At 44.5% G+C, this 72,089-nt stretch overlaps 1 protein-coding gene, 2 non-coding genes and 1 pseudogene across 3 annotated transcripts; 1 reads left to right on the forward strand and 3 right to left on the reverse strand.

The window, feature by feature from the left end:
* Positions 1–4,225: 4,225 nt before the first annotated feature.
* Positions 4,226–24,984, reverse strand: Hspa9 (heat shock protein family A (Hsp70) member 9). The gene is made up of 17 exons (XM_036204994.1): positions 24,765–24,984; positions 23,269–23,327; positions 22,772–22,859; positions 21,702–21,883; positions 20,077–20,201; positions 19,179–19,252; positions 18,982–19,088; positions 17,497–17,659; positions 16,774–16,866; positions 10,970–11,179; positions 9,614–9,841; positions 8,666–8,770; positions 7,678–7,795; positions 6,768–6,862; positions 6,275–6,367; positions 5,901–6,041; positions 4,226–5,730 (listed from the first exon to the last, which is right to left on the reverse strand). The coding sequence occupies exons 1-17, from the start codon at positions 24,843–24,845 to the stop codon at positions 5,653–5,655; spliced, it is 2,040 nt and encodes a 679-aa protein (XP_036060887.1). The 5' UTR covers positions 24,846–24,984; the 3' UTR covers positions 4,226–5,652.
* LOC118595083 lies at positions 9,064–9,136 on the reverse strand. Its single transcript, XR_004946458.1, has one exon. It is a non-coding gene; the product is annotated as a small nucleolar RNA SNORD63 (small nucleolar RNA).
* LOC118595084 lies at positions 10,313–10,375 on the reverse strand. The gene has a single exon (XR_004946459.1). It is a non-coding gene; the product is annotated as a small nucleolar RNA SNORD63 (small nucleolar RNA).
* Positions 24,985–27,889: 2,905 nt separating the features above from the next.
* On the forward strand, positions 27,890–28,273 carry LOC118595021 (annotated as a pseudogene).
* Positions 28,274–72,089: the final 43,816 nt, after the last annotated feature.

The following is a 72,089-nucleotide window of genomic DNA, read 5'->3' on the forward strand; positions in this document are numbered from 1 at the left end:
GAGACGAGATTTTAGTGTTGGCCTCAAAATCCGGGTAATACTCCTGCCTCAGCCTTCCGAATGGATGGGGTTACAGGTGTTAGCCACCAAAACCAGCTGGCTTTTATATTTGTATGTTAAAGTAACTGCACGAATATTATGAGAATTTATGACACGGAGTTTAATTCTAAAATGAGGTATGGAGGATGAGTAAATTTTATCTGTGGAGGCCTAATATATTTGAAGAGCTGCAAAAAGGGCAGTGTGCTGCAGCAGCAAGGGAAGAGGTAATTGAAAGCCAAGCGAAGCATTTGAAAAATGGTAGGTCTTTCATATGTAATAGCAAGAACAAGAAGAGACACAAGTCCAGGGCTCAGGACCCTCCTACACTTTATTCCGGGTATCCCTCATCAGGATGTTATTCTGTATCTTTTGTAACATCCTCTGGAGTGGATAAAGTGTTTCCTTGAGTTCTGAGTCATCTATCAAGTTATCAAACCCAGCAAGAAGGATTCCCAGTTTGTCAGATGCACAGGTTTCAACCTGGAACTCTTCTTACTACATATCCAAAGTGGGGGTAGGCCTAGAGACTGCTCTTGTGGGATCTAGTGCTAACTCTGGGTAGTGTCTGAATTGAACACGCAGCTGGTGCCTCGTATGGAAAAAAAAAAAAAAAAAACAGGCATATGGCCAGGGGTTGAATGTAAACAATTCATCATTAAGTATGTTAATAAAACGAACGCCTGTTACCTTGGCCTTGAGGATGCTAGGGAACACTCTACTACCTGCTATATGTGCTGTATCTGCAACCCTTGGTGGGGGTGGGTTACATGTTTGTTTGCTTTTCCGCCCCAACTAGAGTCCTGTAATAGGGATATACCTCAGTTGTAGAACACTTGTCTTGCATGAGCAAAACTCTGGATCTGAACTGTATTACTGGGGGTGGGAAAACAAACAAACAAAAAAAACCCAACTGGCTTGGTGGTGCATACCTGTAGTTTAGCTAGTCTATAGCCAGTCGCAGCTGCACTGGTACTGTATTTTAATCCTATCTCAAACAAGGAAACCAAAAATTGTGCTTGGGTGGCAAGGGAAGGGTAGGATCATACATGGCCTAAATTTTCTATTCTTCAAAGAATGAGGCAGGAGGATCTTGAGTTCAAGGGCTGCCCAAGCTTCAGAGTAGGTTTAAGGCAGCCTGGGTTGAGACCCTGTCTATAATGAATAATTTAAAAAGCCCAGTGGGAGCAGGGCAGTTGGTGATGCACACCTTTGATCCCAGCACTCAGGAGTTGGAGGCAGGTGGATCTCTAAGTTTGAGGCCAGCCTGGTCTAGAGTTAGTTCCAGGACAGCTAGGGCTATGCAGAGAAACTGTCTCCAAAAAGAAAACAAAACGTCTCCAAAAATGTTCAGTGCCCAGAGACTGGCTGAAGTCCCCTTTGCAAGGAGTTTTTCACGTTACAGACCACTACTGTTGTTTCTAATCTCCACCTCTGAGACAAAAACTTAAAGAACTTTAGATTGAGTTTGCTTTGGGATTGATGTGGTCCTATGCTCTATTGAAGGGATTGCTTTTATTGTTTCAGGACAGGTTCTGTGGTCAATGCTGGCTCCAAACTTGGTGAATCCCCCAGCCTCTTAGATGCTGGGATTTCAGGTGTGAGCCACCACATGCTTGATGGGAGTTTTAATATAAAGTGTTGTATCAATGGTAATTTTCCTGAGCTTGGTAATTGTGGAGATCATGTAAAATGCATGCCGAAATACTTAGGGTTAACCATCAGGTGTGGGATGTGCAAGGCAACAAAATCCTAATGAAATCTGTATGACAAGTGTTCTACTATACTATTGTGTTTTGTTATATTACAGCTTCTCTAAGAGATTTGAAGATTTTAAAGTTAATCCATTCATGTAAATAGCATAATGAGAAACTTACAAAGATTCCTTATTTGCCTAGGAAGTTTGAGTGCTATGGCTTGAATAGATCTCCCATCTGTTAAGTGGTAGGACCTAAAGGGGGATATGGGTTATAGCCTCCTGAATGGATCAAAGCTAATATTAAAGGGCTGGAGGCCACAAGCTCAATTCCTTGCCTTCTCTGCTGACTTATTTGGATGATGCAGCAAGAAGAAATTTGATAGCTGTCAGTCTTGGGCCTTTCCAGCCTCCAGGCAGATCATCATGCCAGTACTAAACAGACCAACAGGATTGCTACTTCTACTGGCCATTCAAATTGTGTTGCCCAGGAAATATCACCCATGCTTTGGTTTTAATTTCTCTTTATTATTCCTTTCCTAGTTAAGAACTTTTTCCTAAACCAGGCTCATGCCTTTAATACCAGGGTTCTTTGGCAGAGGTAGGTGGGCCTCTGAACTTGAGGCCAGCCTAGTCTACAGTGTGAGTTCCAGGACAGCCAGAGCTAGAGAAAACCGTTATAGGAGTTACAAAACAGCAGCAACCAAACAACAACACAAAACCCTTTGATCTTTCTGAGCATGGTGTTGTGTGCACTTGAGATGTATTTGGGGTGCTGAAGCAGGAAGACCACTAAACCCTTGAGTTCAGGGGTAGCCGGAAACTTTAATAATGGCCCTCTTACCTGTCTTCAAGAAACACAAAGGCTAAGGATGTAGCTCTGTTGGTAAATTGCATGTTTTTAAGTGTACATGAGGCTGGGCTCAATCTCTAGCACCCCATAAACTAGGTGGTGAATGAACACTTGGGAGGCTAAGGCTGGGAGATCAGAAATTCAAGGCCATCCTTCACTTGCAGTCCCTCAAACAAAACACATACCAACAAAAAACTGTTGTCTTAGTTGGGCTGTCAATAAATCGTGCCCAAGGCAAAGTCGAGTTTGATCCCCAGCAACACACAAAATACCTTTTATGTGCTGGGAGATTTACTTCTAGTGGTTTGAAGCCCTAGGTTCACTCTCTAAAGACAACAAAATAAATTCAGGCAGGTGTGATGATACATGCTTATGACCTTAGCACTCAGGAGGCTAAGCAAGACTGTCAAAAACCTAGTTTCTGGGTTTGATAAAGTTGCACCCACTACTACAGATGGGTTAATCTCTACAATGTATGCATGTGTTTTTGCCTGTACTAAAGTGTCTCATGCATTCCTGGTGTCTGAGGTAGCCAGAGGGTGCCTGATCTCCTGGAATTGTGGTTGTGTCAGTGTGGGCAATCAAAACCAAGGTCCTCTGGAAAAGTAACCACTGGACAAAATGGAATTTTTTTTTTTTTTTTTTTTTAAAAGACAACCACCAAGACAAAGGTCACAGTTTAAGACAAAGTGAAATCTTGGGGCTGGTCAAGAGCACTTGTTCTTGCCAAAGGACCTAGATTCTGTTCCCAGCATCCACATGGTGGCTCATAACCTTCACAACTCCAGTTCCAGGCAATCTGATGACTCCTGACCTGAGCACTAGAGCCACTTACCTGTTGCAAACATTTGGGCAGAAGATAAACCTAAAACAAATTCAAATTTTTTTTAAAAAAGGTAGCCAGATTATGTAAAGCCTATAGACATTTCTAACAGCTTTGACCAGGACGTTCATGTAACATCTGACTGCCGTGGAAAAAGGCAATCTAAAAGATTAAAACTGGACTAATCCAACAAGACGATGGTTCAGCAGGTAAAAGTTTTTGCTGCAAACACCAATGATCTGAGTTCCATCCCTGGAAATCCACAGGGTTGAGAGAATCAACTCCCATAAGGTGTGCTATGGCATGTATGTACACACCACAGACACAACTGTAACATTTTTTTTTTTAATTTAAGACTTAGGACAATTCAAGTGGTAGCTTAGAAAGTACATGAATCTGTATGTACTTTGCTAACATTTTTTATTAAAAAAGTTTGAGATGAACAACCTGAAGTTTTAGCATTACCTTGCTATAAAACCAAGCCTAGAAAGATTAGAGGAAGAGGGTCTAATCAATCACTTTAAAAGGGAAAACTTACAATAAAATAGTTTGCTTTCCAACATGGGTATGAATCATTCAACAACCTAAGGGGCTCCATCAGAACATAGAAATTGGAATTGCTTGCTTCAGCTGAGGCATTTACCTTTCAATCTTGGACTGAAACACCACTGGTTGTTTTGTCTACATCTTTTGTTTTTATCAAGACAGGGTTTTACTGTGTAGTTTTGGTGCCTGTCCTGGATCTCACTCTGTAGACCAGGCTGGCTTCTAACTCAAGAGATCCTGGCTCTGCCTCATGAGTGATGAGATTAAAGATGTGCACCACCATCACCTGGCCCGGCCCTATCTTTTTCTTTTTTTTTGTCCACATATTAATGAGTTGTGGATTTCTGTTCTGTCTCCAAATATTTTTGAAAGCAGATGGGTTTGGTGGTACAGGCCTTTAATCCCAGGACACTACATAGATCCTGCCTCAAAAAATTAAGGGGTTTGTGTAGAAAAAGATCAACAGCACATACAGCTTTTTACAGCACAACTGTTAGGGTTCGGCTGCCTACAGCTCCATGGGTCAGCGCTTGTGTACATAACTGCAGACAGACAGACAGACAGACAGACACACACACACACACACACACACACACGTATTCAAAGTGATCTTTCTCAGGACAGAGCTGTGAAAACACATCAAGGATGGAAAAGTAGAACAGAAGAACTTTGGGCACCTGTTCCAAGTCTCAGAAATCAGACATTAGGACTTCATACCAATGACACTGTTTGCCTTAAACCAACTAAAGCTGCAAACAGCACTTGCTTAGTATTTTTCCTAGATAGATGACTACAACTAGATTTGTTTGTACCAGTCCTTAGAGACAGGGTTTCACTTTGTAGCCCTGGGTGTCCTTCTGCATCAGCATGCATGCCAATATATTGTATTAGACCTCCACATCGTCAGTGTGTTCACACTTTTAGCTGGTGTTAGGAAGTCATTTTCATTTCTCCCTGCATGCAAACTGATAGTGTAGTCAAGGTCCTGAAACTACTGACATTTAAAGGAAATCAAGATGATGTTGGAATTTTATTTAAAAAAAAAAAAAAAAATCCAGAATGGATGAAAAGAACAATCATCAAGGATATAGGTGCCAGACATAGGTCAGCCAAGAGGATATATCTAGAAACGTAGGACCACGAGAGACTTCACAGTTATGAAGTTATGGCTAACACAGCTGTTATCCATTGACCTAGCTTCTGCACCTACAGACCATGGCACAGGTAGCTTAGTCTTGCAAGGCCTCAGTTGAAGGACCACCCACATACACAGAGGCCATTCTTTATAGCGGTACTCTTGGCCAACAAGGATCTATATATAGTCTCAATTCAAGGTCCATGACAGATTCCCTCCACTGGATATGAAATGGGTTTTATACCTTGAAAACATGGCCACTTCAGCACAAGCCAGATCTACCTTAATGATGATTGGTACACAGCCCCATCCCACCCCTTTTACATGCGGCTGAAAATAACAGGCTAGTGACAGAACAGTATGAACCTGCTATTGCTGAATTCATCACCCATTAAATGAGTTAGCTAATTGCCACTAAACTTATATATTAAGGAAATTATATATAGAATACTGCAAAAACACAGTAAAAGACTGAAGTTGCCCCTTTGTGCTCAGGAAGTCCCTTTACTCCCAAGCTTCATGGCATGTTGTACTTCCGGCTCCACAATGCACTGCCACTATTACTGTTTCTCCTCCTTCTGATCTTCCTTCTGCTCCCCGGTACCCGAACTTCCAGAACCTTCCCGCTCAGATGCCATCTGTTGAGAAAGTGTTTGAGAATCACTAAGATTTCACATTAGGCCTAATGGTTTGCTCTGTTCAACACACCTCATCTTGTATTGACCATTCTCTCCTCTGCCTTGCACACTATGGGATTCCTCTGCCTTTCCCTGTAACATGGACCAAAATAGCCCTGCAGCCCTTGTACCTTTTTATATGCCATCTCAAAGAGTTTCAATGATGCCTGCTGAAGTGAAGAGGCCGCCTGTCGAATGTTTTCTCCTGTTTCACTGTCCTTTCGAGCAAGGAGTTCTCTCATTTTGGAAATCTCTTCCTTTAGCTTGTTGCACTGGAAAAGGCAAAACAAAATACAATAAAATAAAAATCCTTTTTCTAGCTGTCTCATTACATGTAGTTTACTAGTCAAACTTTTAACTTTTGCCCTCCCACCTCTACCCTTTATTCATATTTTTTTAAAAAACCGAATCACTATCAAACCCAACTAAATCACTATCAAACCCAAAGGAAAACCAGCTTCAATGAATTGGTGAACATTCTCTTCAATTATTTCAAATAACTTACCTCATCAGCAGGTAACTGGTCCTTGAATTCTTCCATCTTGGTTTCTGTGTCATGAATAATTCCTTCAGCCATATTAACTGCTTCAACACGTTCCTTTGAAAAATCGTGAGTTTAATGTAACTGACTTTCCAATCACCAAGTTTCCTTAACTTCTATAGCAAGCGAGACAGTAAGTTACTTGCCACATAGATTAACAGTAAAACAACAACAACTGTACTCAGAAGCACCCGAGAAAGTTGACTTGGCCTTTCTGACATGGGAATTTTGACAGTGGAAGATGTAAGAGAACAATCTAAAAACCCAGTATATGCCCTTAATCCCAGGTACTGGGGAGGCTGAGAAAGGGTAAGGTTGTGGAACCATCCCGACTACATGGTGTATCTCATATTAATCAAATTACAAATTAAAGTAAGAATAGGAGATGAGAAACTCAAGATCAGCGACCTGCCCGTGGTCTATTGTCAGCTTTAACAAGTTCAGCAGAAATAATCACCTTCTTTCTCCGGTCTTCCTCAGCATATTTCTCTGCGTTTTTAACCATATTTTCAATATCATCTTTGCTTAGTCCACCGGAAGACTGGATCACAACTGGAGTCAATGAAAGAAACCCTCTTTAGTTCCCTCCTTTACTGCACTGAGAAGTAACATTACAGTAGACATGGTGCATACCTTCAATCCCAACACTCAGGAAGCCGGCATCTGAAGTCGTTCCCCCGCCCCTCAAACACCCCACCATTGAAGTAAATAATCTGAATGACTTAAATTATGAATGTTAATCTTCATTGTCTTGTAAGTAAATACTATAAAAAGATCAAAGTCAGGCTTGCCTGTTTGCCCCCTCCTAATGATAACTTATAAAAATATAATTCGGAGATCTCAGCATTGGAAGAAAGAGGCATTCAGATCTTTCATTGTTTGAGGCCAGCCTGGTCTATGCAGCCAAGTTCTAGGCCAACCAGGGATACAAAGTGAGACCCTGTCTCAAAAACAAAAAAAACCCCAAAACCCAGAAATTTATTTCTGCAATTATAAGCTTTAAAAGTGGCAGCTATCCTTACCCCCCCCCCAAAAAAAAGATAAGGAGGGGTTGCAGGGGGATGTTCAGTGCTTAAAAGCACTTGTCCTTGCAGAAGGCCCGGGTTCAAGATTCCTAGCATCCACATGACAGATCATAACTGTCCATAATTCCAGCCCCAGTGCATCAGACATGCACAAGGTACCAGAAATACATGCAAGCAAGCATCCATACACGTATACAAAGGCAGCTAGCTCTGACACCTGGAAATAGTGCAGCCACCTTAGTTTTCCTTGATGGTAACTAAACCCAGGGCATCACATATACTGGAAGGGACTCCTAGACTAAGTCCCTAGCCTCATACCTCATTCAGCCTGTGAATACTCACTCTGTTGCTCACGTCCTGTTCCTTTATCTTTAGCAGAAACATGTACGATCCCATTGGCATCAATGTCAAATGTGACTTCAATTTGAGGGACTCCACGAGGGGCTGGAGGAATTCCAATCTAAAATAAATATCCAGAGTGAGCTTCTTTCAGAGGCTCGTGTGTTCCCATTTCCAAACAGGATAACCAACCACTTGCTTCCTAAAACAAGTGCTATCTTCACTTAATGTACAAACAACTTGAGATTTTAGGTGATGTAGTAGTTTTAAAGATTTATTTATTTATTTATTATGTATACATTATTCTGTCTGCATGTATCCCTGCCAACCAGAAGAGGGGCACCAGATCCCATGTGGTTGCTGGGAATTGAACTCAGGACCTTTGGAAGAGCAGATGGTGCTCTTAAGCACTGAGCCATCTCTCCAGCCTGATGTAGTAATTTTAGCACTTTCTGAAATCAACTGGGCTTCAAGTAGTAAATGACTAATAGCTGTATGTGCCTAGAGTTCACAGTGAATGAAGAAACTTGAAAACTGTTTTTTGAAAATAACAGTATGGGCTGGGGAGATGGCTCGGTGATTAAGAGCACTGGCTGCTGTTCCAGAGGACCCAAGCTGAATTCCCAGCATCCACATGGCAGCCAACTGTCTCTAATTCCAATTCCAGGGGATGTGACAACCTCTTCTAGCCTTAGAAGGTACTGTCTGTATTTGGTGCACAGACATACAAGCAAACAAACAAACAAACAAAAATCCATATGGTAAAATAAAACCTTAGTAGATAAATAGTTAAAAAACAAAAACTGGATCAGGGATTTAGCTCAGTGGTAGAGCGCTTGCTAAGGTCCTGGGTTCGGTCCTCAGCTCTGGCAAACAAACAAACAAAAACAGTATTCCTGTATGTCAGCAGTATGGAGAAGTTAGAATACTATCTGTCAACTTTGCAAGCTACAGGACCAAACAGCATGGTATTCAGATTCAAAATACCTACCAAAGTAAACTGTCCTAGAAGTTTGTTGTCTCCAGCCATCTCTCGCTCTCCCTGACAGACTTTAATTTCTACTTGAGTTTGTCCATCAGCAGCGGTAGAAAATACCTAGGGAGGAAGAAAACCTCCTTAGTTGGTAATCTAATGTAATTATACAGACATGGGTAACCAGAGAAATTCACATTCTAATACTGGATGATTCCTAATGTATATTACTCTCAGAACAAAGCCGTATACCTCTACAAAGGTAGGGATACGATTAGTATAAAAGGGCACACAATGGCCATTGTTTCAGCTAAACAAGTTGTACACGATGACACTTTTAAAGTTTAAGGCATCAAAACAAGGGTTTAAAATACTGGTTTGCTAGTCCAGGGAAACAGGATCAGAGACAGGTATCATGTGCTCAGTCATAAAAAGTCATCACATACTTTTTTCAGAATGATGTGTTGACAAATAAATACATCACTGCACAAATACCACTGATAGATTTCCCTAGAAAAACGCAAGACTGAGTAAGTTTGAAATATTAAACAATTTGAGACATGGTCACACTACATGGTCCAAGCAGTTCTCAAACTCAATTTTCATACCTTAACTTCCCCAGTTTTGGGATGACCCAATTCACAAGAAATATTTTTTCATCCAAGACCATGCAGTGCCCATCCATCCCTGTTTGGTAATACACAATCCAGTCCCTATCATTCACCCTGAAATCAAGCCTACCTAGTCCCATGTCCCTAGCCACCAGGCCTTTTATAATTTGCTTCTGATAACAGAAGAATAATACAGAGAATTCAGTAGCAAAACAAAACCCTGAAACACAGGAGTCTCAAGCCAGCCACAGCAAATGTGGATTTAGAAAGAAAGTTTAAAAAAGTTTATAAAGTGGCTGCAAGCATACCACTCATACAACTTTAAACTTCTGTTACGAGAGAGGATGGCTCTTACCTGGCTCTTTTTGGTTGGAATGGTGGTGTTCCTATTAATAAGTTTGGTAAAGACACCTCCTAGAGTCTCAATACCCAGAGAGAGGGGAGTGACATCTAGGAGTAGCACATCTGTGACATCACCAGCCAGCACACCTCCCTGAATGGCAGCTCCGATAGCTACCGCCTCATCAGGATTAACAGCTTTACTTGGGGCTCTGCCAAAAAGATCTTGCACAGTCTGCTGAACCTATACACCGAGGAGAAAGAACTTGTTAGCCCACCCACAGACAACTGCTGGAGTGACACAGAGCACTAAGATGCCAGCCAGATCACAATCAGATGGACTCAGATCCAAGAATGCAGACTTCTTGTTCATGTTTGACAGCTTAGGAGTATCTCACTCACTGTCCACTTAGAGACTAGTTTGCTTCAATTACCTGGCTTCCCAGAGGACATTAATCATTTGAAACAGAAGGCACAAGGCAAGGGATTATAAAATACAGTCTAAGGCAGATCTCTCAGAGTTCGAGGCCAATGTGTCCCCCGGACCAGAGTCCTAGGTCTAAATTTATTCTGTACCCATATTCCAATATCCCAGCGTTTCAACAGAGAAACAAAACCACCCACCAATCACCATCAAAAGCAGTAACCACATCATTAACTTGGGCCCGAGATAATTCTATCCAGCTTCCAAGGAGCAACTGCCCCTTCAGCGGTCTGTGCTCAGTCACTACTTCTCTACACGTTTTCAGAATGATGTGTTCATAATGCATCATCGCACAAACCAGTGTTGCAGAAATGCAAGTGGCCCCAAGTGCTGTGTGGGAAGACGTGCCCACAACATCTCTAGGGAAAGACTGTATCATCAAGGCTCGACAACATCATCTTTACAAGCAAGACTGGTTTAAGATTCTCCCTGCTATTCTTGCACTTTTAATTAAAATAAACTAGCCAGGTGATGGTGGCACACACCTTTAATCCCAGCACTTGTAGGCAGAGGCAGGTAGACCTCTGAGTTCAAAGTCAGCCTGGTCTACAGAGTGAGTGGTTCCAGGAATGGCTCCAAAGCTACACAGAGAAACCCTGTCTCAAAAACAAAACAAAAACCCCAAACACCCCACAAAACTAAAAAGGTTTTTTGGTGGGACAGAGTGTCACTCTGTAGCTGGGTCTTGCCTGGAACAAGACCATCCTTAGCCTCTTAAGTACGGAGATTACAGGAGTGAGCCACTAAACCCAGCTAAAAGCACTTTTTGATGAGGTTAGTCTCATCCCCTTTCACGTAACCAGGTAGAATGGATCATATTCATGTCCATACACAACATAAACTATGCATTAATTCTTTTCCCTATGGAGGAATACTATGAGTACATACCTTGGGCATCCTCGTCATGCCACCAACCAGAATCACTTCTCCTATGTCACTCTTGCTGACTTCTGCATCTTGCATAGCTTTCTGGCATGGAGCAATAGTCCTCTTGATTAGATCTGTGACAATTCCTTCAAACTGAGCTCGAGTCAGCTTCATATTCAAATGCTTGGGTCCAGAAGCATCCATTGTAAGATATGGCAAGTTGATGTCAGTCTACACAGAAAATATTTAACTACAAGTCAGTAGGGAGATTAATACTTTAATACTCCAAATAAGGTCAAGACTATACCTTAGGATAAGACTTAGAGAGCACAGAGTCAGCCTCACTAAATTTCTAAGATGCGGGAGAAATATGCTGAAATCTACTTCAATGGAATCTCTACATACTAATAATGAAGACTGGGGCAGATAAGCTTAAATTATCATTTGACAGATGTGTCCTGGCAAAAAAGATCTTTAAGAAACACTCTGTGGCTGGGAGGTGGTGGCACACACCTTTAATCGCAGCACCCAGGAGGCAGAGGCAGGCGGGATCTCTGAGTTTGAGGCCAGCCTGGTCTACAGAGTGAGTTCCAGGACAGCCAGAGCCATTACACAGAGAAACCAAACAGACACAGACACAGACACACAGACACAGACACACACAGACACACACACAGAGAGAGAGAGAGAGAGAGAGAGAGAGAGAGAGAGAGAGAAACCAAAACAAAAAACAAAAAGAGAAAGAAAAAGATAAAAAGGTCCATACTGTGTGTGAGGGATGGTCTTTCACACTGAGTTTAAAAATTATCCCAGGGGGCTGGAGAGATGGCTCAGTGGTTAAGAGCACTGACTGTTCTGCCAGATGACCCAGGTTCAATTCCCAGCACCCACATGGCAGCTCACAACTGTCTGTATCTCTAGTTCCAGAGAATCCAATGCTCTCATACATACATGCAGGCAAAACACAAATGCAAATAAAATAAAAATAAATATTTTTTTAAAAAGCCGGGCAGTGGTGGCACACGCCTTTAATCCCAGCACTCGGGAGGCAGAGCCAGGCAGATCTCTGAGTTCGAGGCCAGCCTGGGCTACCAAGTGAGTTCCAGGAAAGGCGCAAAGCTACACAGAGAAACCCTGTCTCGAAAAACCAAAATTTTATCCCATGTCTGCACTTAGTAGTTAAGAATGCTTGCTGTTTTGGCAGAGGACTTGAATTGAATTCCTAGCACCTACGCGAGGTAGCTAACTACCCACACTTCCAGTTTTGGGGAGTCTGATACTCTCTTCTAGCCTCCATTGGTACTTGCACTCACCTCTCCCTATACATTAAAAATAAAATAAAATAAAAAAAGAAATCCCATATGCATAAATAAAAATGTTCTTAATCGTCAGGTGGTAACTGTGCATGCCTTTGATCCCAGCACTTGGAAGACAGAGGCAGGTGGATCTCTGATGAGAATTCTAGCCTGGTCTACAGAGCAAGTTCTAGGACAGCCAGGACTGTTACACAGAGAAACCCTAACGGGCAGGAAATGATGAGAAATCAGAAACAAGAGGAATGTTCTCCATTACCTCTTAATATATGCAGACCAAGTTCTAAGAAATTAGTGTTACAGATGCTCTTAGAAAAACCAGGACCAATGTACACTGGATATGTTGGCACTGCCTGCAACCTAAGCCCTCAGAAAATCATACATTCAATCATCAAGCTGCAAGAGACCTTGACTCAAGATATCTGACTTGTACTGCCACTACATCCATAGAGAACAGGTAATAACTAAAATCCAATAAGTTTCAAGTCCCATAGCTTGGGGTCATGTGTGTAATCAAACATATGTGGCGCAGCATGCCTTTAATCCCAGCACTCAGGAAGCAGTGGCAGGTGATCTTAGTGAATTTGAGGCCAGTCTGGTCTACAGAGTGAGATCCTTTGGCGCAAAGCTACACAGAGAAACCCTGTCTTGGGGGAAATAAATAAATAAATTCGATATGATGAACATATTATGTACTTATAAAAAAACACCTTAATAAAAACTTACCTAGTTAGTATTATGCTGTCAATGGCCAATATAATAGATAGCCTAAGAGAAACTTGAGTCCCTTTTTATTGTTTTTCAAGACAAGGTTTCTGTTTAGTTCTTGCCATCCTCAAACTCAGAGATCCACCTGCCTCTGACTCCAGAGTGCTGGGATTAAAGGTGTGTGCCACCACTGCCTGGCAAAAAACTGAGTTCTTAAGCACTTCTCTCCAGGGCAAAGTACATTAGATGGTCAAATACTCAGTATCTATATAAATGGTGTTGGATATGGCTTGAAAGAATACTGACAAAAAAAAAATTTTTTTTTAAAAACTTCAGTGACATATCAGGAAACAAAACTAGTAACATCAATATACTACCTGGCAGAGTTGCCAACAAGTGTCAATTTGGCAATCACCAGCAACATGTAACTAAGGACTTTAAACTGTTAAAATAAATAAAAATTTAAATTTCACCGGGCGGTGGTGGCGCACGCCTTTGATCCCAGCACTGGGAGGCAGAGCCAGGTGGATCTCTGTGAGTTTAAGGCCAGCCTGAGCTACAGATTGAGTTCCAGGAAAGGCGCAAATGTCATCTCCTCCATCTGTACCCAGCTATTAACCCCAGAGCCTTATACATACTGCCCCACTCCCCTTTAAAAATCCAGCACTCAGGAGACAGGGCAGGTGGATCTCTTGAGTTGGAGACCAGCCTGGTCTACATATATGTATGTTTGCTGCACAGGTGCACGTGTCAACAGAAGCCAGATTAGGGTGTCAGATTCCATGAACTGGAGATACAGGCAAGTGCTGCTTTGTGTAGGTGCTGGGAACCAAAAAGAAAAAAAAACAGGCCAGGTGGTGGTGGTGCACGCCTCTGATCCCAGCACTCGGGAGGCAGAGCCAGGCGGATCTCTGTGAGTTCAAGGCTACAGAGAGAGATCCAGGGCAGGCACCCAAACTACACGGAGAAACCCTGTCTTGAAAAACCAAAGGAAAAAAAATAAATAAATAAAAGCAAAAGCAAAACTAAAAACCTGCTCTCAATGAATGAACCATCTCTTCCCAGGCACCTCAAAACTATCCTTTCCTTAACATGCTGCATGCCACCACCTTTTAAGTAGTTTTCCTAAGCATTTATGTATGCATTGATCTAGCAAACCTCACAATTCTAAGAGGAAGTTACCACGCAGCCTCATTTGCCAGTTAAAAAAAGAAGTGAAACAATTCATTTAAAACCACACAGCTAGGGGTTGGGGACTTAGCTCAGTGGTAGAGTGCTTGCCTAGCAAGCGCAAGGCCCTGGGTTCTGTCCTCAGCTCTGGTTAGAAAAACAACAACAAAAAAAACCCAACCACCCAGCTAAGAACCTTAGGAGTGGGGCTGGAGAGATCCCTCAGTGGTTTAAGAACACAAACTGCTTCAAGGCAGGTGTGGTGGTGCACATGTTTAATCCCAGCACTTGGGGGGCAGAGGCAAGCCGATGCCAGCCTGTTCTACAGAGTGAGTTCTAGGACTGGCAGGGCGACACAAAGAAAACAAAACAAACACTGTCTGCTTTTGCAGAAGACCAGTTTAATTCCCAGCACCCACTTGGCAGTTCACAACATCTGTGAGTCTAGTTGCACCTGATACCCTCTTCTGACTTCTGCAGGCACCAGGCATGCATGTAGCACAGCCATACATGAAAGCAGGTGAAACACCCATACACACAGAATGAAATTAAAATAAAATAAAATAAAATAAAATCTTCTGTAGCTTTGAACTCAGCGACCTGTCTTGTCTGCCTCTGCCTTCCAAGTACTAGGACTAAAAGCTTGTGTTATCACAAGCCTGGCTGATGTTAATATTCATCTTTCCAAAGTAAACTATTAATAAGTCTGCTGTGATGCTCCTAAAGATTTACTTTACAGATTTTCAATCACAGATTTTTAAAGTCACACTGACTTTGCTAAATATATTTTGCTAAAGTGCTAAAAGCCACAAAATATCCCTCAGTAAGATTCAGCCACGTAGAAGTAACCAACATCTTCTCTCAGTATCAGATTCTAAGATCTATATATTTCTCTCTACTGGCAAGTTCACATCCTCTAAACCACAACCCTAAAAGTTATTACGTCACACAAGTTGTCACTCGGCAGGAAAATGACATCAATACCCATGATGATTATGTACACCTCACAGCCACTTACAGCAGTGAAGGTTTGGGAGCTAGGGCATAACCCAAAGGAAGATTATGTAGACAGCATTCAGGTTCAACAAGTTAGTTAGCAACAACCACTTACCCAACAGCTACCATAACCTCCTCCTAGTAATCTAACAACCCAAAGCAGTCACAGGATTAGACCATTCAAGTTCTACCCTGGTGAGCCTGCAACCTAGACTTTACACTAGTCTACTTGGTGGTTAAGACAGGGAAGCTTCACCTCTCAGAACTGAGGTCAACAAGCCCAGAGCTCAGAGGTGGACCAAATCTGTCCTTCAAAGGGCAACTTGCCTTCAGACGAGAGGCAGATTTTATTTTCACAGCTCACTTTCTAAAATGGTGATCCAATATATTAAATGACAGAGAACTAGCAATTCATATAATTCATAATGTAGTACATTAATGCTAAAACATTAATTTTCAAGTTAATAATTCTAATTTGCCACACTGCTTTTATTAATGCCTTGCCTTTTTTGGAGGGATGATGAGATCTGTATTACTCAGGCTAGTTCAAATCTAAGACCTTCCTTGCTTGATTCCTAAGATTACAGGCATCACCATGGATTTTTAATCAATGCTTTAAGGGTGGGGGATATAGAGATGGGCCTAGCAAATGCTGAGACCCTGGGTTCAATCACTAGCCCCAATGAAATAAACCTACTTTTCCCCTTTTTTGAGACAGTCATATCACACAGCACAAGCTGGCTAGAACCCACTATGGACCCAGGCTTGCTCTGGTAATACTCTAGCCTCAACTACCCCACCAAGCTTTCCTTTTTTCATTGTGAGGATGTAACCCCAAAGACTATACATGTTAGCTAAGTCCTCTACCATCTGCTCTATAAATCCTCATCTTATTGGATGTGGTGATGCATACCTTTAATCCCAGCACTAAGATGGCAGAGACAGACAGAATTCTGAGTTTGAGGGGATGGGGCTATATAGTAAAACTGTCCCCCAAAAAAAGGAAGGAAAAGAAAATCCCCAGTTCTAACTTAAAATATCCAATTTTGTTCAAATCAGAACTCTAAGTTCTTATTAAAAATGTTTAGCTCAGAGGCTAGAGATAGCTCAGCAGTTGAGCACTTGCTATTCTTCTGGAGGACTCAGGTTCAATTCCTAGTAGCCACATGGCAGCTCACAACTGCCTGTAACTCTAGTTCCAGGGAGTCTGACACCTGCATACAGACATGAATGCAGGCCAAAACACCAATGCACATAAAATAAAATTAAAAAAATGTTTTTTTCTCAGGGCTGGAGAGATGACTCAGTGGTTAAGAGCACTGGCTGCTCTTCCAGAGAACCTAGGTTCAATCCCCAGCACGAACATAGCAGTTCCAGAGGATCTAACACCTTGTTCTAGCCTCTGCAGGAACAAAGCACACAAGTAGTACAGATATACATACATGCAGGCAAAAGATCCACATGCATAAAAATCTACCTCATTCACTAAAAAGAACTGAACATCACATTCTCTGGCTCAAGGTTTTTAGCGAACAGAAAACTGTACAGAGGCTACACTGACATTAGGTCAATTAGAATATACTATTCAGATAAAGTTAGGCTAAAAATATCTACTGTTCGGATTTGTCCATGTCTCACCTGCACAGATGAAGAGAGTTCACACTTGGCCTTCTCAGCAGCTTCCCGAACCCTCTGAAGTGCCATGTTGTCTTTGGTCAAATCAACCCCTGTCTACAAATAGGATTCATGAGACAATTAATAGAAATGGCAATGATACAGAAGATACTTTATTTATGAAGGGAACAGCCCTTTATAATAAAAAGGAACACAAATCATGAGGCTTTGAGGGCTAGTGGATAGAAATGGGTGGAGATAGTACACTCCTTTAATCCCAGCACTTTCAAGGCAGAGGCAGGTGGATCTCTTTGAATTCTAGTTCAGCCTGGTCTAGAGTTCCAGGACAGCCTAGACTATAGACTACACAGAGAAACCCTATCCTGAAACACACACACACACACCCCACACATACACATTACTACCTGAAAAAATAACCTAGCATTAGTAAGTTCTCTGATCTATCATCAGTAGACTGAACTCCCATCAACTCTTCCAAGCTCAAGGTCTCTCAATTCAGAGTTCCTAAAATTCTCCAATACTGTAACCAATATACTTCTTTTGTTCCCAATCTAGGGCGCTATAACTAAAATGGTTCAGTTTACCCATGAACATGAATGTATTTAGTTACCTTAGTGCAAAAACAAAAACAAAAAAAACCTACTCAGAAAGCAAAAGAACAATCTGAACATAAAATTCTGAACCTCCCCCACAAAAGCCTACTCATTAACCACAATGGTAACTAACCTCTCTCTTGAACTCCTTGACAATATGCCGTAACAATGCTTGGTCAAAGTCTTCACCGCCTAAGAAAGTGTCCCCATTGGTGGATTTCACCTCAAATACTCCTTTCTGAATTTCCAGGATAGAAATGTCAAAGGTCCCACCACCTAAATCATACACAGCAATGCTAGAAAGGAAAAAAGCCAAAACAAATCAATTTTTAAAGCCTTAAGAAGCAAAACCTATTATAACAACCAAAGATTAATTTAGAAATATTTAGTAATTTTGAAATCTAGCAACCCTAAATGACATGTCTGTTAAAATGACATTGGTAACAAAGAAACAACTAAAATACCATACAAACCATGATTCCTGAAGTATTTATCAACACTCATAACAACAAAATTACAATTGTCAAGGATCCCAACAGTAAAATGGTCTTGAATGAATAACACAGAACATACATACAAATTTGGAGAGAATAAAGGAAGTACATTTTTAATGTAAGTATAATGTTTTTACCCTATGAAATGGAAATAATATAGGATAAATCTTGTAGCTTTTATAACTTGGTTCACAGTTCAGGTTAACACACAGCACAAGCTTAGTGGTGGTGTTGCACAGCCTTGATCCTAGCACTGAGGAGGAAGAGGCAGAAGGATCTGAGTTCAGGGCCAGCCTGGTGTACAGAGTTCCAGGACAGGCAGGGATGCCAGCAAAACCCTATCTTGGGGGGAAAAAATCAAAACAACCCCCCCCAAAACTATTTATAGCACAAAGGCTGGCAAGAAGTCTTTTTTAGCAGGTAAAGATCCTTAGTTCCAAGCCTGATTCAATCCCCGAACCTAAATGATGGAGAGAATTAATCCCTCCCAGTTGCCCTCTGACCTCCATCTGCACACAGGAGGGACCAGTTTGATTACCAGTACCAATACAGCAGGTAGCCACAACCATCTATAATTTAAGCTCCAGGAATCTGACATCTCTGAGGATGTGTGCAATAATATGTATAGACCCAAAGAAACACATTTGTAATTTTTTAGCCGGGTGGTGGTGGCACCTGGTCTACTGAGCAAGATCCAGGACAGGCAACAAAACTACACCGAGAAACCTTGTCTCCAAATAAAAAACAAAACAAAACAAAACGTAATCTTTAGAAAGGGTGAGGGCTCCAGGCAGTGGTGGCGCACACCTTTAATCCCAGCACTCGGGAGGCAGAGGCAGGTGGATCTGTGAGTTTGAGGCCAGTATGGTCTACAGAGCAAGATCCAGGACAGGTACCAAAACTACATAGAGAAACCCTGTCTCGAAAAAGGGTGAGGGCATTTGCTGCCAAGCCTGACAACCTGACCCAAGGGCCATTTTGGAAAAAGGCAAAAGCCAGCTCACACATTTTATCTTCTGACCTCCACATGCATGGCATGGCACATTGCACCCACACTTTAAAAATGTAGTAAATATTACATAAAAACCTTTATTCAGGTAAGAATATTTACTTTATTAACTTACACTTTATCTTCAGACTTGTCCAGGCCATAGGCCAAAGCAGCAGCTGTAGGTTCATTAATCACTCGAAGCACATTTAGCCCCGATATCTGGCCAGCATCCTTAGTGGCCTAGAGAAAGTAGAAATAAATGTATCTTTCCATCCTTTAACTTTGTCAACTTTTTTCCTCCAGGCAAAAAAGAGGTATAATTAACTTTACCTGTCGCTGTGAATCATTGAAATAAGCAGGGACAGTGATCACAGCATTTTTTGCTGTGTGACCCAAGTAATTTTCTGGAAAAGAATTAAATAAAATTCAATTGTGGCACTATGTCAGAAAAAAAAATAAGCATCAAAATTACTAATGAAGCCTAATATTCCATCTTTCATCCTTTTGTGGAAAAACAAACAACACTTACCTCCTTTGTAGCCTAGCATGCAGACAGACCATGTAGGAAACACTGAGCACTGTACTGTACCCCTATAATCTGGCACCAGAGAGGCAGACGAGTTCAAGGCTGTCATGGGTTACACAACTCAAGCCTATAATCTTGGCACTCAGAAAGCTGAGGTAGGAAGACCATCACAAGTTTGAGGCCAGCCTTGGCTACAAAAATCAGTGCAAAGCCAGCCTGGACTACAGTATGAAATTTAGTCTCATCACTGTTAGCATTTCGGAGGCTGCAACTATAGTATCAGACACTCAGGCAGCCCGGGGTGCAGTCACTCGCAACCCATTCCCAAAATGTCTGGAGGTCTGGGAAGTATTTTTGGGTAACTCAGCAGCAGAGGTGGTATAGGCTAGAAACTCCAAATTACCTTTAGCATTTCAGCCAAGATTCATCAACATCGAATGATCTTTCGACTGAAGTTTAATGGTAGCTTTCTGCATTAACAAACACTACACTGCCCCTACTAAAAAAGTGACAGCAGCAGGCACCATTAGGGAAATTAAACTCAATCTGCAGAGTAAGTGCAGATTAAAGTCCCCAAGTTTTGCCATTCCTAAACTTCCTGTGCAGAGCTTCTGACCCCACAATTGATCTAGAGCGCACGAATCTGTAAACTCAGAGGAACACCCTACTTCTAGTTTCCCAGAATGAACTACTTCCACTCACCCGCAGTCTCTTTCATCTTCATCAGCACAAACGCCCCAATCTGACTTGGAGAATAGAGTTTCCCGTGAGCCTCAACCCAGGCATCGCCATTAGAGGCACGGACAATTTTAAAGGGAACATTCTTACTGAAAGACAGAAAGAACTGTGTAAGAACACTGGCTGGGCGGTGGTGTTGAACGACCTTGATATCCGCATTCACAAGGCAGAGGCAGACCATTTCTGAGTTTGAGGCCAGCCAGGTCTACAGAGTGAGTTCCAGGATGACCAGGGATACACAGAGAAACCCCAGAGGGGGTGGGAAGAGAAGACTTGACTGGCAGTGAGACTTATCACAGCAAGGCCATCATATATCTACCCATTTCAAATTAAAAAAAAAGAAAAGAAAAAGATGGCCAACAAATGATAATTTCTAGAGACTTTTTAAATTAAAAAATCTTTTTAATTATTATCATGTAAAAATATGAGCCTGATGATTTTTGCAATTGTTTCAAAAATTATCTTGGCAGTCCTACTTGAATATGACAAAGTAGGGGCTGGAGAGATGGCTCAGAGGTTGGTTAAGAGCATTGGCTGTTCTTCTGGAGGTCCTGAGTTCAATTCCCAGCAACCACATGACGGATCACAACCATCTGTAATGAGATCTGGCACTCACTTCTGGCCTACCGGCATACATGCAGACAGAACACTACATATATAATAAATAAATAAATCTTAAAAAAAAAAAAAAAGAAAGAAAGAAAATGACAAAGTAGTCACATGCATGACACACAAAAAAGAAAGCATGCGCATATTAAAAATCTCTACACAGCCAGGCTTGGTGGGGCACACCTTTAATCCCAGCTTTCAGAAGGCAGAAGCAGGTGGAGCTCTGTGAGTTTGAGGCCAGCCTGGGCTATAGAGCGAGTTCCATGACAGCCAGAACTACAGAGAAATCCTGTCTCCAAAAACCAAAAATAAATAAGATTATTAAAAAACAAAAAACAAAAAAACAAAAAACAAAAAAAAAAAAAAGAAACTTGGCCAGTGAGTAAAGTAAAGGCTCATATTGCCAAGCCTAATTGCTCTTCAATGCCCAGGACCCACATGGTAGAAGAACAGAACAGAATCCTGCAAGGTGTACTCTGACCTCCACCTCCACTCATTCGAGGGAGGATGAAAAAACCCACAAACAAAAATGTTAATAAATAATCCCAGCACTCAGGAGGCAGAGGCAGGCGGATCTCTGAGGTCAGGGACAGCCTGGTCTACAGGCTGAGTTCCAGGATAGCCAAGGGCTACACAGAGAAACCCTGTCTCAAACTAACAGTAATAACAGAAAGCAAAGGACTGTGCATACATACATGTAAATAACTTAAGGATGCACAATATAAAATATGCCATTACCAGCCTTACATGACTGATGGTGATAAGCATCGCTCAGGAATGTCTCACAAACCTTAATGTATCTTAACATATTACCATAATGTGAATAAAACAAAAACTAATCTGTGAAAGCACAAATGAGCTTTTAAAAACTGTTTACTCTTTTGGTGGAGAGGAGAACTTCTCCCAGAATAATGATGAAAGTGACTAAGGTGTTCACAGGACCGTGATCAGAGCACTCTGTTGTTTTTCCTATTACTCACGTGTCTTTCTGTACTTCGGGGTCATCATAGCGACGTCCAATTAGACGCTTAGTAGCATAAAATGTATTGTTTGGGTTTGTGACAGCCTGTCGCTTTGCTGGCATGCCAACAAGCCGTTCTCCATCTGCTGTAAAGGCAACAACAGAAGGGGTAGTTCTGGCACCTTCGGCATTCTCCAGGACCTAAAATTCCCAAAGACAGTGGATGGTTGAGACACTAGCCATCACTGGCCTCTTCGTAGCAGTGATCTAAGGTACAGCCACAACTCAAGTCACGAACCGAACGCCGAAAGGACAGACAGACGACACAGCGACCTGGCGTGCCTGACTGCCGGGAGTGCCGCACTGCATCCATTCAAATGCACGGCCACACCACCCCGAATATGCCTAGTCTTGTTAAATGTACGTGGAAGCTGAAGTTTCGGAAACCAGGGGGAAAAAGGATAAGCAGCAAAATCAGGACTAAGGAGGGCTTCTCTGTTAGTACCAAACAAGCCAGACCCCTCTACATAGCCCAAACTGTTTCAGACAAGGGCATGGGAAAGAAGAGGCACGAAGGGCCAAGAATGAGCAGCCCCAACTGTAGAATTGCAGATGCTCTGTGTGTCCTGAGGGGTCTCCAACAACCTCTACTAAGACACCTTAAGCCTTGCTCTTCAAGTTCTCTAATAGTACTACCACCTCCACCTCTAGAAAACACATTTACATCCTATTCTGGAAAGTTGCATTCATTCAATTATCAATATCCAACGGTTAATTCCTAAAGCCTAAAATAAATAAATAAGTAAGAGCAACTTTAAAATGCAAACTAGAAGTCTGGAGTAGCAGCTAGTAACTGTAATGAGGCTAGCCTAGGACATACAGTGTCTGAAAAGAAAAACCAGCACAAAATTGGATTAAGCACGGGGGTGGGGGGGGGGTTCCTCTCTATAGCCCAGGCTGGCCTCAAACTCAGAGATCCCCCGCCTAAATGTGTGTACCACCATGTCTGGCTCGGATTCAGCCTTCCTAAGCAGCCAGTGCCAGACCGGATACCTAATGACCCCAGGCTTCCAGGTTTTTCACACTCACCTTTGCTTGTTTGCCCTCCATAACTGCCACACAGGAGTTGGTAGTACCCAAGTCAATACCAACAACAGCACCCTTAATTGCCTCTGATCTGCAAGAAATTTAAAATACCATGGTTATCTTAACAGTAGTTTCCAACATAAGAGGAAGAACTGTGTTTTATGTTGGTGTTGTTAACAGTGGCACATTTCAGGGGCTCGAGGTGGCTCAGATGTTAAGAGCACTAGCTACTCTTCCAGAGGACCTGGGTTCAATTCCCAGCACCCACACAGCAGCTCACAACTGTCTATAACTCCAGTTCCAGGGGATCTGGCACCATCACACATGTAGGCAAAACACTAATGCACATGAAATAAAAATTATTTTTTAAAAAGTGGCACATTTCATAAACTACAAATACAAATAAAGCTATATAGAAAAAATTATTAACAAAATGTACAGATTACAGTCCAGGGTTCAATTAATATGTTTTCTCTCAAAGAAACTCAAGTTATACTTACGCATAATCCCTTCTTGAAACACATCTAAAAGCTTCATGACTAAGGCCATTCCAGCTATCCTGAAGGGGGAAAAAAAATTGCATCAGCCATCAACTACAAGTAAACTTGGGCTTTTTCCAATTATTACTCTGATAAACACATGCAAACTTTAGGATTAAGCAGTAGCCTGTATAAAGCACACAATGAAGAAACCTTAGTATGTAATACATATAGGTAGATATAGCTACATATCTATCACATATCTATAAGTTTTTCAGACTGTCAGGTAAAAATAGGCAAACATAAAAGTGTCTTAAGTTACAAAAACAAACAAACAAACAGCCAGGAGGAGGTGGTGGCACATGCCTTTAATCCCAACACTGGGGAGGCAGAGGAAGGCAGGTCTGTAAGTTTAAGGCCAGCGGGGGCTACAGAGCCCCAGGACAGCCAGGGCTATACTGAAACCCTGTCTCAAAAAACCCTAGAATTTAAAGGGGGAAAAAAAAAAAGAATTACATTGCAATAGAGACTTTCTGTGACAAGCTAAGCATGGAAAGCTTACAAGCAACTCTGGCTTTTACCAACAAGAAACCATATATATTAAGTGTCCTTCAAAGTCATGACAACCTGGAAGGTAGGGATTCGCCTCCCCCCGCCAACTCCCCCCTGGGGTGGGGGAACAAGTGCTGGAGAAGACCTGATTAAGGAGCTGCTATTCCAGAAACTCAAAATTAGTTTACAGTGTCGGGGCCTGGTGGCAAACACCTTTAATTCCAACACTTGAAAGCCAGAGAAGCAGGCCTGGCCTAGATAAGTTCCAGGACAACCACGGATACGTAGCGAGACCCTGTCTCACAACAAGTAAACTCACAGCTTGTGCCGCGGAGACACACCTGCACTGCCCCTGCCGAACAACTACTTGGGAGAGCTACAGGTCTCGTCCTCCAAAGTCGTTACTTTTTCTTATTTCAGAACAAGATCCGAAATCCTTTTCTATTACAAATCCACAAGCAAATCGAAGGCCTCCCCCGCCCCCCCAAAAAGAGTCTCTAAGGTTGGAGCCAGGCGTGGTGGTGCACACCACGGGGACGCAGAGACGGACGGGCGGGCGGGTCTCTGGGAAGTCTACGGAGTCAGTTCCCGGGCAGCCAGGCCTACAAAGACACCCTACCTCCAAAAAAAAAAAAACAGCTGGGGCGTCCTTCGGCTCTCAAGGAAACAGACCCCAGCGGGTAGTTCTGCCTTCCGACAGACCACATCCCCTGCGCCACACGCGCGGTCAGGAGGACCGCTACCTGGCCCACTAGCGGGGTCAAGACTCCAGAACGCCAGGCATTGTGACTCAGCAGAGCCCGGCCGGGGTGAAGGCCCTCACCAGGGCCCGCGGCACTGACCCCCCGAGGGCCGTTACCTCCCTCCGCTCCGGATCTCTCCTGGAGTCCGACCCCGAACCGCACGGCCTGCCTCACCCAAGTCGCGGCCCCGAGCCCCCTCCGGAAGGCATGGCGGTTCCTCACCTGGTGGCGGGCGGCCGCGGGACTCCGGGAGGCTGCGGTGCCCACGAGACGCGCGGCCGCGGCTCTGCTGGCGCTTATCATGGCGGCTGGACGGAGGGAGTACGAGGGCAGAGACCAGACAGCCGACGGGCCCCGGAGCTGCGCGGCACAGCGGCGGCGGCGGCGGCGGTGGCGATCGCGGCGGCTACGCTTCTGGAAACCTCCAACCACGTGGGGTGGGGGGCGGGGGGCGGGGGTTGGCCGCCGCACCACGGAGGCCCGCGCTTCCGGTGAGGCGCCCAGCGTGCCGCCTGACCAGAGACGGCCGGACCGCGGCTCCCGGGACCGGAGCCCGCCGCGAGCAGGCTCATCGGCACGATTGTTGAAAAGCCCTGCCCTCTTATCGCGGCTGCCGCGGCTGTGGGAGCAGAGGGAAGGGAGGAGGAGAAGAGGAACATACAGGCAACGCTGCAGACAGCCCGGGTCCTTCGCGGCAGGAAAGACTCAAGGTCACACGGGATAAGTTACGAAAAGATTACAGTCTCCTTGCGTCAGTTGCGCAGAAGGTGGAGCCTCCTGCGCCTGCGTCCTTGGCGCCCGACGCTGGCCCTGGAGCGCGTGCGTGAGGGGCGTGGAGGAAACGGGCTGGGGACGTAACTGTAGCCTTTATTGGATGCTCCAGTGCACGCGAGTTTGCCCGAGAGTCCCCGGTGGGGGGGTCCGCCTGCAAGCTTCTCCTCCGGCCCCTTTTTGCCGCGGGCGCCATCTTGTCCCGGGGCTTTGTTAAGGGCCTCCTTGTGCTCTCTCACCGTTTGTCCACATCTTGACGTATGCTCGCGTGGACGAGGGTTTGCGCTGCACACTGCGGCCGCAGCGTGGGTTTCCGACCCCCAGGGCAGCACCTGCTTCCCGCAGCCTTCTACCGCTGAAGGCAGGCTACCTTGGGACCTCCGGGTCGCTGGGCCACAGGTGCCCCTGTTTTAAACCTTGCGCTGGTTGCCAAGTGTCCTGGTTGTCAGTTACTACCGTGTGGCTTTTAGACGGCCTCCACAATGGAGGGGGTGGGGGGTGGGGAGGACAGGTTTCTCCATGTGACCCTGGCGCCCCGGAACTCGCTTTATAGACTTGCTGGCCTTGAACCTGCAGAGATGTAGTCTCTACCTCCTGGGTGCTGGAAATAACCCAGCTCCAATGTCTACTAGCCTAAACCATGTACTTGGTATCCTTAGATGCTGTCCTCAAACTCAGACGTCAGGTATATCTAGCCAGATAGAGACTTTTGGGTGGGGGGGGAGCTGAGGACTGAACCCAGGGCCTTGCGCTTGCCAGGCAAGCACTCTACCACTGAGCTAAATCCCCAGCCCCAGATAGAGACTTTTAAGGGTAAAGAATTGAACCAATCTTGTGTCAAGTTTTCTCAGTGGCGGTAAAAAAAAAAAAAAAAAAAAAAAAAACCCAGTTCAATGATTTAAAGACAGTGAAGTTGAACTTGGTTTTGGAGGTAAGCGGCTTGAAGTCAATAGAAAGCAGTTGGGTGGGAAGTGGTTACACAGGCCTGTAATTCCAGCATTTGGGAAACGGAAGTAGGAAGGTAAGAAAGTCATCCTTAACTCCATCACAAGTTCCAGGCCAGTAAAAGTGAGACTGTCTCAAAAAAAAAAAAAAAAAAGGAAAAGTTGTCAATTGAAGGGACTCTTGACTGTGGTAGGCATTGCTCTGGCAGGCCTCGCCCTTCTCCCCAATTCCCTCTGCCTTGTTAAAAACCGTTAGATTACTGGGGTTAGGGATTTAGCTCAGTGGTAGAGTGCTTAAGGCCCTGGGTTCAATCCTCAGCTCCAAAAAAAAAAAAAACAGATTACATTCCTGACTCTAGCCCCCAAAGTCCATTCCATTATTTGGCCAAACACTCTCCCACCCCAACGCCAAGGCTACCAAGGTTCACCTAGTAAAGTACTGAAGTCCAGCAAACAAAATCCCCCTTTGGCTCACCTATTTAACGCGTCCAAATAAAATTAAACACCTCATCCTAACACGTGGTTTCCCCTTGTACCTTTATAAACTGCCATTTTCCTATGTGCCATGCCTGTCTCCTCTCTATCCAGAGACAGTCCTTTGTCCCTCCAGGACAAATATACCTGTACCCTTTCCCTTTCCCTTCCCCTCCTCTTTTTTTTTTTTTTTTGGTTTTTCAAGACAGGGTTTCTCTGTGTAGCTTTGCACCTTTCCTGGAACTCACTCGGTAGCCCAGGCTGGCCTCGAACTCACAGAGATCCGCCTGGCTCTGCCTCCCGAGTGCTGGGATTAAAGGCATACGCCACCACCCGGCCGCTTCCCCTCCTCGTATCTCCTGTGTTCGTCTCTTATTCCCCACCCTGTCCCTCTGAGGCAGATCTTTTGTGCTGAGAACTTGGTCTTGGGGTCCTGAACCGATACTTTGCTTTGCAGTCATCCATATGACGAATTGTGAAGAAAGTGGGGGTAAATTAGGAGGTAAAGAAAATACAGTTTACATTATGAAAAGGATGGAAATGAAGGTAAGAAAGTATCTGGGCATGGTGGTATAAGCTTCCAGCACTTGAGATAGAAGCTGAGAATCAGAAGTTCAAAGGTCATCTTTGGCTACATAATGAGTTAGAAGCCAGCTTGATGACTGTATGAGACTGACCCTGTTTCAAAAACTGAGAGTTGAAAAGGTTGAACATAATTAGTCATAGATAATGCAGTTCCTTTAAAGGCCTGGTGTGGTGATAAAAGCTTGTAATCTCTCCCAGCAGTAAGGAGACTACATTAGGATCTGAGTTTAACACAGCTGCATAGTAAGACCCTGTCTAAAAGGATTGGCTGGCAGAGTGCTTGCCTAGAATGTACTGAAGTTGTGGGTTCAATCTTCATCATTCAGTGATCAGGAGTGGTGGCACACACTTCATCCCAGCACTCCCGAGACTGAAGCAGGACCAGCATTATAAATGAAGGCCAGCCTGGGCTATAGTTCTAGTACCAGGCTAGACAGAAGAAGACTGTCTCAAATCAAAAGGAGACTCTCACCCTTCTTTGTAAAATTGCACTGTCATTATATCTTTATTAGTAGATCTAACACTTAAAAATTTTCCCTCGGCCCTTCCTTTTCCTCTTCCAGGGACGGTGCTTAGAGGCACTCAGAATGGTCCCGCGTTTGACATACCGTCACAGGCTTTCCTACAACACAGCCTCTAACAAAACTAGGCTATCTCGAACCCCTGGCAACAGGATTGTTTACCTTTATACCAAGAAGGTTGGAAAAGCACCTAAATCCGCATGCGGTGTGTGCCCAGGCAGGCTTTGAGGGGTTCGTGCTGGGAGACAGAAAGTCCTTATGAGGTTGTCTTAAGACAAAGAAGCATGTCAGCAGGGCCTACAGTGGGTCCATGTGTGCCAAGTGTGTCTGTGACAGGATCAAGCAGGCTTTCCTTATTTAGGAGCAGAAAATTGTTGTGAAGGTGTTGAAGGCACAAGCACAGAGTCAGAAAGCGAAATAAATATGCAGCTTTTTTCAATAATAAAGGTCAAGGCTTGGTCTGTGAAAAAAAATCCCTCGGAAATTATTTTGCCAAGGCGATCAAAGTTACCCCCTGGTCCTGCAATAATTTCTTGATATAAGAACTTAAAGAGGAACAGGGTGTTGGGGGCTGGAGAGATGGCTCAGTGGTTAAGAGCACTGGCTGCTTTTCCAGAGGACCTGGGTTCAATTCCTAGCACCCACATGGCAGCTCACAACTGTCAACTCCCATTCTAGGGCATCCTCACACAGACACATACATGCACATAAAATTAAAAACAAACAAACAAAACAAAAAAAAAACCAGGGTGGTAGTGGTGATGGCATACGCCTTTAATCGAAACACTCGGGAGGCACAGGCAGGCAGATCTCTGATTTTGAGGCCAGCCTGGACTAGAGAGTGAGTTTCAGGCAGCCAGGGCTACACAGAGAAACCCTGTCTCAAAATACACACACACACACACACACACACACACACACACACACACACACACACACAGAGAGAACATAGGAATGATAGGTACCAACACTGAAACAGAAGTTGTTTGAAACCATTACATCTTACCTTGAATATGACAAGCAGTAAGCCAAATGAAGAGAACTGAAGTCATTGCATTCTCTGAAAGTTGGTATGGAATCATTTGTCTTTGAAACTGAAGCAGGAGTTCAAGGACAGCTGGGCTTCTTAGCAAGACCCTGTTTTAATAAAAAGTTATGGGCCGGAGAGATGACTCAGTGGTAAAGAGCAACTGTTGTTTCATGAATTCCAATGCTACTTTTCTGGTGTGCAGATGTACGTGCAGACAAAAGCACTCCTATACATAAACAAATCTTTAAAAAAAATAAAGTTTGCCTTGCAGGGCCAACCAATAGTTAGAGGCCAGCCAGGTCTATATAGTGAGTTCCAGAATGAGAAAGACTATATAGCAAGACTTTGTCTCCAAAAGCCCAGAAGCAACAACAAAGCTAGACTTTTGCTTTTCTTCTTTTTGGAGCTGAGGATCAAACCCTGGGCCTTGTGCTTGCTAGGCAGGCGCTCTACCACTGAGCTAAATCCCTAACCCTTGCTTTTCTTCTTGTTCCATACACTTAAAAGCCAAAGCGAGCCGGGCGGTAGTGGCACACGCCTTTGATCCCAGCACTCAGGAGGCAGAGGCAGGTGGATCTCTGTGAGTTCGAGGCCAGCCTGGGCTACAGAGCAAGTTCCAGGAAAGGTGCAAAACTACTCAGAGAAACCCTGTCTCGAAACAAAAAGCCAGAGCGTGAGCCCTAGAGTTAAATGTTACATATTTTATCTAGTTTATATCTCAGACTGGCCTCAAATTCATATTTATTTGAGGCATTGAGCCCAAGATTTTGTGCATGCTAAATAAAAACTCTACCAACTGAGCTATATACCCTTAGCCCAAATGGTTTTACCTGAAAAGTTACCACAGTTTTATGGGCATATTTTTGTAACTGACTTTTCTTACGGTTTCTTCGGGTCCCTCAAAAATATTCTTTATGACCACAAGGGGGATGTGGCAGCTAAATGTTCAAAGCATGAACCTAACAATAGGAGCGTTTACTATTGCCAGTAGGACGACAGCCTTCCAAACTGCCTTGCAAACGAGCATTTCAGCCTGCAGGCAGGGAGAAATAAACTGAATCTAAGAAGAGAGGGTCCCAGTGACTACAGGGGGACAGTGCGATCCACAGTCCGATGGCACTGTTCATCACAGAGCACTATATTGTATTTGATTTCTCTGTTGGCTGTTCAGTATCAACTGAGATGCAAAGGACTGGGGCATAACTTGCATGAGGATAAATGTTTACGGAAAAAAAAACATAGGTAACCGTACAGTACCTGTGCGTAAAACAGATGGGTGACATGTATTTGTCTGCTTTATTTATTTGTCCGCTTTCTTATTTGTTGATAACAGAGTCTCACTATCTAGTCCTGGCTGACCTCCGATTTGCTATAAAGATCATGCTAGCCCCAATGGAACAGATCTTCCTGGCTTGTGTTGGTATCAAAGGTGTGCACCATCACACCTAGTACTTTATTTTTTCTTTTTTAGACAATCTGTGCAATCTGGCCTTGAATTCACTCTATCTGGAGTGTTTAACACATGCATGCATTTAGCAGAGTGACTATAGATTTACCAATCTACAGTCTAAGGAAACATAAGAACTCCCAGGTGTGGGAGGGATTCCAAGGGAGTAATATACTGGCTTATATTTTTAATATTCTGGGATCTGGGGAGTGTATCTCAATGGTAAAGTATGTACTTAATATGCACAAAGCCCTGGACTCAATCCCATTATCCTATAAAATAAATCATAATATTCTAGCAGGCATTTAAAAATGTTTAAGTAGCATTTACTCATTTGTGTAGGGGAAGAGATTTATGGCATGCATGTGGAGGTCAGAAGAAAATTGCCAGGAATTGGTTCCACCTACCATGTGGGTCCCAGGCTTGATGGCAAATACCATCTCATGGGCCTCATGATCGATATTTTAGCATGTGCAAATAGTTTCAACTTAAATACTTAGTTGCCATCCACTAATAGAAATTATCACATTGTCGTGGGGGTGGGGTGTTGGTGGTGGCGGCGGCGGCGGGGGCAGCGGCGGCAGCGGCGGCTGCGGCGGCGGCGGCGGCGGCGGCGGCGGCGGCGGCGGCCCACGCCTTTAATCCCAGCACTCTGATCTCTGTAAGTTCGAGGCAAGCCTGGGCTACCAAGTGTGTTCCAGGAAAGGTGCAAAGCTACACAGAGAAACCCTTTCTTGAAAAAACAACAACAAAAAATTGTCATCAGAACAGTAATAATAGCTATTAAATATTAAGTGCCCAGTAGTTGTATGCTTATTACATGGTTTCAAGTAAACACTGTTGGTATTCCTATTTTGCAGATGTAGAAACTGAGGCATAGAGCAGTTATATAGACCTTTGGTCACATAGCAATTGAATAATAAAGCCAGAATTTGAAGTCAGAACCTGCATTACACACCAAAACTGAATTTGATCTTTACTTTTTTTTTTTTGTTTGTTTGTTTGTTTGTTTGTTTTTTGAGATAGGATTTCTCAGTGTAGTTTTGGTGCCTGACCTGGATCTTGCTCTGTAGCCCAGGCTGGCCTCAAACTCACACCTGGCTCTGCCTCCTGAGTGCTGGGATCAAAAAGCATGTGACACCACCGCCTGGCCTGATCTTTACTTTTGTGTTCACGTATACAGAGATGAACAGGCCTACTCCACTGTTAATAGCAGTAACTTTAGATGGCAGAATTTAAAAAGGAAGTAGTCAAAAGTGTCTAAAAAGTGTAGGATAACTACAATGAAATTCAGGGATTAGCCGGGCGGTGGTGGCACACGCCTTTAATATTAGCACTCGGGAGGCAGAGGCAGGCGGATCTCTGTGAGTTCGAGGCCAGCCTGGGCTAGAGAGTGAGTTCCTGCAAAGGCGCAAAGCTACACAGAGAAACCTTGTCTTGAGAAACAAAACAAAACAAAATTCAGAGGTTAATATGAGGTGACTCAGAAGCCTCTGAGCTTAACTCCCAGCTCAAAAGAACATTTTAAAAAGGTTGAAAGAAAATTTAATCTGTGATGTAATCCTTAGGATTTATACTATAACTTGTGGACTGTAAGAACTATATATTTTTTTGAAGTGGGTCATGTTATGTAGCCCAAGCTGGCCCTAAACTTGAAATCATCTTGCCTCAGCCTCCCAGGTGCTTGGATTACAGATGTTCACCACCATCCTTGACTCCTTTTATGTTTTTAAAGCAATGTCTCTTTAAACTGGTAACAGAGATGACGTTTTGTTCAATCCCCTCAAAGATAAATGTCATGTGGTGGCACCTTCCATCTTCAGGAAATAAAAAATGTGGTGTACTGTAGGAATTTGTCACTTCGGTTCTTCTTGCCATTTTTCATGTTCCTGTAACAAATTTCAGGAGTCAGTTCCCACGCTTGTCTTTTGGGGTTAGCCACACAGCACTGGATAGCACTGTGGTACTGCTCCTTCCGTGCCTTCTACTGAGCGTCCCTCGTGAAACAAAATATTAAATTAGGATGGTGACAATTAATAGGTTTTGTTCTAGGAGATGCTTACTAACCCATCAACTTTGCTGCCTTCTGATAAGACAAGAAAGAACTACAATACATCAAAATAAGATGTTACTTTGATTAGCTTTGACAGCTACATTTCAGGGAAAATGCTGTTACACTGCACTGTTAGAAGTCAGTCTTGCTTTGGATTTTCCTTCAGATATGCAGCACAGTTACATATAAGACAGATGAAAGGCCCACAGGAAGACTAATTGTGGGGATGGTAGGGATTTGCTCTTAAGAGCCATATAGGACATGAGGTTTGGTGGTTCATACCTGTAATCTCAGTATTCTGGAGCTGGAGACAAGCAGATTAAGAGTTTGAGGCTGGGTTAGGGATTTAGCTCAGTGGTAGAGCGTTTGCCTAGCAAGTGTAAGGCCCTGGGTTCGGTCCTCAGCTCTGAAAATAAAATTTAAAAAATTAAAAAAAAAGAGTTTGAGGCCACCTGGGCTACATGAGATGTAGAATTTGTCACTGAACACAGCTAATGAACTGTTTCTAAGTTTGCTAAAGTGCACAGGTCCACAGAGGCTGTAGGTATAGCTACCCTGCCTGTACACTATAGCTTGGCATAGAGTCCAAAGTCTGAATTACCCTGGTTATGGTTGTGTGAATATGTGTAAATAAATACCAAGGGAAAAATCTTCCTAAAATGTAGTCTTTTTGTTAATAAACTTGGAGGTAGATTATATGCGTGTGCATGTACTAGGAATTGAAACTAAGGCCTCATACATGCTGAGCAAAAAAAAAAAAAAAAAAAAATCTAGCATTGAGTCACAACCTCAGGCACTACCGTCATTTTGTTCAAGTAATTTTCCTACCCCTAACTGAAGACCTCTTAATTTTCAGCTTTTTTTCCTGTATCCTTTGAGTGCTAGTGGGTCTATATTTTCTTTTACTTTTTTTAGATTTTTTTTTTTCCGAAGCTGAGGACTGAACCCAGGACTTTGCGCTTGCTAGGCAAGCGCTCTACCACTGAGCTAAATCCCCAACCCCTAGATTTTTTTTAATGTATGAGTGTTTTGCCTGCATGTATGTATGTGCATCACATAGGTACCTGGTGCCTAAAGGTCAAAAGAGGATGTCAGATCCCCTGGAAACGGAGTTACAAATGATTGTGAATCAAACCCCAGGTCCTCTTCAAGAGCAACAAGTGCTGTTAACCACTGAGCCATCTCTCCATCCTATATATTCTTGGTGGTTGTTTGTTCTGTTTTGAGACAGGGTCTCTCTTTATAGCCCTGGCTGTTCTGGAACTCACAGAGATCCACCTGCCTCTGCCTTCCAAGTGCTGGGATTAAAGGCGTGCACCACACACAGCACTCCATCTCAGCCCATATATTCCTGAAAGCCAGAAGGAAGGATGACTATTTACAGAGCTCTGCAGCACAGGAAGGAACATGGCACTCTTGAATTCAGGACAGTCAGCACACATGTCTAGGTCACACATTGCCTGATTGATGGGGAACTTTGAAGATGGAAACTAGTAAATTACTTGGAGTTCCATTGTCTTCACTTTCTGTTCATTGTGTTTAGTGTTAAATTCCTAAACCAGAAATTCCTTTTTTTTTTTTTCTTCTTTTTTTTGTCCCTTTGTGTTCTCCTTTTCTCTGGCTTGGGATTATCTAAAGTTTTCTGTGTGTCAACCTGGTCCCATATACTTGTCCTTTTTAATGATTATCTGTATAGTTATATTTCTTGAGATACTTTTTATTTCACTGAGTCCCCTGTATTACCACATTTTTGTTTTCTTTTTGCATGGGTACAGGGTAAGATCTGCTGTATTTGTAAAATATTTCTGAAAACAAGCTGCGTTTCAGAACCCTCACCAGCATTTGGGTTTCTTCATTTCGAGGGTGTACACAGGAAGCCACTGGATACATGGTACTCAATGGTCTTCTCTGAAGTCAGTATCTGTGGATCTGTCTGGGCCGCTTGAGAAATCCTAGCAAGACGCCTCATCCTACACTGAGGGAAACAATTAAACTGACAGAATGTTTGCTATTTCCAAGGAGTCACTTGGGTTTATCAACCACTGCATTGTTCAGAACATGTAGTCAGGGCTGTGATTAAAGTGACTTTTGCTGTTGGCCTCTTTGTTCATAAGATCTAGTAGTGGGCTACAGTCATTTCGTCATTTGAAGGTAGCGGTTAAACCTGTTTTTCTCCAAAAGGCCAGGTATTTCTTTAGTTTTTCTCTAAAACTTCAGCTTCAGAAGAAAGGAGCTATAAATTCTGTGACATGGCTGTCTTCTCTGTCTTGGGAGTTACAGGCTATACATAGAAGAAAATTCTAGTACCTCTGCATAATGAGATGAGCTTTATAAGTCACAAATCCTCAATTACCATGCAGGTGGTGGTAGGTGCCAGGTTTAGAAAAGCTGACGTGGTTGCCAAGTTCATGAATATCATAAATCAATTCATGCTGAGGTATCCCACAATCCTGCTGTCGTCTGAGGCCGGCCAGTTTCAAGGTGGTTGGTAAACACAAAAATGTGAGTCCCTGTGATCGTCTTTCAAACTCGAATGCCCTTTTTGTTTGAAAATTAAGACCAAATGATGTCTTTTCAGCTACAGTCAGTTTTCTGAGACTCTTTCACTGAGAGAGCATCTATCAATAACAATATCTTTTCTTTTCTGATCCTTGAAGTCTACCAAAACTATATCACAAAATACATCACCTGTGCATTTGCAATCCAGATCTTTAATGTGCTGAGAATGAGATTGAGACATTTCAATAAATCTTGCTCACTTTTAGGGGAAGAAAAAAAACCTTTCTGGAGTTGGGGGTTACTTTCTTCTTCTATATTTTACATGAGGTTGCCTTGAATTAAAGATACACTGTACTTAGGCAAGTGTAGCCCTCTTCCATAGCATAAGGCTGGGAAGGAAACAGGCTTAAAAAGAAGTTATCTGCAGGACAGCACAGTCAGAAGTGTGCACCGCAGACGTGCTCCTCTAAGCTCCAGACTGCCCAAGAACCAAAGTGAATGTGTTGTGTTTTGTCACCTAAAAGTCCCTCACTTGGTAGAGGAAGAAAACTTTGACTAATTGAGGCAGAAACTGCTGGCGCTTTTGGGGAGAAGCACTAAATGAGAAAACAGAAAAATGTTTTTGACAGAGATGATTAAGTTTTTCAAGGTATGGTTGCCAGCCAGCACAGGGCCACAGGACCCGTGACATGTGACTTCTCTTTGCTCTCCCTCCATAGTCCTCCTGTGGTGACTACGTTCCTTACGTCCTTGAACGTAATGATTATGGGGGCCAGTTCTAGGGAGAACAACTGTTTTTTTTCACTGAGTGCAATTAAGTTTTCACCTGGGCTTTGGGCTATGGTTTAGATATGGTTTGCCCTCCCAAAGATCCATGTGTTCAAAGCTTGGTCCTCAGTGTGGATGAAGGGTAACCCTAGCAAATGATTGGGCCAAAGGGGCACTGACCTCAGAAGGGATCTGATGACCTCCATGGGTGCCGTCACACATGCAGCATCTACTCACATGTAAACACATGAGTAAAATATAAGAAATATAATTTATTTATGCCTCTATCCTTCATGTATTCTTTCCCCACTTTCTAGAATATTATTTTTCTTATCCAAATGTCAACTTTCTTCTCATCCTATAAAACTTAAATCTCACCTTCTCTGGCTTCCTGAGACAAAGTTTGTCACTGGAATCTTGGCGTTTCTAGCGCATTTACACAGCTTTGTCTTGACATACCACAGAGGATTTAACTATCTGTTAGCATATCATCCCTCTCAGTGGATGATTGGTATCTCAAAGGTAAAAACAGTTTTAATAATCCCAATATTACTAGTACCCAATATATGTAACGTAAGTAAAAACTTAGTTATTAAATCTGTTTTATTGAGATGAGCCTGCCCACCTGAGCTCTAGCATATTGCCTTAGGAGAGGACAAGATGTTTAAAAGTTGTATTTCATCCTAACTTAGAGATACTCAGACTGACTCACAGCAATGACTTGAATCCCCTGTAGGGATGCCTCTGGGTGGAAAGCAACAGGCAAGAAACTTCCTGCATCCTCAGGGTGTCTGAGATCTTTCTGTAGATTCTGAATGAGATGGAGTCTTGATCTTTATTTCTGAATAATATCATAGAGTTTTTACATCCTTACTTTCTCTTTGCATTCATTCAAACTCTCGTTTTCACACTTAAACTTTGGGAATTATGGTATGTCTAGTTCAGTTTATAAATTCATGTGTGTAGGAAGTACCACATTTAATTAACTTATTTATTTATTTATTGGTTTTTTCGCAACAGGGTTTCCCTGTGTAGCTTTGCGCCTTTCCTGGAACTCACTCTGTAGACCAGGCTGGCCTCGAACTCACAGAGATCCGCCTGGCTCTGCCTCCAGAGTGCTGGGATTTAAGGCATGCACCACCACGGCCCGGCAACTTATTTATTTTTATTATTTATTTGTTTGTTTGTTTGTTTATTTCCAGACAGGGTTTTTCTGTGTAACAGTCCTGGCTGTCCTGGAACTCGCTTTGTAGACCAGGCTGGCCTAGAACTCACAGAGATCTGCCTGCCTCTGCCTCCCCAGTGCTGGAATAAAAGGCATGCGCCACCATGCCAAACTACTATATCCTTAAATAAAGGTAAACTCTAATTGTATGCTCAGATCCACCTGACTAGTATTTTTTAATTTTAAAATTATTTTTAAGTATGTCTGTGTAACGTGCAGGTGCTTGGAGAGGCAGACCTGTCACATACTTCTGGAGCTGGAATTAAAGGCAGGCATGAGCTGCCTGATGTAGGCACTAAGAGTTGAACTGGATCCTCTGGAAGGAGAGTATATACTCTTAACCACCAAACCATCTCTCTAACCCTGTTCTGTTTTTGTTTGTTGTTTTTAAGATTTATTTAAGCCAGGCATTGTAAAGGGACATTTCCTGTTCCTAAATACCTGGCCACCACTTACCAAATAATTGACTTGGAGGCTTAATGTTACTTATAAATGCTCAGCCGATAGCTCAGGCTTATTACTAACTAGCTCTTATTTTAAGTTAATTCATATTCTTTATTTACACTCTGCCATGTGATGGTACCACGTTCATCTCTTGCTCCCTCCACATGTGGCTGGTGACTCCTGACTCCACCCTTCTCCTTCCCATCAATCTTAGTTTGGTGGCCCCACCCGTACTTCTTGCATGGATAGTGGCCAATCAGCATTTTATTAAACCAATTTAAGTGACAAATCTATTAAACCAATTTAAGTGACAAATCTTTACAGTATTCAAGAGGATTATTTCACAGCAAGGCACGGTGGTGCACACCTTTAATCCTAGCTCTTGGGAGGCAGAGCCAGGTGGATCTCTGAGTTGGAGGCCAGCCTAGTCTACAGAGCAAGATCCAGGACAGGCACCAAAACTACACAGAGAAACTCTGTCTTGAAAAAACCAAACCAAACCAAATAATAAAAAAGGAAAATAAGCCAGGCCTTCTTGACAAATCTGCCTCCCTGTCACTGGTTCAAAGTAACCATTCTTTCAGTGATCGTTGGTCAATAAATGGGACTGAGTGGTTATTCACTTTTTGGCAGCTTGGTAGGTTGTAGGTCTGTCCGCATACAGATATGCTGACCAGAAGGCCAACTTCAGTTCCCATAACAGTATGAAGTGGAACCAAGACCGTCTTGTTTCAGCCATTGAGCTTCACGGGTTCTCTTACCAAAGTCTCCTCTGACTTCATTGCAGCCTTTTCTGACAAGCATTTGATTCAGTGGTAGGGAGTGGGGAGATGATACACCATAACCTTCACTTGTATCTTTTTCTTTTTTTGCTTTATTTTTCAGGTGCTGGGAATTATTGAACCCAGATCCTGCACATGCTAGGCATGTGTTCTACTATTGAGCTGCAGGCCTAGACCCTAGTTTCTGTGTGGTCTTTTAAAAATGATTTTATTTATAAAATATTATTTATTTACATGTGTGTATGTCTGTATATGTGCATATGCCTGAGGTTAGGGCCATCCCTTAGAGCTAGAGTTACAAACAGTTGTAAGCTGCCTGGTGTGGGTACTGGGAACTGAACTCAGGCCCTCTGCATGAACAATACATGTTCTTAACCACTGAGGCATCTCCCCCGCCCCATGATTTATTTTTTAATGGTTTATTTATTTTTATTTCATATGCTTTGGTGTTTTGCCTGCATGTATGTCTGTATGAGAGCACCAGATCCCCCAGAACTATAGTTACAGTTATAAGCTGTAATTGAACCCAGGTCCTTTGGAAGAGCGGTCAGTACTCTTAACCACTGAGCCATCTCTTCAGCTCCACCCCATGATTTATTTTTATTAATTATATCTATGTGTGTATGTGGATACTTGCAGACATCAGAGGTGTCAAGTGAGCTGGAGTTAGAGTTACAGCTGGTGTGAGCTGCCTGATGTGAATGATGAGAATTGAATTTGGGTCCCCTGTAAAAGTAGTATGTGAAAGCTGGGCAGTGGTAGCACACACCTTTAATCCCAGCAGTTTGGAGGCAGTGGTATGTAGCTGAAAGTTTTCCTGTGTCCCACCTGGTCCATAGCCACTCAGATCCAAGTAAACACACAGAGGCTTATATTAATTAAAACTCCTTGGCCATTAGCTCAGGCTGACTATTGACTAGCTCTTACACTTAAACTCAGCCCATTTCTGTTAATCTATATGTTGCCACATGTTTCATGGCTTTACCTATGTACCATTACATGCTGCTCCCTGGACAGTGGGCTGGTGTCTCCTGACTCAGCCTTCCTCTTCCCAGAATTCTCCTTGTCTGCTTATCCTACCTATACTTCCTGCCCGGCTACTGGCCAATCAGCATTTTATTTATCAACCAATCAGAGCAATATATTTACAGCATACAGAGCAACATCACCATTAGAGGCAGGTTGATCCCTGTGAGTTCCAGGACAGCCAGTGCTACAAAGGAAAATCCTGTCAAAAAAAAAAAAAAGATTTTATCTTTAATTATGTGTATATGGACTGGGGGGTGTGCATATGCCTGTGAAGGTCAGGAGAAGGCATTGCATTATACTTAGAGGATCAGGAGTTCAAGGTCATTCTTGACTACATAGGGTACATAGCTTACATAGTTTAAGGCTGGTTGACTACAAGAGATCCCGTCTAAACAATAACAATAAATTTCCTTTTTGCTGATGCTTCACTTTGGTAGACACACATACTATAAACTGGACTCTCTGCTGAAACAACACTGAGACAAAGTAACTACAAGGTAGTTTGTTTTACTGAGACAAAGTAACTACATGGTAGTTTGTTTTACTGAGACAAAGTAACTACAGGGTAGTACTGTAGCTGGGATTGCAGGAAGCACAGAACTGAGTAAGGATAGGTAATAACATTGTTCTCCTTTCTGTTCAAGAATTGTAATTGTCTTTATCTGGAAAATGCACCCCTGTCCTCCCCTTCCCTCAGAGCAGATAATCAGCAAGTTGGGAGCACTAAGATGACGCTAGGTGGGCCGCAGACCCTAGGCAATAACTAGCCAGTAGAGGAGGCCTCTTTCACACAGGTGACAGGCAGAGATGAAAGACTTGATGGAAATAAAATGTACTTTTGTCTCTCTGAACCGTTTCTATTGTCATCATGGTTGGAGTTACTGTCGATGGAATTTAGGCAAGTCTGTGTTACAGTCACAGCGATCCCTGCCTGAGTGGCTCGTTCCCTAGATACCATTAGAGATGTAGCTGTACTTGAGAATGTGTCTATAGGTTGAGGTGGAAGGAGGAGTAGATGCCATCTCAGCTGATGAAATGGCTGGATACCTTTATCATCATAAACCTACTTGGGTCTCTAGGTTCAGAGCCAGAGGCTGCCTTACAAGGAATTACGGCTGTCACCTAGAGCTGCTGTCAAGCCAGCAGATGGAGTAGCAGCTCTTTGTAAGCCTTTGGGCCCACCTGGGCTGGTATTAGTGGTGATGTAAGGTCCAGCTCTGGCCAGAGGGGACAAAGCAATGAATAAAAAATGACTTATCACACTGCCACAACTATTATCCTGTTGCAGAAGACTTAGCTAACATATGATACTGCGGAGACTGTTTCCATGTGCCTCTCTGGTATTCTACAGAAGCAGCTGTAAGGAGCCAGTGTTTGTTTGCCTGAAGTGACTGTAGCCATAAGAAAAAGTATAAAGACAACAGAACTGAGGCCTGAGCGGCAGAGGACATGGCCTGATTCTCTCATACCTGGAAAAATGGGGAGTACTCAGGTATAAATCTAATGGCTTTTAGTAGGAAAGGGTGTTGTAAGACATTGTTCCTGGGTGTGTGTGTGTGTGAACAAGTATCTACCCTCTCCAGCTAGGGAACTAATGACAATTGGAGTAGTATACCACCAAAATCCACCTTGGCTAACACTGAGGTTTTTGTTTTGTTTTAACATTTATTTTGCTTTGTTCATATGAATGCTTTGCCTGCATGGATGAGTTTATACCACATGCAAGCTTGCTGGATCTCCTGGAATGATAGGTGCCTGTGAGCCATGACATGGGTGCTGGAAATCAAACCCAGGTCCTCTGTAAGAGCAACAAGTGCTCTTAAGCTCTGAGCCACCTCTCTAGCATGAACTAAAGAGTTTTATTAGAGTTCCTTACAGGAATATGGGTGAGGGGTCACTCACAGGAGCAGAAATGACACAAAGACAGCTGCATCACCAAAGTGCACCCCAGAATGGGTGACAGCTCACAAAGCTGGGAACCTGGAGCACACTGCACAGCCTGCGGGCATCTGCACAGGTTGTGAAGTGTCCTTTCTAGGTGCCTCATTTGGTCTGAGCTTCTAACAGGCAGCTCAGCGTTTCTTTGCTTCTTCCAAGCTGTTTGGTCTATGCCTCTTCTAAGCAGTTCAGCTTGTCTGAACATGATGCTCAGCAGTCTTTACTGTTTATAGACTCTTGGGGGTGGGACAGAGAGACCTAATGAAGCTGGTCAGTTTCATGAACTTCCTGAGCTATTTTGAGTTGCTTATTTCCTGTTGTAACTAGCTTCCCTGGCTGATGGGGTGTGCCACCCCCTCTTAGAATATCCTAATATTGGGGCTGGAGAGATGGCTTGGTGGTTAAGAGCACTGGCTGCTCTTCCAGAGGACCTGAGGACCTGAATTCAATTCACAGTGCCCATACGGTGGCTCACAACCATCTGCAATAGGATCTGATGCCCTCTTCTGGCATGCAGGCATATATGCAGAGCACTTCTACATAAAATATAAATAAATCAAATTTAAAAAAGAATATTCTATTATTTCATTCCTTGTGAACATCCAGTCCTAAAATGTCCTATTGTTTCATTTCATATTTTGCATCCTATATTTTCAGAAAATTTCCTCCAAGATGAAAGAATTTAACCTTGGAGGAAACTGCTGCACACCAAAGGGAAAAGTTTGGTCAGCAAAGTTGAGTTTCCATCTGCCAAAGTTGCTCCTCCCAGAATTACAGACATTGGAAGATCTCTTCCTAAAATCTGTAGACTGCTTGGAAAACTGACTTTGGAGTAGGGTAGGGGAAACAAGAATTGCCGGGTGGTGATGGTATATGCCTTTAATTCCCAGCACTCGGGAGGCAGAGGCAGGTAGATCTCTGTGAGTTCAAGGCCAGCCTGGTCTACAGAGTGAGTTCCAGGATGGCCGGGGCTGTTTTACACAGAGAAACCCTGTCTGAGAGGAAAAAAACTAAACCCAGAAGTAGGCATAAACTGGGGGACTCAACGCGAGCACTGCCATACCCAAGGTCTAACCGTTACAGACTGTCCTGGGAGCCAGAGAGAAGGGCACATCTCAGGCAGCTTGGCTGGTTCTTGCTCAACGTGTTTGTCTGTAGGGGCACAGCAAGTGGTGCAGTCTCCTCTTCATTGGGAATCCAGAGTTGTCTGGCAAGTCTCTTGGCTGCAGGCCTCCTTGTAGCCCAGGGCTCTTTGTAGAGAAGAAAGGTTCTGGGCAGAAGGAAGCTGCTGCTCTTGATGAAAAAGTCAGGGGGAGAAAATGAGACTAACAAGGCTTGAAGAGAGCTGTCTGAGTGAGGGAAGAATGTTAATGGCTCTGCTCCCACGCTTCCAAACCTGAGCTGGGTGGGAGCACACACAGACACATCAGCTGTCACCCACAGGATACTGTACAAGGACTGAGCTGCTAGGTGTGGTGCCAAATGCCTTTAATCATAACACTCAGGAGGTAGAGGCACGAGCATCTCTGTGAGTTCAAGGTCTACAGAATGAGTTCCAGGACAGCCAGAGTTCCAGTCTGACCCTGCATATCTTCCCCCTCACACCCCCAAAAAAGTAGTACCTGAAGGTTAGAAAAATGGTTCAGTGGTTAAGAGTACTTGCTCTTGCAGAGGACCCTGCACCCACATGGTAGCTAGTTCCAGAGGGTCCAATGGATGCCCTCTTCTGGCCTCTGTGCTACACAGACATACATGTAGGCAAATATTTATACACATAAAATAAAAATATAGCCGGGCGGTGGTGGCGCACGCCTTTAATCCCAGCACTCAGGAGGCAGAGGCAGGTGGATCTCTGTGAGTTCGAGGCCAGCCTGGGCTACCAAGTGAGTTCCAGGACAGGCACCAAAACTACACAGAGAAACCCTGTCTCGAAAAACCAAAATAAACAAATAAATAAAAATAAAAATAAAAAAATATAGTTAAAAGCAAAACAACAACAACAACAAAATAGCTCACAGGAAAAACCAGGCATGATGATGTCCCACAGGACTGCTAACAACTGTCTATAACTTCAGTTCCTGAAGATCCTCCACACACATCCCGCTTTCTGGCTTCCACAGGCACTATACATACATGGTATCCAGACATACATGCAGGCAAAACATTTATACACATGGACATTTTAAATTACAGGGTTTTTGTTGTTGATGTTGTTGTTGCTGCATTTTAATTTCACATGTGCATTCCTGGTGCCTGCAGAGGCCAGACTAGGGGCCAGATCCCATAGAACTAGAGTTCTAAATGGCTGTGAGCTGTCATGAGGATATTGGGAATTAAACCCTGGTCCTCTGGAAGAGCAGCCGATGCTCTTAACCTTGGAGCCATCTCTCTAGCCACCAAAATAAATTTAAAAAATTGAAAATAGAAAATGTGAAAGGCTCCTTTTGTTTCGCCCATTTGTTTTCTAACCCCTTATTTCTTCTCCGGTATTATTATTAGTTTCTGTGAGGTCTGGGTCTGGCTCCAAGTGGGAGGGATTAGAGTGAACTCTTTTCCTCCCCTTTTATTAAAGATTGATTCTTTTCTCATACAATATAATCTGAACACACTTCCCCTCCCCTCTCCCAGTTTCTTCCCACCTCCTCTCCCATCTGGACCCACTCTCTTTCTTTCTCTCATTAGAAAGAAAAAAAAAAAAAAACAGGCTTCTAAGAGATAACAAAACATAAGACAAAAACCGTCATATCAACGTTGGTCAAGACCAGCCAACAGAAAAATTAAAGAGCCCCAGGAGGAGATACAAGAATCAGAGACCCACTTGTTCACACATTCAGGAGTCCCATAAAAGTACTGAACCGAAAGCTGTAGTGTAGATGCGGAGGAACCCGGTGTAGACCCACGCAGGCCCTGTGACTGCTGCTTCAGTCTCTTCGAGCTCATATGAGCTTCGTTCAGTTATCTTAGAGGACCTTGTTCTCCGGGTGTCCTCCATCTCCTCTGCCTCCCCCACTCCTCCCGCCTCCGCTTCCGCAGGGCTCCCTGAGCTCTGGGGGAGGGATTTGATGGAGACATCCCATTTAGAGCTGTGTGTTCCAAAGTCTCTCTCTGTACATTGTCTGGCTGTGGGTCTCTGTGTTTGTTCCCATCTGCTGCAGGAGGAGGTCTCTCAGATGATGACTGAATAAGGCATGGTCTGAGGAGAGCAGGATTATCGCTAGGAGTCATTTTATTGTCACTTTTCTTTTTTAAAGATCAGTCATGTTTTGTTTTACCCAAGGTCTCTGGGCTATCTAGTTTCTGATTCTTGGTCACCCAAGTAGTGTCAGGTATGGGTTCCATCTTCTGCAATGGGCCTTATCAGACATTGGTTGGTTACTCCCACCAGGTTGTGCCACCATTGCTCTAGCATATTTTGCAGGCAGGTCAGATTGTAGATCAATTATTTTATTTTATTTTATTTTATTTTTTTGTGATTGGGTTAAGAGTGAATTCTTAAAAAAAAAAAAAAAAAAAAAAAAAAAAAAGAGTGAAATCTTAGCCGGGCAGTGGTGGTGCTCACCTTTAATCCCAGCACTCATGAGGCAGAGGCAGGCGGATCTCTGTGAGTTTGAGGCCAGCCTGGGCTACAGAGTGAGTTCCAGGAAAGGTGCAAAGCTACAGAGAACACTTTCTTCCCACTTGGAGTAGGCCAAGACCCGTTTCCCTGGTGGCCCTCAGGACTCTATGGAAGAAGACAGTGGGTGATTATTGACATACTTCTTAAAGGTTTAGGGCACATGTCAAATATCCCTACTGTCTCTAGCATGTATATCAGTTTACTCACATTTCTGCAGTGAGACTTGCTCCTGATCTTTGTTCTCAAGAGAACTGGAATCTCCTGTTTACACCTCAAAGTAAAGAGAATTTGGGACTACTCTTAACTATTTCCATAACATTTCTTGCAACATATTTTATGGAGAGAATAAAATAGTAGTTCAACCTAAATTATAAATAGCACTTCCTAGACTCAGATCAAGACTATAAATCAGTAGAAAAAGCATTAACCAGACCAGCTATTTTGAGGACCCTGATGATCACAGTGCTCAGAGAAGTAGCTGGGAGTGTTGGAAACCACACACAGGAGGAAGCAGGTTTTCTATGAATCTAAAGGTTGTGCCAGGAAGAACAGTCTGGCACACAGCGGCTCTCAGTGTTTTTAGCTGTCTTCTCATAAACAAAAGAGGAACCTGGGAGATGCAGGAAGAACAAAGGATCGAAGGCAGACTCCTATGCTAACTCAGAATTCATGCTTTGACAAAACTATATTCCTACAGAGTGCTAGATTATACAGAGCTGACTTCTGCTAGCACTTTCCTCTACTGTAATATAAACTGGTTCTGTTGTCTTCACTCAAAACAGGTACAGGTGGTAAAGTATATAACTTTCTAATAAATCCCAGTGAGAGGCAGGACCAGGATATGACTGGTCTCAGGGTGCTGGTCTCGGGGCCAGTCTTCAGGAAAAGATCATGTGTGGTTGTGCAAGCCTGTAATACCAGTCAGGATGCTGAGACAGGATGCAAGACCAGCCTGGTCTACATAGAGAGACCCTGTCTGAGAGTAACCTTTAGATTTTGTGACACTGCAGTAAATTATTACAATTACAGACAATTGGTATCCAGAAAGATTTCACAATCAGGCTTTTTGTCTTCCAGTACTGAGTATTAAACTGGAGTATCACACATGCTAGGGAAAAAAAAAAAAAAACCCTACTACTGAGATACATCTCCAGCCCATCCAGGGCTATTTCTTTTTTTTTTTTTTTTTAGCTGAGGATTGAACCCAGGGCAAGCGCTCTACCACTGAGCTAAATCCCCAAACCCCAGGGCTATTTCTTTCATTCAAATGTTATTTGTCTTCACACACACACACACACACACACACACACACACACACACACACAGAGTCTTATTGTTGATTGTTTTTTTTTTTTTTCTACTCTTTTGGGGTAGATTCCACATAAATCCCACAGAGACTCTTTCTTTCTTACGAATGCCCCACCTTACCTTGGCTTGTTTCTTGCCTGCTTTTTTTAACTTTAAATGAACCCATCTGTCTTTTACCTCTGGGCTTTTCCTGTTCTCTCACTTCTGTAAATCTTACTCTTTCTCTGTGTAGCTGGGTGGCTGGCCCCTGGAGTCCTTCTCCTTCTCTAGCTACTTTTTGCCTCCCACATTTCCCCTTCTATTTATATTCTCTCTGCCTGCCAGCCCCAACTATCCTTTCTCCTGCCTCGCTATTGGCCGTTCAGCTCTTTATTAGCCCATCAGGTGTTTTAGTCAGGCACAGTAACACAGCTTCACAAAGTTAAACAAATGCAACATAAAAGTAACACACCTTAAAATAATATTCTCCAACAGTCTCATGTAGCAACAGAGGTGGCCTCACACTTCTGATCCTTGTCTCTCCTCTCACCAAGTCCAGATTACAGGTATGTTACACAACCCCTGTCATGTGATCTGTAGTTTTCCTGCTCTGGTCTCCTGAGTATGGGGATTCCAGAGAATGCTTTTTAAAAATGTATTTATTTTATGTGTGTGTGAGTGGATGTATGTATGTGGACCATATGTGTACATAACTTTGCAGAGGCCAGAAGAGAGCACTGGATCCTCTAACCAGAGTTATATAGATGGTTGTAAACTGCACGTGGGTGCCAGAACCGAATCTGGGCTTTCTGAAGAACCACAAGTGCTCTCAACCACTGAGACAACTCTCCAGAGCTCCCAGCCAGTTTTTCAGAGTAATATTTTCTTGTGCTTGGGTGGACTTTGAGAGATGTGCCCTCCCCACTGCCCAGTCTCACCTTCCGATGCCTTTGTGGATGGCGCATAAGGTAGTCAGTGTCAACTTGAAGGAATCATGTGGATTCTCAGACCCAGAGTTGCCATTCAGTAATCTGGATGTAGCACAATGTGAAATGAACATAAATGAACATAAAAAAAAAACCCTTGAAATATGCGAGGGGGGGGGCTGCAGTTTGTAATAAATGGCTTCAGGCCCTCTGCCCAGTCAGCCTAATGCTCTGGCAGCTGTTACATTAATGGCTAACTCCATTACCTTCCCGGACAACTCCATTAGCATCTCCCTTGAGAGCGCAGGAGTGGGTAAGTGTGCGGGTGAGTGGGTGGGGGGCCTGAAATGGGTCATGGCACCACTTGTGGTGGTGTATGCCTCTAATCCCAGCTCTCTGGAGGTGAGGCAAGAGGGTCAGCAGTTCAGCCATCCTTGGCTAAGGTGAAAGGTTGAAGCAAGCTGGGTTATATGAGACCATGTCTCAAAGAAACCTAAATAAATAAATAAACAAACAAACAAATAAATAAATAATAGGAACACCCCTTTACACCTTCTTTTTTCTTTCTTTCTTTTTTTCAGAGCTGAGGACCAAACCCAGGGCTTTGTGCTTGCTAGGCAAGCGCTCTATCACTGAGCTAAACCCCCAACCCCTCCTTTACACTTTCTTAGAGTCTCTATTTTACAGTTCTAAATCTATAAATTTAGCTTTTTTTGTTTTGTTTTGTTTATTTCCTGAGGAAATTCTATAGGTTCCTTATGCTGTGTGCCATCATTGGCTTTGGCAACTGAAACAGAGCTGGGCTGGGTAGTGATTTGGATGAAACAGACGATGGCTTAGACCACCGGTTTTTTATTTTTAGTTCCACAAGCTGGGGAGGAACGAGAAGGACTTCAGCATTCCCCCTTGTAATGAAGAGATTGTTGATTCTATAATGTAAGCACGGGGGGTGGGGGGGGGGGGGGGGGGGGTGTTGGTGGGTAGCTCCGTGACAGTGTGCTTGCCTAGCAGCTGTGAGGTCCTGCCTTCGAGTCCCAGCATGGCAAAATAAATAAATAAATAAACAAACAAATAAAAACAGGGCCCTTGGGATTCTCTCAGAGATTCTGTAATGATGCTGGTCAGGGAGGAGAGGGCAAAGGGGAGAAGGGAAGTCCCAGGACACTGGAGCAGGAGCCGGGGTGTGAGCGAGAAGAAACTAATTGCTACTTCAGCAAAGAGACGGGGCAGATCTAAAGAGTGGAACAAACCAGGCAGACCCATTGTCTGCCAGGGAGTACTTAGGTGCGGCCCCCCTCTGAAGGCAAGGAAAGGAAGAGATGCCTCGAACCACCGTGGCTGATGCCTGACACTCAAAATATCAGATCATTGTGGGGCCTGAGACGCGGCCGTTCCCTGGCACGCATAGAGCACACAAGGCAGTAACAGGAAACGGCATCTCCACCGAGGGGTTTTCAGCTCTAGTATCTCCCCATTCCAGCCTTTCAGCTGCTGTCAAACCACATTAGGGCAGAATATTGAATCTACCATATCCCAGCTGCTGGGGATTCCCCCGAGACGAGCGTGTGACAAAGCAGGATCTGATCCCAGACTTTGCTCCTGGCATACCTGAATATTCTACCAGTTCTCCTCCTCAAAAGTCACTTTCAAAATCTAAGCTAGTTACCTGGGGTGCTGCCTACCCACAAAGGCACAAAACTGAGGATAGGCTACTCAGATACAAGTTCTTAGATTCTGTGAAGTCTTGGTTGAGAGAGACCCCAGGAGAGGGGATGCTGGCCGCCCTTGACCGGGGGAAGAAAACAGTACATTGAGTTCAGGTTCTGGTTGCGTTCCCCTGTAGCCGTGTCAACTTGAGCTCGTGCTGAGTTCTCAACGTGTTAAGGTATTTCATCTCTATTATTGTAGAGTAATGAGAGGTCAGGTGTGGTAGCGCACGCCTTTTTTTTTTTTTTTTTTAAGATTTATGTATTTATTACACATACAGCATGTATGCCTGCAGGCCAGCAGAGGGCACCCAATCTCATTACAGATGGTTGTGAGCCACCATGTGGTTGCTGGGAATTGAATTTAGGACCTCGGGAAGAGCAGTCAGTGCTCTTAACCTCTGAGCCATCTCTCCAGCCCTGGTAGCACACTCCTTTAATCCCAGCACTCGGGAGGTAGAGTCAGGCAGATCTCTATGAGTTCAAGACCAGCCTGGTCTACAGAGTGAGTTCCAGGACAGCTAGGGCTACACAGAGAAACCCTGTCTTAAACAACAATGACAACAACAACAAAATGGGTTACGGCACAGGGATAGCCAAAACTCTGGACGTGAAGAACGAGGAGATTTTAGACAAGTTGTTTGCTGTGATTCTCCATGCCTTCAGCTTGACCTCCCCCACCAGTCATCTGGCCCCAAATGACATTTCTAATTCTTCAAAGAGAATCTGACTCTTCTCCCTCTCTTCACACCTCATCAGCTTGCCCTGGTTCAGAGCTGTGGCTGCAGGGACTGGGCTCTAATAGAATACATGATTGTGAGACAAACAAACAACAAACAAACAAACAAACAAACAACAAACAGTAGCTCACAACTCTCGAGGCATCCCTGCGTGGCTGCCACAGTACAGTGTTTTTGATGGCTTAACTCTTGGTGCAATCGTCCAAACCCGACCGAAGTAGACTGGCATTTCCCCTACTGTGTGCATAAGTGAACTGCAAGGCAGCTGTGACTGAGGATTCGGTTGCAGGCAGATGCTGCAGAGCCAGAGCTGCGGGCAGCGTCTATGACTGCTGAGGTAGAGCTGTGGGCAAAGTTGCTGCTCTAAGGAGGCATGGAGAGAGTGCAGGCAGTGTGTTCTGACATATGCAGTCCAGATGCATCCTGCAGGAAGGAAGGCAAACAGACCTGACTCCAGAATCCCCCAGCTGTTTTCTGAGTGCTCTTTTAGGGTGTGGCATGAAAAAGTCTCCAGTTTCCAGTTAAAGTTGACAAACACATGCCCCCACGCCCTGTCATATTCTAGTAAAGATGCTGGTTTTTCTTAGTTCTAATCTGGAATTTCCCCAAGTTATCTGAGCAGGAAGTCATGTCTGTCTTTGCAAACACATCTCCTCATAAACAGTGACCCTTAGGGCTGTAGGGGATGCTTCCCTTGGCTCTCCAGACATCCCACCAACTCTACCCAGTCCCTATAAGTAGTAGCAACACCTTAGCTGACAGTGAGGATTTCTGTACAGCACAGAACTCAGTGACCAGTCAGCTCAGATGACAGTCACAGGGTACTAATTAACCTACGTTCGGCAGCAGCTGATGTTTCTAGGCTGCAGGAAGAAGCCATCTCACAGAATTGGGTGGTTTATTTCTTTCCTGAACTTCCCCTGCTGCTGCTCTTGTCTAGACCCTTTACACATCACATCTGGGCTGTCAAAACAGCCTCCTGACTAATTTCCCTGCCTGCTGGTTTTCCCTAGTCCGTCCTCCACACCTGGTCAGAGCCGTCTTCATAAAGCACTGCTTTAAATCTGCTGCTGTGCTGACCCAGATGTAGTAATTCAGCCTGGGAGTCTGTCCTGGATCGCCCTGGCCTACCTTCCTTCACATCCTACACTGTAGATGGAGCTGAATCATTGCCGATCCCTGCTACATGCTGCCTCCTCCCCCAGCCGGTGCTTGAAAAGCTTCCCACTGTGTCCCCTTCTGCTTCTGTCAGAGCCCTGTGTTCCCATTCAGTCTCTTATCCATTCAACAGCAGTTACTTTGCGCCCATGTGCCAAGCACTGTGATAGTTATGGCCCAGTCCTTTGCCTCATGGAGCTAATACAAACAGATAAACATACAACTGAAAGCCAGATGGGAAAGAAAGAAAGGAAGGAAGGAAGGAAGGAAGGAAGGAAGGAAGGAAGGAAGCCAGGTGGTGGTGGTGCATCCCTTTAATCCCAGCACTTGGGAGGCAGATGCAGGTGGATCTCTGAGTTCAAGGCCAGCCTAGTTTACAGAGTGAGTTCCAGGACAGCAGGGCTATACAGAGAAACCCTGTCTTGAAAACAAAACAAAACAAGACAAAGCAAAAACCCAAAATATACAACTGAGGTGATTGTTTTCTTTAAGTTTAGATTTATTTATTATATTTTATGTGTATGAATGCTTCACCTGAATGTGTGTGTGTACCACACATGTGCCTGGTGCCCATGGAGGTCAGAAGTGGGAATGAGATCTGGAACTTGAGTTCAGGTGGTTATGAGCCCCTTTGTGGGTACTCGGAATCCAACTGTGTCTTCTGCAAAGAGCAACAGATGGTCTTAACCACTGAGCCATCTCTCCGGCCCTGTTTTGTTTGAGACAGGATCTGGTGTAGCACAGGCTACCCTCAAAATCACCATGTAGCTTAGGAAGACATTGAACTCCTGGTCTTTCTACCTCTATCAACTAAGTACTGGGATTGCAGACATGTAGTACTGGGCCTGGCAAGTTATTGGATTTTGCAGCAGGGCACCAGTTCTTTCTTGGGGCACATAAGGCTGGTTGGGACAGGCTGCTTGGAAGAAAGATGTTGAAGCCTACAGGATGAAATGCTATTAGTCATTTGAAAGGCAGATGATATGAGCTAAGATGGGCTAGGTATATGGGTTTTCACTGTAGGCTAAACAGGACAGGTGCTCACACCCAACCACCCCCCCCCCCCCCCCCCCCCCCATCTTCAAGAAGAGTCTCTGGCTGATCTTGGCTGATCTGGAGAAGACAGGTAAGAGAATGTGTCAGCACAGTGGAAACAGGAGGAGGAAAGGCAGATGACTGGCCTGTTCCCTCCATCCTCTGGTTCAGGGACTGCCTCCCTCCTCCCTAGCTCCCAGGCTTTTCTAAGAAACACATTCAGGCAGTTGGTTGCCAGGGCAACCCCAGAAGGCAGTCACAGTCCAAAAACAGATGCTGAAGCCCTCTACCCGGAGCCTCAGTGCCTGGCTCTGATAGACAGCAGGTAGGTGGCCAGTCCCCTCTAGAAAGCAACAGAGCAGGCCAAGAGATGTTCAGGTGGGTCTGCATGGAGGGTGTGAGAGATAGCCTTTCTAAACACTGAAAAAAAGAGGTGACCCACAGAATCCACACAAATACACCATACTTAACATGAGCAACATATCCTTGTTTTCTGAGACACAGCTAATTTATTTCAGGCCTCAGGCTCAGTAACATACAGTGACAAGCTGCAGGTCTCATGCATGAGTGTGGACTCGCAGAGCTAATGAGATTGTGGACATGGTGGATTTCCCCTGCTTGCAGTTTTTCCGCTCTGTTGAGGTTGTCTGCCAGTAACTCTCTCCTCTTCCTGAGCTGGGACCTGTGATCTGGGCAAACAGGTACTAATTATAGGAGAAGGTAGAAAGCTCAAGCTCCTTAAAGAGATGCTCAGAGTCACTGGAACGTAACAGTGCTTGCCTGGGCTCACCACCTCTCCCATCTCCCTCTGTTCCGCCTGCTTGAATTACCCACTGCTCTCCCCACAGCAAAGGAAGCTGTGCTGTGTGCAATCAGAACACAGGCTTCGTTTTCCTTCTATGGCTCAGGCAATTTATCTAAGTACCCTGAGCTATTCTTCACTCATGAAATGGAATCAGTACCAGCTGCCCCACTAATCACAGGGTTATTGTTAAATGCCACATAAGGTTATTTTAATTTGTTTTAAATTTCTATTATTTGATACAGGGTGGCACGTGCCGCCGCCACTGCCACCACCCAGCTCATCTCCCAAATTCTAAGATTACAGTCTCTGTCCAGTTTTTATGTGGTGTTGGGGATAGAGCCCAGGCTTTGTACAAGCTAAACAAGAACTCTACCAAGTGAGCTAAATCCCTGCTCCTATTTTGTCTTGCTTCGTTTTGAGATCGTGACACACCAAGATTAAAGGCCTACTTTCGGTTCTTAGCAGTCTCTCTACCGAAGCCTCTCAACGCCCTGGGATTCTTGCTGTAACACCATGCCTGCTGAGGACAATTTCTGAGAGAGCACTTTATAAAATGTGCGTAGCAAAACTGAGAAGAGGAGGAGGAAGAAGAAGGCACCACCACCATGCAGCTAGCTGTTGAAGGGTTAGGTTCTAATCGCTACCTCCTCCTCTTCCTCCTCCTCCTCCTCCTCCTCCTCCTCCTCCTCCTCCTACTTCTTTTTATTTTGGTTTTTTCAAGACAGGGTTTCTCTGTGTAGTTTTGGAGCCTGTCCTGGATCTTGCTCTGTAGACCAGGCTGGCCTCGAACTCACAGAGATCCCCCTGGCTCTGCCTCCCGAGTGCTGGGATTAAAGGCATGCTCCTCTGCCACTGGACACCGCTACCTTCTTTATTCATAGGATTCCTTGCTAATGAAGATGCCATTGGTTTCACCCGAATCCTTCCTGTACACTATGCATCTCCTGCTGAAATCTTTGGCAGCTGTCAGTCACATGGGCCCTCACTTCTCTGAACCAGTTTGTACTACTCACTCACCATTGTCTCAAAGCTTTCTGTTCCTGAATAGACTGTAAACCTCAGGAGAGGTTTTACTTGTCATTCCCAAGATAGTGAACACTGGGGGCTGGAGTTCAGTGGTTAACAGTCCTGGCTGCTCTTCCAGAGGACCTGGGTTTGATGCATGGGTTCCCAGTACCTGCATGGACACTGACCATTTCCAGGGGATCTGGTGCCCTCTTCTGGCCTCTGTGAGCACTGCACACATGTAGTGCACAGACAACATGCAGGCAAAACCCATATACATAAAATAAAATGAAAAAAAATTAAAGGTACTGAACACATTAGCTGCTAATGGAAAACCTAGGTTGGCTGGAAAGATGGCTTAAAGACAGACTGATGCCCAACCATGAGGACCTGAATTTGAGACCTGGAACTCATGTCTGGAACTCATGTAAAGGGGGAGGAGAGAAGTGATTCCACAAAGTTGTTCTCTGACTTCCACACCTGCACTGTGGCACATGCACACACAGTAATGATTTAAAAATAATTTTGGGGGGCTGGAGAGATGGCTCAGGGGTTAAGAGCACTGGCTGCTCTTCCAGAGGTCCTGAGTTCAATTCCCAGCAACCACATGGTGGCTCACAGTCATCTATAATGAGATCTGGTGCCCTCTTCTGACCTGCAGGGACACATGCAGGCAAGAACACTGTATACATACTAAATAAGTAAATCTTTAAAAAAAATTTTTTTTTTCCTTTGGTTTTTCAAGACAGAGTTTCACTGTGTAGCCTTGGCTGTCCTGGAACTCACTTGGTAGCCTAGGCTGGTCTTGAACTCACAGAGATCTGCCTACCCCTGCCTCCCTGTTTGGGCCTTTGAAGGTACCAGACATGCATATGGTGACAGACATACATTCAGGCAAAACATCCATACATGTATAATAATAATAATAATAATAATAATAATAATAATAATAATAACAACAATAATTTTGTTTTTATTTTTTGAGACAGAGTTTCTCTGTGTAGCCCTGGCTGTCCTGGAACTTGCTTTGTAGACCAGGCTGGTCTCAAACTCACAGAGACCTGCCTGCCTCTGCCTCTGAGTGCTGGGACTAAAGGAGTTCACCACCACCATCTGACAAAAAAAAAAAAAAATCATTTTAAGGAAAAGGAAACCTGAGGTTGGAAATGTCTAGCCATTAGTTATTGCCCAAGATGTCAATGCTCACCACCTTATTTTTTGGGGTAGGAACTATCCTAAACCCAGACCTCGCCAATTTGACTAGACTAGCAGACCAGCAAGCCCCAAGAGTCCTGTCTTTGCTTCTCTAGTTCTGGGATTGCAGACATGCACTGCCGCACACGGCCTTTTTCTTTCTGCTGAGTACAGAACTTAGGTCCTGCTGTTTGTATGGCAGGTACTTTTCCAAGTGAGGTCTTCCCAGTATCCCTCTCCCTTTCGGCTCTTTGGAGACAAGGTCTCATGTAGTCCAGTTTGGGCCCCAGACTCACTAAGTAGCTGGAGATGAGCTTGATTCTCCTGCCTCAGCCTCTCAAGAGCTGGGATTGCAAGTCTACACTACTACGCCGGTTTCAGTCCTGGCTTCTCCTGCTGGTGGCGAGAGAGTAGTTCATCCTCGGTGACTCTCAAGTCTGCTCATATCTGACCTAGCACCCTCACCAAGTGTGCACAGGGACCCGCACTCCTTTCTCACTAGCTGATCTCACCTAGGGTTTTTCTAGGTGTTTTCACAGCTTAGAGCCTGCTGCTCTAAGGTCTTTGCCTGGCTGATACCCTTGTTGTTGGTTGTTTTTTGGCTCTTTTGGGGGTTCCGCCACCCAGCTCCCAAATAAATCATTCGGATGGAGGCTTATTGTTACTTATGAACACCTGGTCGTAGCTTGGCCTAGTTTCTAGCCAACTTTTATTAACTTTAAATTATTTAATCTACCTTTGGCCTCTGGGCTTTCCTGTTCTCTTACTTCTGTAAATCTTACTCTTACTCCGTGGCTGGCTGTGTGGCTGGGTGGCTGGCCCCTGGAGTCTTCCTCCTCCTCTGGCCCCCAGCTCTATTTCTCCTCCCAGATTTCTCCTTCTATATATTCTCTCTGCCTGCCAGCCCCGCCTGTCCTTTCTCCTGCCTCACTATTGGCCGTTCAGTTCTTTATTAGACCATCAGGTGTTTTAGACAGGCACAGTAACACAGCTTCACAGAGTTAAACAAATGCAACAGAAACAAAAGTAACACACCTTAAAATAATATTCTACTACATACCTTCTTATCACTCAAGTTTTAGCCAGAATTACAAGTGTTTCCTGGGGTGTGTGTGTGGAGAGATGGCTCAGGAGTTGAGAGCACTGGCTGCTCTTCCAGAGGTCCTGAGTTCAATTTCCAGCAACCACATGGTGGCTCACAACCATCTGTAATGAAATCTAGTGCCCTCTTCTGACCTGCAGGGATTTATGCAGACAGAACACTGTATACATAATAAATAAATAAACCTTTGGGGAAAAAAAAACAAACATTAAAAAAAAAACACAAGTGTTTCCTGATCCCCAATTTAAATACATTCCTTGGGGCAGAAACACAAATACTTTTTTTTTTTTTTAAGATTTATTTATTTATGTACACCAGAAGAGGGTGCCAGATCTCATTACAGATGGTTGTGAGCCACCATGTGGTTGCTGGGAATTGAACTCAGGACCTCTGGAAGAGCAGTCGGTGCTCTTAACCTCTGAGCCATCTCTCCAGCCCCACAATCTACTTTTGTATGAATGAATTTCTCTGGAAGAATACACAAAAAGTCTCCTTTGTACACACTGGGGAAACACTTCGGTATCTGAAGACGGGGCCTAGAGAAAGTTTTCTGTGTATTCCTTTCTATTTTGTCACTAATGCAGTCATTCAAACATTAAGAGGCGGATGTGGCAGTGCATGCCTGCAGCCCCACACCTCGGGAGATGGAGGCATGAGTCGTGTTCAAGGTCATTCTTGGCTCCATAGCAAGTTTAAGACCAACCTGGGCTATAGGAAACTCTGTCTAAAAGACGTTTTGAAAGTTTAGAAATTAATTTAGGGGCTAGCCAGATGGCTCAACAATTAAAAGTGCTTGCTATGGAAGCCTGACAACTTGTGTTCACACACGTGCATACACATGCACACACGTGTGCACCCCTTCCACCTCTGCACACACACACACACACACAAATAAAACACAGCTAGTAAGATGGCTGTCTGGGTAACGGTGTGTACAGCCAAGTATGATAACACAAGACTTACTAGGTGTGGAAGGAGAGAACTCCAAACTGTCTTCTGACTGCCATGTACGTATTCGTGTTCTCCATCCCCTCCCTGCCAAACACACACATAAAATAAGTACATCTGGCCTCCCAGGGCATCAGGCACACATGTGGTACACATATACATATGTAAGCAAAATAAGTGTTTCAAAAAATAATTTAAAAATGCAAATATGAAAAGAGAAAGAAGCCTGGGCATGGTGGTTGCACACCTTTAACCCCAGCACTTGGGCAGCAGAGGCAGGTGCATCTCTGTGAGTTTTTTGTTTTGTTTTTTCAAGACAGGGTTCCCTGTGTAGCCCTGGCTATCCTGGAACTCACTCTGTAGACCAGCTGGCCTCAAACTCACAGAGATCCACTTGCCTCTGTCTCCTGAGTAGTGGAACTAAAGGCGTGTGCCACCACTGACGAGCTTGATCTCTATGATTTTGAGGCCAGCCTGGTCTACAGAGTGAGTTCCAGGACTGTCAGGGATATGTAGAGGGACTCTGTCTCAAAAAGCAAAGCTGTTTCATCAGTAGATGAAGCAACTGGTCCACCAGCCTGACAACCTTAGTTCAATCCCTCAATGCACATAAGGATGAAAGGAGAAAACCAAATCCACAAAGTTATCCTTTGACCTTGACACACACACACACACACACACACACACACACACACACACACACGTGCACACTCTCTCACAGACCCCCCTACACACACACACATGTGCACACTCTCTCACAAACAGACCCACAGACCCCCCCTACACACACACACACACACACACACACACACACACACACACGTGCATACTCTCTCACAGACCCCCCCTACACACACACACACACACACACACACACACACACACACACACACGTGCACACTCTCTCACAAACAGACCCCCCCTACACACACACACACACACACACACACACACACACACACACTAATTATTTTTCTAAAAGAGGGAGTAAAAACCCTGTTGTACATGACAAGAATTTTTTGTTTACTTTATGAATTGTAGTTACAAAGCAGATGGTAGAATCGGGCTTGTAATCATAGCTCTCAGGAGACAGAGACAGGTCACCTCAAATCTGAGGCTAACCTGGTCTGTACAGCGAATCCCAGGCCATCCAGGGCTATGTACGACAAAAAGGAAAAATAACAAGGTGGTTGGCAGGCTTGGAGTATGGCTCATAATTTGTATGATCCACACTCTGTTGGATCATTTTCTCGGAGATTCACCCTGGTACTGATGAGCCCCTTGTTCCCTGCCTGCCTTCCCTCACTAAAATGCAAGCCCAGAGAGAACAAGGTAGTAGTCTTCTGTCTTGTTGTGACCACCTCCCTACGCTGGGAATGCTTTCTGGCCCAGAAAGAATCAATGAGTTCTTGTGGAATAAATATCTGAATGGATTGTGTTTGGGCTACTGAAGAGTGGCCGCCTGTGGAGGGGGCTAAAATGAGGGCCGCTTTTGGTGGCAGCCCCTCTGGGAAGAACAATCTCACCTCTAGCTGGTCTTCCTGAGCAAAGTCCAACCTCAGCTCTTTCTAGGGGCTGCTTATACCTGCCTCCCAAAAGCACATAGGAAACTGACTACTGCCCGTCTTGGGCCATGTTCCAGAAGGCAGGCAGACCAATGGATTTGCCATTTTTCAAGTTTGTGTTTTTTTTTTTCCCCAAGTACTCTAACACTGAGCTACATCCCAAATTCCATTTTCAGTTTAAGATGAACACACATAGACACACAGACACACACACAGACACACACACAGACACACACACAGACACACACACACACACACACAGACACACACAGACACACACACACAGAGACACACACAGAGACACACACAGACACACACACACACACAGACACACACACACACAGACACACACACACACAGACACACACACACACACACACACACACACACACACACACACACACACGGCCTGGCCTAGGTGAGACCGCTAAGTCTGGGCAAACAGCTCCGTGGGCAAGTTGAGTTTTGCAGACTACCAGTCACCCAGCCTGAGGGGATGAGAGAACACATGGTAACAGCCAGGACCCCAGAATGGGGAGGAGCTGGAGGAAGAAGAAGGAGGGGGGTTAGTCCTGTCCCATTTAGGCAGCGCGTTGTCCCTAACAAACAGCCCATGTCACCATGTGCTTATTAATTTTAAAAAATATCTTTCAATCAACACATTCTTTGGATGTCCAGAGCTGGGCTTTCTGCAGCCAATGAACACACTTCCCCAAAAAATGTATGGTCCTAAAGGAGAAATGGCCCCTGATGACTCACCCGTGGCCCTGAGCACCGCCTGCATAGAACAGGCACAGTCCCCCCCCCCCAGCATGTTGAAGATGAGCTGAGGCTCCCCAGACCCCCAACATTCCCCACCCTAGCATCAGCTGACCACCAGCTGCTGAGGAAGCTGGCCCTGGTCAAGAAAGGGTAAAGGTCCAAAGTGACCCATTCCTTGGGGTGAGTCCACTTTTTAGTCATGTGATCCTGATCAACTCAGGTAAGCTTTGTCAACGTTCTCTTCGACCGTGTTCTTCAAATTGAATAATGTGCGTCAAGTTCAAGGACTAGTGTAGTCCGGACAGAGAGGACCTAGGCGGGGAAGGCAGTGCATGTGGCTAGCAGAGGCTAGCAAGGATGGAGCCCGCCTGGCGCTACCTACAGCCGAGCCCATAAAATCTCATCTCTCAACAAGGTAGAAGAATGTCCTTCTGACTTTCCCAGCGGGGCCCAGGATGGCGATGGCGCCTCTTCTGACCTTCAGGCACACCCTCCTGGTTTGCTTCTCCTTTTCCTCCTCCCTCTCTCTGACCTGTCTCTCTTCTTTTCTTCCTTTTTTTTTTTTCTTTTGAGACAGGATTTCACTATATTGCTCAGGTTGGTCTTGAGCTCACAACCCTTCTGCCTCAGTTCCCGATCACTGACATCACAACTGAGTACCACCTCGCCCTGGCTTTCAATGGCTGGTTCTCCTAGAGCTTGAGAGAATTCCAGAGATCACTGAGGCCTCCCTTTTTCCTTCACACAGTGAGGCTTTGGCCTCAAACAAACTCAGGACCTCTATGCTATTAGCTGAGCCTGACGGGAGCAAGGCCACCCTTCTTTGGCCCCATGACCAGAACTTGTGGCTGTGCTTTCTAGAGTATGCTGCTGGAGACACTAGGAAGAGCTCCAGGGTCCTCCTTACAAAGGCTGCCGCGAGCGGGTGGGTCAGTCTTAGGGTGCTAAGGGCCCCTGGTGTTCCCTGTTAGAAAGTGCGGGAAAGATAGAATCCAGGCACTCAAGACTCACCATCCTCTTCACTCGCTGCTCTAAGCCAAAGGGCTGACAAGTGACTTGCCATTCTCCTGCACTACAGGCATGCCAAACAGCAGTGCTGTCTCAGGCGGCCATTACAGAGAGAGCAGAGGAGGGAGACTTGGCCATGTGTTGCTTTATTTACACTTATTTATTTATTGTGTGTGTGGGTAGGTGGGTGTGCGGATGTGCACTCCGTGGCATGAGTGTGATCAAAGGACACCGTGCAGGAATCACACATCTTTTCTTCCGCCATGCATGCCCTGAGGTTCGAACGTGGGTTTTCAGCCTTGGCGGCAAGTACCTTTACCCACAGAGCTTTTGTAGATTTGTGCCGGTGTGATATGGGATTTCCTCCCTGAGGTGTGTGTGTGTGTGTGTGTGTGTGTGTGTGTGTGTGTGTGTCCCTGTGTGTCCATATGGATGTCAGGGAAGTATACACCTCTGTGTGCATACAGGTACCGTGGGAATGTAGGATGGCCAGTAAGTCCAGGACTTGTCTGTCTGTAGCCTGATCTCTTCCATCACTGTTCCTGGAGGGGAGCTGTAACCCAGTCTGGAGGCTACCTAGCTGCCATCCCCACCCCCATGCCCAGCATCTCACTCTGTCACAACAAGGAGCTTTGGCAGGAAGGGAGGGAGCGTGGGTGCTGCAGAGAGAAAAACACCCTCTAGTTTCAGTCAAACGGCAGGAGAGATGCCAGCACACAGGGAGCTGGCGCCTTCTGCTTCTCACAGCCTGCACTGCTGGGGCAGGATGTATACCAAGATTTCCTTCCCTTCCTTCCTCTCTCCCTCCCTGCCACACCCTCACTGTGTGATTCAGGAAAGGGAAGCCCACAATGAGGAGACAAAGGGAATAAGAGATGCTATTTTTGAGCTCTGCTTGCTTTGGGCAAAAATGATGTGTGTGTGTGTGTGTGTGTGTGTGTGTGTGTGTGTGTGTGTGTGACAGACAGACACAGAGAGAGAGAATGTAGGGGTGTTGGTACACATGAGTGTCTGTACATGTGTGAACAGAGTGTATCTGTGTGAATATGAATGCAAGTGTGTTAGTGATTTGAGTGGACTGTTCTGGGGACAGTGACAACAGAGGGGGAACAGAATAGTAAGAGGCAAATGCTCTGTTGGTGAGATGCCTGCCTTGGGTAATCCGAACAGGTGTGGTTGGAATGTGAAGGTATTTGTGCAATAGATCGGCCATCACTCCGTTTTCCGCAGCTCTGGAATAAAGATGTATGAAACAAAACCCCTCAAGATAGACACTTTTCACCTGGCTCTTCTGAATCAGGGAACTATGGCAGTGGTTCCGGGTCTGCAAGGCAGAAGCTTACAGCTCAGAATGGTTTGATGATCATTTCACTTAAATGAGGGCTGGGGTTTATCTTGTTCTATTTGCTTACAAAATATTTGAGTTTGTAAACAGAACCCCAAGGGCAATATTTATCCCACTCAAGAAATTGAGTTCTTTTTCACCTTTTTGAAGTGTCTATTTGAATTCCAACAATATGGTAATTATAAATCACTTCTTTAGAGCAATTCATTAAAGCAAGTCCTAGAGGCAATACTTGCTGAAAATAGGAAGACTGTTTCTTTTTACTTAAAAAGCCTATAATGAATTCTAATAGTTTATCTGACTTATTATAGTAAATTCACATATGATCATAATAACTTCTAGGACTTACTGAATGCTTATCACAAACCAGGCATTGATTTAAGACTTGTATATATGGCCTGGCCTGGTGGTGAACATCTTTAATTTTTGGCACTCAGGAGGCTGCTGAGGCAGGCAGATCTCTGTGAGTTCAAGGCCAGCCTGGTCTGTAAAGAGAGTTCCAGACCAGCTGAGGCAACACAGTGAGGCCATGTGTAGAAAGGAAGAGGAGGGCCAGGTGGTGGTGGTGCACGCCTTTAATTCCAGTACTTGGGAGGCAGAGCCAGGTGGATCTCTGTGAGTTTGAGGCCAGCCTGGGCTACCAAGTGAATTCCAGGAAAAAGGCACAAAACTACACAGAGAAACCCTGTCTCGAAAGAAAAAAAAGAAGAAGAAGAGGAGAAGGAGGAGGAGGAGGAGGGGGAGGACACTGACCTTCTCAGGTGTGAAAGAACCCAGAAGGTTCTAGGAAAAGAACTGAGATGCTTCTGGATTCCCCTGGAAGGGGGAAGCAGGGAGAAGAAAATGGAAGAGGCTGAGGAGGGAGTATACAGCCAGAAGAATCATGGAAAGCAGCTTTATTCCTTTGACTCTTTGAAGTGAGAACTAGCTTATGAAGGTGAGGAGGGAGCAGCCTGGGGATAAAGTAAGAAAAGGAAATGGAAACATCCTCTCTGGCTGCTGAAGAGGTGTCAGCATGCCCCTCGCCTCTTGCTGGATTCAGCGCCTTTCCAGAGATAAATGGCAGAGCTCAAAGAGGTTTCATGTGGGGCCGATGCTGGAACTTGACGGCCCTAGGGTATTTCAGTCACAAGAGAAGAGGCCTGGAAGTGGGAGAGCAGCCCTGGCTTCCAGTATCTGAAGGTGGATTTTGTTTTTGTTCTATAGGAGCTATTTCACTGTTACCACTGGATTTAACTGTGAAACTGTAAAGAGATCAAGATTCGGTGAGGCAGATTGCAATAAATCCAGTCAGAAGGCTGAGGCAGGAAGATTCTGAGGGCAAGGGAAATATAAGCTATCCAACTGAGACTTTGCCTCAGAAAACAAACAAGAACAAAACAAAAAAAGCTGAGGTGATCCGGTGCCGGTGGCGCACGCCTTTAATCCCAGCACTCGGGAGGCAGAGGCAGGCGGATCTCTGTGAGTTCGAGTCCAGCCTGGTCTACAGAGTGAGTTCTAGGACAGCCAGGGCTACACAGAGAAACTCTGTCTACAAAAAAAAAAAAAAAAAAGGAAAAGAAAAGAGTAAAAAAACCCACCTCAAAAGAACAAAACAAATACAAAAGCAGAGAAAAAGAGTCAGGATTTACCAATCCCCATGCTAGTGCTAAACAAGCACCATTCCTGACAACACAGAGGAGATGGTCAATATTCTGAGTTCGAAGGCCCAGGAATCCTGGGTTCTTGTCTCCTGAGTGGGAAAGACAGCAGATAGCTGCTTTCCAGATGGATTCACAGGTCTAATGGGGACAAACTGGCCAAACAGAAACAGACTGTCTCAGAAGAAGGGCCTCCAACTCTTTCTTATCTTTATGTGATAAATGAACGTGGTCACCAGCTTTTATCAAATGAGAATCACATTCAGCGTTTCTATGGTCTGGGCACCAATAATTTCCCTGCCAGTTCCTTTGAAGGAGAATCATTAGCCAATCACAGGCTTGCTCCAGGGTATTAGCACCTGAACTCAAACTACAACTCCTGCTTAGAGCAGAGGGCTTGTGGTCTGTGTGAGTTACTGGCCTTTCTGTTGCAGCCGAATACCTGACAAATACCTAGGGAAAGAGCTTATTCTGTCTCAAGTTCCTGGACACAGTCCATCATGGTGGGGGAGGCACCGCGGCGGGAGTGAACAGCAGCAGCTCACCTCGCACTCAGTCAGGAAGCAGCCAGAGATGAGCGCTGGTGCTCAGATCGCTCCCTCCTTTTATTCATTCTGGAACCCCAGGCGCGGAAATGGTGCCCCCCCCCACATTCAGGTTGCATCTTCCCAGCTCAACGATCCTAATCTAGAAAATTCCCCATCCCTTAGTGATTTGTCTTCATGTGGACTTTAAATCCCGTCAAGTTGACAATCAAGATGAACTCTCCTAGGGCTAAACAAATGTAGGTGTCTATGAGGCATGCTGGTGGTTTGAAGGGGAAGGCTCGTGTGTGAATACCGTAGGCAGGACTGTTTAGGAAGGATGGGGCGGGGCTTTGTTGGAGGAGGCGGATCATTTGACCAGTTCTCTCTCTCTGTCTCCTGGTTGTAGATCAAGGTGTGACCTCTTAGCCGTTTCTTTGCTCCAACATCATCATGGACTCTAGCCCTCCAAAGTCTTAAGCCAAATTAAACGCTTTCTTTTATAAGTTGCTTTGGTCATAATGTTTAACGCAGCAATAGAAAAGTAACAAAGACAGGAACCAAAGGGCAGCTTGCTCAAGAGGGAGAATATAGAGCCGGGCAGTGGTGGAGCACGCCTTTAATCCCAGCACTCGGGAGGCAGAAGCAGGCGGATCTCTATGAGTTTGAGGCCAGCCTGGTCTGCAGAGCGAGTTCCAGGACAGGCTCCAAAACTACACAGAGAAACCCTGTCTCGAAAAACAAAACAAAAGAGTCAAAATAGAAATGAAATCCAGAGGCTGAGAGAGCAGCCATCTCCAGGGAGAGTGACACATGAAAGTGATCACAGTCCAGCGTTCTTAGTGCAAGTACAAAGTCACAACAAACTGTGACACAGAATCCGTCTGTATGGGCAGAGGTAAGAGGCTAATGGAAGTATCTGAAGAAAGGACTCGGGTTGGGGAAGGTGGCTCAGTGGGTAAGGACACTTGCTGCCAACCCCAGGCCGCACGTGGTGGAAGGAGAGAACTGACCCCAGCAAGTTGTGCTTTGGCATCTACTTAGACGTCTTCAAGCACACACACACACACACACACACACACACACACACACACACACACGTAAAAGAAAAAACATTTGAATAAGGAAGAAACAGAAACAGGAGAGTAGAGCCTAACCCGGAAGGCCACCCCAGAAGTGGATTCTTGGGAAGACTGCTGAGGGGCAGTGGCTGAAGAAAGGCAATTTTTCCCAGGGACCTGGGGACTGGGAGAGCGTCTCACCCTGGCCCCTGCTCCTGGCTCTCTTCTCTCCTTCCCCCTGCCCCACATTCTCTTCATATGCCCGGCCAGAAACATCCTCACAGGCTGCTGCTCTAATTACTTTATCCCATTTTAATTCTGCTGAGTTAGGAGCCTGTGAACTCAAGAGGAAAATTCATGCAAAACACGGGACAAATTGAATGTTCTGGCATTTGAGAATCAAGTCTGACCCTATCTGCCCCCCTTCATCCTTCCTTCCTCCCAGCTTGAAAAATCTGGGGGAGAACGTGCTGCTGGGGAAAAGGTGGAATTGATGGGTAAGACGTTGTGTTTGATTGAATAGTTTGAGCATTTCTGAAGGGAACAGGGGACAGAGTAGAACTTTCCAGCCTGTGGGTGTGCTTGTGGGTGTGGGGACTTTATTGGGCCCTTTTTGGAGCCAATGGAGTTCATTTCTACAGCTCTGAAATACTGTTTATGGGTCATATGTTTCCCCACGTGTCACAATATTTACAAAATCAACCCTTGGGAGGCCTAGGCAGGAAGACTGCGTTCAAGGTCAGTCTGAACTATAGTGACACCTCATCTCAAAACACACAAAACCACAAAAGAGGCAAGACTTCCTGGTCCAGTCTGTTTGTAGGAGCTGAATGAGAGGCTGAGGCAGGAGGATTCAGAATTCAAGGTCTACTTCAGTATATAGTGAGTACAAAGTCAGCCTGGGCAACTCAGTGAGACCCCAGTCAAACTGAAAACATGAAAAGTGGTGGTGGGGTCCTAGCCGGGCAGTGGTGGCACACGCCTTTAATCCCAGCACTTGGAAGGCAGAGGCAGGAGGATCTCTGAGTTCAAGGCCAGCCTGCCTGGTCTACAAAAGTAAGTTCTAGGACAGCAAGGACTGTTACACAGAGAAACCTGTCTCTGGAAAAAAAAAGTGATAGTGAGGTCCTAACGATGTAGCTCAGTGGAAGGGAACTTGCCAGGCATGCCCAGAGCTCTGGACTCAACCCCAGTCCACAAAAAACGAGGATAACCGAGATAGTAAAATGGCATTTTTTTATGAGTCCATGAAAATGCAATAAGCAATCCTGATATATTAATGTAAGGAACTTATTTTAGTGAAAAAAATTACTGTTTTCTAAAGAAAAGAACAAACAGGGTGTGATGGTGCACACCTGTAATCCCAGCACTCGGGAGGCAGAGCCAGGCAGATCTCTGAGAATTTGAGGCCAGCCTGGTCTACAGAGCAAGTTTCAGGACAAAATAGACAGACCCTGTCTCAGGGAAAAAACAAAACCAAGCCGGGCAGTGGCGGCGCATGCCTGTAATCCCAACACTCGGGAGGCAGAGGTAGGTGGATCTCTGTGAGTTCAAGGGCAGCCTAGTCTACAGAGTGAGTTCCAGGACAGGCTCCAAAGCTACACAGAGAAACCCTGTCTCGAAAAACCAAAACCAAACCTGAAAACAACCACCCTTCCCCAACTCAACATGGGATTTTGGTTCTTTAAAGGTATTTATTTGGCTTTATGTATATGGATGTTTTCCTCCCATGTCCGTCTGTGCATGGCCTGCATGCTAGGTGCCTGCAGCAGTCAGAAGAGGTCGTTGGATTTCCTGGAACCTGAGTTACAGATGGTTGGGAGCCACCATGTGAGTTCGGGGAGTTGAACCTAGGTCCTCTCTGAGCACCCCCGTGGTGGCCTGAATAGTTATGACCTCCACAGACTCAAGTCCTTGAATGTTTGGCAGTGGCACTATTAGGAGGTGTGGCCTTGTCAGAGGAAGTGTGTCACTGTGGAGGCGGGCTTTGAGGTCTCATATCCACTCAAGTCAGGCCCAGTGGGACAGACTCCGGCTGCCTGTGGATCAAGCTGTAGAGCTCTCAGCTCCTCCAGCACCATGTCTGCCTGCATGCTGCCATGCTTCCCTCCATGATGATGATGATGGACTAAACCTCTGAACTGTAAGCCAGCCCTAGTTAAATGCTTTTCTTTATAAGAGTTGTCATGATCATGGTGTCCCTTCACAGCAATAGAAACCCCGACAGAGACAACCAACCCCCTACACACACACACACACACACACACACACACACACACACACACACACACCTTTTTTTGAAACAGGGTCTCATTATTTCCCTTGTCTGGCCTGGAACTTCCTGTATAGCCCAGAAACGCTAGTTTCTAAATTTTTTATTTATTCTGAGTGTGTGTCCAAGTCTGGGTGCATGGCTGCCAGTGAGTACATGCCATGGCATACATTTGGAAATCAGGACATCTACCGGAAACTGGTTCTGCCCTTCCACTGTGGATTCTGGGACTTGAACTCAGGATGTCAGGCTTGAATAGATATTGATTAGTCTTTATCAACTTGACCCAAACTAGAGACACCTGGGAAGAGGGAATCTCAGTTGAGGAATTACTTCCATCAGATGGCCCTGTGGACATGTCTGTGGGGCATTTCTTGATTTCTAATTAGTAGAGGAGTGTCCACTGCGGAAGTACCGCCCGTGTGCGGGGGATGGGAGTGGAGGAATGGGGGGGAGGGGTGTGTGTGTGTGTGAGTGTGTGTGTGAGTGTCCTAGACTGTGTAAGAACAGTAGCAGAGGACCGAGGTTCAGTAGCCATCACCCACACGATGGCTCACAACTTCCTGTAACTCCCGGTTCTGGGGGCTCTGATGCTCTTTTCTGCTTCCCTCGTGGGACTGTACAGACTTACAAGCAAACACAACGTCCATACACATACAATAAAAACGAATCTCTGAAAAAAGAAAGAGGTCGTTGACTGTGCGCTGGAAGAGAACCGTGAGCTGCCTTCCTCCATTCTGTTAGCACCTGCACCGGCTTCCCTCAGCGATGCACTGTGACTTGGAGGTCAAGGAAACCCTTTCCTGCCCCAGGTCGGTCTGAGTATTTTATCACAGCAACACAAGCAACATAGGACAAGTGACAAGCACAGGCTTCTCTCACAGGCTCAACACACAGTACTTCCTTTTTTTTTTTAATTTGTTAATTTTTTAAATTGAAATAGGATTACATCACTTTCTCCTCTTTCCTTCCTCCAGCCCCTCCCAGTTACCCTCTCTCGAACCCCTTCTGTATTCCCCCACTCTCAAGTTGAGAGCCTCTTTTTCTTCTTCTTTCTTTCTTCTTCTTTTTTCTTCCCTAGACAGGGTTTCTCTGTGTAGCCCTGGCTGTACTAGATCTCACTCTGTAGACCAGGCTGGCCTGGAACTCACAGAGATCCACGTGCCTTTGCCTCCAGTGCTGGGATTAAAGGCATGCACCACTGTCGCCGCTGCCACCACCACCTGGTGCCTCTTTCTTTGATTATGTTTGTTACCTATGTGTGTGTGTGCACACCCAAATATATGTCAATAGAACCTGTGGAGTCTGTTTTTGTTGTTTGTGCCTAATCCCTCAGACAGGCTAATTCTCCTTCCAGAGGTCAACAGTTGCCAGCACCCCTTTGTTTAGAGGTGGGAACTGCTGTGGATAGCGCTCTGGGTAAATAAAATGCTGATTGGCCAGTAGCCAGGCAGGAAGTATAGGTGGGGCAAGCAGAGAAGAGAATTCTGGGAACAGGAAAGGCAGAGGAAGAGAGACACTGCCAGCCGCCGCCATGACAAGGAAGATGTAAGGTACCAGTAAGCCATGAGCCACATGGCAAAGTATAGATTAATAGAAATGGGCTAAATATAAGAGTAAGAGCTAGACAACGGTAGGCCTGAGCTAATGGCCAAGCAGTTTAAATAATATAAGCGTCTGTGTGTTCATTTTATAAATGGGTTACCAGACTGCTGGGGCTTAATGGGACCTGGAGAAAAGCTCTCCAGCTACAGGGAACCTCAAAATTTTCTTCCTTCCATGTTAACATGTGTTGTCATTGTTGCCTTTTCTCTTGTGGGGGGCCCACCACCCAGCTCCTAATAAATCGCACACGGAGGCTTATTCTTAATTATGAATGCCTGGCCCTAGCTTGGCTTGTTGCTAATCAGCTTTTTCAAACTTTAAATTACCCTGTCTATCTTTTGCCTCTGGGCTTTTCCTGTTCTATTCCTGTATACCCTTCTTTGTGTCCCCACGGCTGGCTGTGTTGCTGGGTGGCTGGCTCCTGATGTCCTCCTCCTTCTCTGGCTACTTCTTCCTTCTCCCAGATTTCTCCTTCTATGTCTTCTCTCTGCCTGTCAGCCCCACCTATCCTTTCTCCTGCCTTGCTATTGACCATTCAGCTCTTCATTAGACCGTCAGGTGTTTTAGACAGGCACAGTGACACAGCTTCACAGAGTTAAACAAATGCAACAGAAACAAAAGCAGCACACCTTAAAATAATATTCTATACAAATATGTCCACTGATATTGCCATTGTTCTGATCTTGTTTATGCAGCCATCTCTAGGAGAGACTTTCACAGCAGACTTTTTATTATTCTGGCTCTTACAGTCTTTCCACCCCCTCTTCCTCTATGTTCCCCGAGCCAGGAGCTGTGTTGTAGATGTATCCATTGGAGCTGGGCTCCATTGATCTCTGCATTGTTCCAGTTGTGATTTCCCACACAGTAGTTTCTTTTTGTTGTTTGTTGTAGAATATTAGTTTAAGATGTGTTACATTGGGGCTGGAGAGATGACTCAATGGTTAAGAGCACTGGCTGCTCTTTCCAGAGGTCCTGAGTTCAATTCCCAGCAACCACATAGTGGCTCACAACCACCTGTAATGAGATCTGGTGCCCCCTTCTGGCCTGCAGGCATACATGCAGGCAGAACACTGTATGTGTAATAAATAAATTAATTAAAAAAAAGACGTTATATTTATTTATGCTGTGGAATATTTGTTTAATGATGTAAAGATATGTTGCATTCTTTTATGTTGCATTTGTTTAACTGTAAAGCTGTGTTACTTTGTCTGCCTAAAACATCTAATTGGTCTAATAAAGAGCTGACCATGGGTGCTGGAGATATGGCTCAGAGGAAAAGAGCACTGGCTGCTCTTCCAGAGGTCCTGAGTTCAATTCCCAGCAACCACATGGTAGCTCACAACCATCTATAATGGGATCTGGTGCCCTCTTCTGTATACATAGTAAATAAATAAATCTTAAAAAAAAAAAAAAAAAAAAGCTGACCAGAAAAGAGAAATAGGTAGGTGGGGCTGCCAGGCTTGAGAATAAATAAGAGGAGAGAGAAGTGTGAGGAGCAAGAAAAGGAGAAGGAGAGGAGGACACCAGGGGCCAGCCAGCTACAGAGTAAGGAGGAAAGGAAGACATATAGAATAAAGAAGGGTAAAAAGCCCAGAGGCAAAACGTAGTTAAAGAGAAACGGATAATTTAAGTTAGAAAAGCTGGCTAGAAACAAGCCAAACTAAGACTGGGCATTCATAAGTAAGAATAAATGGGACCCCCAAAGAGTAAAAAAGAAAAAAAACTACAGTTGCTGTTCTTTTTGTTTTGTTTTGTTTTTATGACAGGGTCTCTCTACATACTCTGGCTGTCCTGGAACTTAGAGAGATCCCCCTGACTCTGCCTCCTTAATGCTGGGATCCAAAGGCATGCGCCACCATGCCGCACTCCCACATAGCAGTTTCTCAAAGATCATTTGCAATATGGAATCTAGAGCCATATCAAGTAATTCCCATCAACTACGTTAAAGTTTATCAGTTTATCTTACACTTTAAAGAGACTTTGTGACATTGCACAGTGGGTATTTAGAAAACACAAGTCTACTACAATATGCAGATCTTCTAAATGTTAGTGCATTTCATTATCTATAGTTGCTCTAAAGATCACATTCATTAAATCACCATCAACCTCAGAAGTAAATTGGGAAGCATTCAAGTTCATGGTGGCATGATGAACGCGTTCCAAAATTCTAATTTTTCAATTGAAAGCTTGAATTTTATCATTGGCAGCAAATACTGTCAGTTGCTTTCCTTGAAGTGACAAGCTTACTTTGTTCACTTTTGGGGAACTGTCGGCCAAATCCTCAAATCTGAATAACTGAAGTTTGTATTTCAATCATTCTTTCAAGTAAAATGGGACTCCATGGAAAACAAACAAACAACAACAACAACAAAAAAACGAGGCTATGCCAGGCGGTGGTGGCACACACCCTTACTCCCAGCACTGGGAAGGCAGAGGCAGGCGGATCTCTGTGAGTTTAAGGCCAGTCTGGTCTACAGAGTGAGATCCAGGATAGGTTCCAAAAGTTACACAGAGAAACCCTGTCTCGAAAAGCCAACCATGAAAATAAAAACCCACACACACACAAGCCAAAATCTTGTTTAAACTCTTCAACAATTTTCCATTATCCTCAAGATGAGGATCAATATTTGGAATAACCTGGCTCTCCAATGTAGGTCAAATTCTTTGTCGAAGTTCTGGGGTCAGAGGTTGAAGACGGATGGCTCCATAGTTAAGAACACTCACTAGCTGCCTTTCCAAATGACCCTGGTTTAATTCCCAACAGCCATATGGTAGCCCAGAACCATCTGTATTTCCAGTTCCAGAAGACCCAAAGCCCTCTTCTGACCTCTGTGGGCACCAGATACACACATGGTACACATGCTGGCAAAACACCCATACTCATAAAATAATAATTATAAAACGTTCTGAGGCTAAGGACTAGGAGATAGACAGTGAGTGCCTTAGTGATATGCTCTTTCAATTTCTTAAAAATGTTTTCATTTATTTACTTTGTGTGTATGAATATTTTGTCTTCATGCACACACATGCACCATGTGTGCCTGTTGGATCCCCTGTTATTGAGGTTGCAAAATGGTTGTGAGCCATTATGTGGGTGCTAGGAATTGAACCCAGGTCCTCTGCAAGAGCAACAAGTGCTCTTAACCACTGAGCCATCTCTCCAGCCCCAATTCTCTAGATTTCTTAAAGAGAAAGAAGTAGAATCATGCCCCTTTCTTTATATACACTCATCATGGGATGTATGTGTATTCATTAATAGTACTGTTACAGAGAGAGGCTCAGAAAAAGTACAGTTATATGTAGGCAAGAAGTATAGGTGTGTCGGCACACACCTTCAGTGCCAGCCCTTGGGAGGCAGGCTAATCTCTGAGCTCTCAAGGCTAGCCTGGTATACCTAGAGATCCAGGGCTACAGAGTGAGACCCTGTCTCAAAAAATAGACAAGAAGGAAGACAGGAAGGTGGGTGTGGCTTCTCAAGACAGAACATGTTTAAGTGCAACTTAAAAAATGGTTTTAAAATTCATTATTGTGCATGTGTGTGCACAATGTGTATGTGGGAATGTGATGTGTGTGTGGAGGTCAGAGGATAACTTTATGGAATTGGTTCTCAACTTCCATCTTTTTGTTGTTGTTTTTTGAGACAGGATTTCTCTGTGTAGCTTTGTGCCTGTCCTGGATCTCACTCTGTAGACCAGGCTGGCCTCAAACTCACAAAGATCCACCTGGCTCTGCC

The sequence above is a fragment of the Onychomys torridus genome, chromosome 13 (assembly GCF_903995425.1).
Source record: "Onychomys torridus chromosome 13, mOncTor1.1, whole genome shotgun sequence".
In the NCBI taxonomy this organism is placed as follows: domain Eukaryota; kingdom Metazoa; phylum Chordata; class Mammalia; order Rodentia; family Cricetidae; genus Onychomys; species Onychomys torridus.

Bases quoted from the DNA above. Each gene is read 5' to 3' on its own strand.
- Hspa9 (XM_036204994.1), bottom strand. From the start codon at position 24,845: ATGATAAGCGCCAGCAGAGCCGCGGCCGCGCGTCTCGTGGGCACCGCA. The intron at 8,771-9,613 runs GTAAGAGCCATC...CTTCCTCCCTAG, and splicing joins TTCCAACCAAAAAGAGCCAG to GTATTTTCTACCGCTGCTGA. The intron at 6,042-6,274 runs GTAAGTTATTTG...TGCCTTTTCCAG, and splicing joins ACCAGTTACCTGCTGATGAG to TGCAACAAGCTAAAGGAAGA.